At 47.1% G+C, this 72,089-nt stretch overlaps 1 protein-coding gene and 1 long non-coding RNA gene across 2 annotated transcripts in view; both read left to right on the forward strand.

Moving 5' to 3' along the window:
• The first annotated feature begins 6,807 nt into the window (after positions 1-6,807).
• Positions 6,808-50,202, forward strand: fn1a (fibronectin 1a). Its single transcript, XM_060039975.1, has 49 exons — positions 6,808-7,068; positions 8,366-8,491; positions 8,731-8,868; positions 9,474-9,605; positions 9,809-9,946; positions 11,121-11,279; positions 13,330-13,524; positions 13,877-14,059; positions 14,392-14,568; positions 22,038-22,193; positions 22,724-22,852; positions 23,087-23,230; positions 27,885-28,006; positions 28,446-28,614; positions 28,747-28,932; positions 29,926-30,054; positions 30,454-30,543; positions 30,730-30,930; positions 32,013-32,291; positions 32,522-32,785; positions 33,296-33,390; positions 34,009-34,177; positions 34,412-34,498; positions 34,800-34,991; positions 35,729-36,001; positions 36,710-36,824; positions 37,174-37,256; positions 37,427-37,516; positions 37,902-38,168; positions 38,760-38,876; positions 39,162-39,335; positions 39,642-39,797; positions 40,121-40,234; positions 40,703-40,981; positions 41,317-41,528; positions 42,626-42,713; positions 43,016-43,198; positions 43,376-43,465; positions 43,777-43,968; positions 44,109-44,198; positions 44,536-44,956; positions 45,325-45,544; positions 46,168-46,338; positions 46,562-46,700; positions 46,952-47,119; positions 47,732-47,857; positions 48,041-48,147; positions 48,329-48,439; positions 48,799-50,202. Exons 1-49 carry the CDS (start codon positions 6,990-6,992, stop codon positions 48,865-48,867), a joined length of 7,794 nt encoding a protein of 2,597 aa, XP_059895958.1. The 5' UTR covers positions 6,808-6,989; the 3' UTR covers positions 48,868-50,202.
• Positions 50,203-71,502: 21,300 nt separating this feature from the next.
• LOC132448482 (uncharacterized) overlaps positions 71,503-72,089 on the forward strand; it is a 9,901-nt gene continuing 9,314 nt past the window's right edge. Inside the window, exon 1 of the long non-coding RNA XR_009523369.1 lies at positions 71,503-72,089. This exon is cut by the window's right edge and continues 3,478 nt beyond it. This is a non-coding gene — a long non-coding RNA (uncharacterized LOC132448482).

The following is a 72,089-nucleotide window of genomic DNA, read 5'->3' on the forward strand; positions in this document are numbered from 1 at the left end:
TGTAGATTGTCTCAGATGATCAGGAGCTAGGCTACAGTACCTCTGCAGGTAAATGCAAGCGGCTAATGGAAGGGAAATGCTAATCAACCAAACTCCCTCTCCGGATGCACAATGAAACGACTCTGGGTAAGACAGCCAGCGCCAATTTACAGATATCTCGGCTGATCCCGTGAATTGTTAAATAGAGGGATGAATATTTGTTTTATACTGAAGTCCTTTTGTAGTTTCTGCTGAGTTTGGATGCTTGATTGCGTCAGCACTTTGTGCTGATTTGGTGAAGTGACGCAGTGTAAGGTTGCGGGAGGTTGGGGTACACAATATCATCAGTGTAGTGGACTCTCCGAGGAGGGAGAGAGAAGAACAAAGGAGCTGCAGCTCTCACCGAAGTCGCTGCATTTTTTGTCTGTTCTTTCATTTACTGAACTGAACTATTCTGTCGGTTTGTCCGTCCATCTGCCCATCCGTCTATTTCTTTGTTCCCTGCATTTCACCCTTCAACTGCTCTTTTTAAAAGCATCAATATTTTCTTAGATCACATTCTCTGTTCAAAAGAGTATGTTCATGAAGTCCCTGGCTGCTGTACCAGTCGTTCCCTAGGGCGGTGTCGCTCCTGCACTTCCTCCTCCAGCTCCACCTCTCTTCCCTCCTCTTTCACCTAAATCTCTCTCACCTGCTCCTCCTTCAACTCCTCCTAACCCTCCTCCATCTCCTCTACTGCTCTCATCCTTTCTATTTCACTCCCTTCATTGAATTCAATTTGAAGATTTAACGTAAAGAGAAACATATGCCCTCATTATTCAGGCAGTTGGTCAGTTAGTTACTGCTAACAGATCCAGATATAATATAATTCACATCAATTGTTACAAATACGCAAACAATTGTAACATTGTATTAATTCTGGATATGAATGACCAACATTCAGGTCAATTCCCTTTCTATTGGATTACACACATAGTTGACCTGCTGGGAAAAACCGACTAAAGCTTACCAAGTGTTTGAATAACCATGGTTGTCACCACCACACCATAGTCATTTCCCCACAGAACCACTTAGTTCTCCTAGCATCGATGGCAGTAATTGATGTGTCATGGCCATAGCTATGCATAAGGTATCCAGAGACTTTCCACTGAAGATGAGGATTGTTTCATTGTGAACATTGTTGACAGTTTTTTGAAAATGTACATCAGACGATATTGGCCTATGGATATAGTCATTTTAGGATTGGTTTAAGGCTCATATTATGCAAGAAAGTATGCATATGTATGCATGTTGGTAATTTTAACTCTTTGTCATTGGGTCAGGGTTAGGGTTAGGGGGACATATATCTATATATATACATACATCATCATATACATCATATACAGTACATACACCACTTATCTATCACGATCTTAGAGATCATGTTATTGTTGATGATATTATGTTGTGTATAGACTACAGATACGTTACTGCCCATAGTAATAACTCTTTGTTGCTACTCTTAAGATCATGAAAACACTGCACCACTGCACTCTGATTCACTTTTAACGGTAAATCACCCACTGGTCAGACCACAGTAGGACGGTCACTTGCAGATCATCACCAGCTAATGAAGAAAAGCTGGGGTTTCCCTCTGCGTAATCGTAGCACTGTTGGTGGTGTGTGTGTGGTTTCAGAGCTGGCAAAACATTGTTGTGGTTGACAAAACATCCAGCCTTAATGTCACCAAAATCACTCTTCGATGAATCAGGCAGTGTTGGACTGGTAATGTCTGGAAATGTCTGTACAATGCTAAGGCAAAAGGTTTCTTCCCCTACCTGACCTCATGAAGCCCAGTCCATTTTCTTTGTATAACACTAGAAAGACGTATGTACGTATATGATCCATGCAACCACGGGTATTAAGAAGTACAACCAGAGTGTTTAATAGCTGCCACTAATCCATCAGTTTAACCTTTCACCTTTTGACCTCGCGTGATCTCACTGTTCAGAAACATTTCCATGTACGTAAAGTTCACTGTGTTAAAGTTGGACCAGTGGATTGTTTTGTGAGATGTGAGAGGCAGAGAAGAAGAGAGAAAGAACAAAAGTTGGAAAGAAAGAGAGAAAGAAGTTAAGAACTAGAGAATGATACGAAGTAGAGCCCATATACTGTAAGTGGGCTGGGTGGTTGACCAGGGACGTCACTAGGATTTAGAGGCTAGGGGGGCTTAGCCCCTAGCAGTGGCCGAAATGCATCACATCTTTAAAGTGGTTCTTTAATTCATATTACAGTAGAGAGTACAGCAGGGCATCTATCAGGGCCTGTTTTCTCTTACTCTGCCTGACGCCGACCCTTCAGAAAATGTAACGTTAAATGACCCCTCACCCCTAGCCCCTCCCGCCAGCGCTCTCGGAAACTATTTTAATCCAAAAGACAACTTCTAATTGTATTAGTATTTATTTCAACTCATACTCTGGCTTATTATGTTAAGTGTAGGCATGTTATGATTTCCTTGACAAAAAAAAAAATATATATATTTTTTGTAAAAAAAAATAATATATAATTTTTTTTGTAGGGGGGGCTTTTGAACATCTTAGGGGGCTTAGCCCCCCCAAAATAGGCCTAACGACGTCCCTGTGGTTGACCCCCAGGGGGGATCTTTCTTCACTCAGAACTAAATCAAACAAAAACAATCCATCAAATGTTTATGTGGGGAAATTTGGGATGACAGAGCAACAGATAGTGTTGAGCGCGGAGCAGGGTCTGTAACAGGAAACATATGTGGAGCTGGCCCCTCGCTACTAGCGCCATGGTTCAACCATCTCTGGGCTTCAATCATTTTATCGACCAATCAAATTCTCTGAAAATGTGTTAGGAAATGTGTTGGAATTAGTTGGCAGCTGGAGGAGAATGATAGATATAACAGAGATGATTGCGCAATTTGTCCTCCATTTCTTGTTGTGAAGCAAATACCAATTTTTCAGGAAAATAATGTTTAAGAAAGCTAAACCATAGACAACCTGAAAATACACAAAATGTACTCGAAATTAAGACAGGTCAATGTTTAAAGGGATCGTAGTTTAATTCAAATTGAAACATATGGGCCAGAAATGGGTTTTGAGGATATGCATTGAGCAGCTGACCGGTGTCGCTGTTTAAAAGCTGAGCTCATGACAACACACATCACACACGTCTAGCTGTGTTTCCATTGTCGCAGCACCTGTTTCTCATTTCAGTTTTGCACCAGAGCCTGTGGAACATATTGGTTAAAGTCAGTTGCCATTACGGTTCTTTTGAGTTAGAGTCAATGGTTTAAAGGTTTGGTTTTTTCTCATGAATGACACTCATGAAACCTAATATATGAATACGTTGGACAATTAAGTCATATGTCATACCGTATGTTAGTGAGACATCGAGTTCAGTGAACTGATATTCATGAGCAGGTAATGAAAGCCCACTGAAGTGTGTGCGTGTCTCTGATGCAGTTTATCTTATTCTTGGTCTCTATTTCTGCCCTGCTCTTTTGGAAGTAGTAGTGCAACTGTCGGCATGTAATGAGTACTTTTATTGTAAACATGCGGGCAAGCCAGGATGTTTGTGCTGGAAAACAAACAAAGTTTAAGGAAATGGAAGAATGACAACGCCTGGATTCTTACACAGGAATCCCAGTGATCCGTCTGGGTTCCCACGACAACGGGCCCAAGCCGTCCAGTCAGCCCGCAGGCCCACCTGGGCGTCGGCCATGGAGCAGCCAGTCAGACCCAGAATGAGTAGCGATCCAGTGGGCCGGAGGTCCTGGCCTGACAACAGACAGGGCCCTCAGAGCACCAGGCTCTGCTCAGTGATAAATGAGGGATTCCAGTGTGCTCAGAGTTGGGAGTGTGGGGTTTTGGTCCGTGCATGGACACGCTGAGACGATCTTCTGGGTCCTGAGATTAAAACATTTAGGAACCCCTTGCCGTGGACAATGACTCTGGAAGGGCCCCCATTGGCTCCTGGGCCCCTAGCTCCAGAAGGGCTGCTGCTTTGTTAAGCCCCCCCTGGAGGAGTAAACGTTTTCCAGACATTGAAACATGAGGTGACTGGATGGTTTCCAGACTCTGACGCTATGTGACCTACTTTTGCAGGTCTCAGGAGGGTTGGAGTCAAAAGCTTTTCTAGGCCCGATACCTCTATAATACCTCTGTATTGGAATAATATTTGAATTTAAGTGAATATTGTAAAGGTCTTTCAGATGTTTATGCAGTTTGCACACACATTAATGTTATCTTAACATTAAGAGACAAGTGTAACTTGTCACTCAATTTGTGAACATGGAAATTGTACTGCACTGATGTTAATATATTTGTGTAATAGTGCAACCATTTTGTGTTACTTTTTCTAGTTTCACGGTGCTATATCGACAGAAGAATGCTGCAATAAAAAGTTGTACCCGTAAGAGACTATTTTGATGTCAAGGGCTGCTACAGGGAGAATAGTAGCTATTGTGGTTAGGGTGTTTGGGTCCCAGACAAGTTTTGGGTTCCAGCCCTAATCACCCCAAGTTCCACAATAAACCGTAGGTATCTTTGGATTAAATTCCCTTATCCCCCTTCACAGTCATGTTTTAATAAAAAAAATTCCCTGTATGAAGCTTTTGATAATCCCGTCTGCTTAATTCCAGCACATGAATTATAGAATGTATTGTCTGAATGTTTGTAATGTGCTCATGTGTAGTCCTCGCCTTTGGGGAGCGATTATGTGAGTTATTTTTCATGGAATAAATCTGCCAATTACTCACGGCCATCATGCGCACATCTGGGCTGTTTCCCAAAGTGAAGGAAGCATGCTCAACGGCTGCCCATTTCAGGATGCTAACGCTGACAAGCACTGTTCCAATGTTGAGAACGCTCAGAAATTCGTGCCCTTTTCGCGTCCTCTATTTTTGAGAATTACAAGATTTTTCAAGGAAGCATCGATGGATCCTCAACGAGCCAAAATGCCCACAATCCTTTCCTTTGCGCCAGGAAAGCAGTACACACTGCTTTACACAAGTGAAGTTTTTGAACGTTTTCAGAAATATTTTGTGCCGTATTGCTTTTATAGATTAATCATGTCAATGAAAAAAATGTAGGCCTACCTGTGCGATTTTTTTCAAATGTTTTTTGCAACGTAATGATAGGCAATATTTTGCATGGATTGATTTGTTTTAATATGTAAGTAGCTGGTGTTTAAACTAACTACTGTCGCCAATGACAATTTCAGCAATTAAAATATTTACCACAGGAGCAACATTAAAAAGCGGAAGCGGAAGTGCTCCAACACTAGCAAGTCGTTCCAAACTCTGAACGCTACAAACGCTAAGCAGCACTCTAGCCTCATCTCCATAGGACACGACTAGCAAGGAAGTATTCTAGCAAGGTTGCAACCTTCACTTTGGGAAACAGCCCTGGCCTCAACTGGGATTTTACCAAGAGTGGCAAAGTCACGCCCCTTCCGGTAGAGCCCATGGGACCTATGAGATCGAAAAAAAGTAATGGGTTTCAATGGAGAGAAAGTAATTATTTTCTGGTCCCAGTCTTTGTATGCCCTGGATTACACATATGTTGTTTGTGGATTTAAATGATCATTTTTCACGCAAAGAAAACTCGGGAAGAGGATTGATAATGGTTTTGTGTGAGGCCGCTTTGTGAACTACAGCTCGTCGCTGCTCTCGACGCGAATGATATACGTCACCACCCACACTTTGAACTCCGGTGCAGACATGGCGATCTCTCTGCTCCCCTTCACTGCTAGTTTCCAAGGGGAGGATAAAAGCATCGAAAGAGGTGAAAACCATTATAAGTCGGGGCACGTGCAGAGTTTCAGTTATGCCGATGGGAAGATTGTCTGTCTTCTCCACGCCAGTCGCAGGGAGCGTGACGTCACATACGAGCCGTGTAGTCTTTCTCGTTGTGTTTTCTCAACAGCCTTTATCTGAACAATTGCACAATAAACGGTCGAACTCTTTGCATGAAAAATCGACTTTGCATGAGAGTTCGACCGTTTATTGTGCAATTGTTCCTCCCCTTGGAAAAAGCGGTGAAGTGGGGCAGAGAGATCGCCATCTCTGTGCCGAGTTCCAAGGGCGGGTGTGGTGACGAATATCATATGCGTCGAGAGCAGCGAAGAGCTGTAGTTCAGAAAGCGGCCTCACATAAAACCTAAAATTATCAAACTTCTTCACGAACATTTTTAGTTTTCTTTGCATGAAAAATTATCATTTAAATCCACAAACAACATATGTGTAATCCAGGGCATATAAAGACTGGGACCAGAAAATAATTATTTTCTCTCCATTGACACCCATTCATATTTTTCGATCTCATAGGTCCCATGAGCCCTACCGGAAGGGGCGTGACTTCGCCACTCTATATGCCCAGGATTGCTTACAGTTGTTTGTGCCACGCCCCCCCCGCTGCGTGGGCCGGGTGTGTATTGGCTCCCGGGATAAAGCTGACGTTACGGGAGGAGGAATTTTGCTTTCCAATCGCAGAATTCGTTCGGGATTGTAACCGATTAACCTCTTAAATCCCTTGCCTAATTAATGTCGGATATCTATCGCCTGTTTTTGTCTATAATAAGAAAATAATTATACAAAAATAAATAGGTTATATTAATTTCTAGATAAAGAAATAACATTATATAATTTAACTCTTAAAATAACTAGTGATTCAAACGTAATCTGCCTAATGCTACTTTTTGGGGTATTGTTGAATCTTTGAGGAATTGCTGGGTATTGCCCTCAATATCGAACCCTTGGTCGCACCTCCCTCCATCTGAGATTAAGCCACGCCCAGATGAATCACTCCCACCACTAACCTGCCCTGCACACACGCGCACACACACACACACGCAGGGGTCGGAGACTGGAGAGTAGAGACCTGGGACAGGACGCAGTGAAAGCCAAGGAACTTACGACCGAGCCTACTCCTCGTCTCACCGGCAGGACATCTTGAACCAACGCGCAACCGAACCTCAGTGTGTGGGACATTGTGGCTCCTGCAGAGATGATTCCCCGGGCGCTGGTCCTGCTGTGCCTCGGGACGGTGGTCCGCTCCCAGTCCGTCTCCAAGTCCGTCTCACAAGGTTAGTTTATTATAGGCTCAACCTCTCTCATACTAACCTTATTTTTTTGTGATCGGAGGAGCACAAAATATGTCTCAATACAAAATGCAGAAGGCAAGACCAATTGTATTTTAAGCTTATGTGTCAAATTTGTATTAGTTATCCTTCTGACTTTTGCCGAAAAGTTAATTCATAAAAAATATCTATAGTCTGTTGGCACTGTTCCCTAATATCCTCGTTTCCTCCATGCACCACAGCACAGACAAAGTAAAGTCCTGCAAATCAATCGCATAGCCTACTTTGATAAAAAAAAAATCAAAATCATGGGGAGAGAAAAAACCGTCAGTTCATGATTTATGACCATTGTTGCTGCAGCCGCTTTGAAGTTTGAACATCTTGAGACGCTTGGAGTTTCTGGAAAATGTTTATTCGTAATGTATCTTCTACAAAACAAGGAATAGCATCTGTTTAGAGAATAAACTTGGCATTGCGCCAACTGGGTTTCAGCGGGCACTGTGAAAGACATATCTTTTATGTTCCCGTTACTGTCGGCTGCTAAGTTATTTCAATTGTATACTTCATCCTGTAGCCCTCTGCGTCTCTCTCTCTCGCTCTCTCGCTCTCTCGCTCTCTGTATCTCTTTCTCCCTCTGTGTCTCAATCTCCCTCTCTCTCTGTGTGTCTCTCTCTCTGTCTCTTATCTCCCTCTGTCTGTCTGTCTGTCTGTCCGTCTCTCCCTCTCTCTCTCTCTCTTCCTCTTGCCCTCTTGCTGTGTGTCTCTCGCTGGGTGAACTCAGTGAAGAACCGATGAACCCATATGGTCAATGAGTGCATCTCCCATATCTCTGCTAGTCCTGTAATAAAAGCTTAGTCGTGTAGAATTACACAGAGAAGCGTACAAAGTTAGTCGTCTGTGTCTTTATCACTTAATATTCTCTTGAGACAAAGTCAAGAACAAAGAACACAACCCAGCCCTTCCAAAACATCTGGTTTCCGTGACGATCAATTCATCATCTCTAAACAAGGGCCAGAACATCATTGAACCCCATCAACCCCACGGCCCATTCCGGGGTTAGGATTTGTTGGCCCCACCCCCCTAGAGGGGTCTTGTGTTGACCCCCCTAGTGGGGCCCCTTGGTAGGCCCCCTAGTGGGGCCCCATGGTGGCCCCCTTAGTGGGGTCCCATGCTGTCCCCCCTAGTGGGGTCCAGTGGTGGCCCCTCTAGTGGGGTCCAGTGGTGGTAACCCCAGGGTCGGTTGAGGAGACCCTGGGGTACCCCTATGGTCCTAACCTGCTGTCCCGCGGCCTCTCTCCCCCAGAGGGCTGCATGGAGGACGGCGTGATGTACCAGGTGGACGAGCAGTGGGAGCGGCGGTTCCGGGACAGCACCCTGCTGTGTACCTGCCACGGCACGGCCGGCATCAAGTGCAACAGCAAGCCTGAAGGTCAGAGGGCCGCGCCACTGTCTGCTGGTTGGAAAATAATCCCCCGTGTCATTTCATCGACTGCAGGCTCATTTCTGTTGTGAACACTTCCACACGTTAACCCCACACCCAGACCTTTATTCCTGACTTTTCATCAGTTTCTTACTTCCTCAAAAGCTTCTTACTCCCCCCCCCCCCCCATCCAGTGTACTCCTAAGCGTTCATCTGACCCCGTACTCTAATCCCTCCGGCCTCTTTAGAGGAGGAGACGTGCTATGACAAGATCAATGAGAGGACCTACATGGTGGGGGAGACCTACGAGCGGCCCAAGGAGGGCATGATCTGGGACTGCACCTGCATCGGCTCCGGCAGGGGCAAGATCAGCTGCACCATCGCAAGTATGTGTGTGTGTGTGTGTGTGTGTGTGTGTGTGTGTGTGTGTGTGTGTGTGTGTGTGTGTGTGTGTGTGTGTGTGTGTGTGTGTGTGTGTGTGTGTGTGTGTGTGTGTGTGTGTGTGTGTGCTCTCCATGCACATTTGGCAACATACAGATGCAACCTCCTGTTTCGGAAGTGTGTTTTATGAAGCAAGCAAGGCTCTGTTCTGTGAACCCACTCCTCCCTCCCCTACACACACACACACACACACCCACACACATGTTTGATCAGGAAGTGCAGCATGGACCATAACTCATTGACAATGTGCCTGGGTGTATGGCTCTGCCTGGTACTGGTTATGGCTTGACTCCTTCCAGCCCCCACCACCTTTTCTTCTCCTGCAGACAGTGGTCACTGAGTGTGTTCCTCAGGCCACGGGCTAATCCCCACATTCTCCATTAGCTGTTCAGCGAGGCTATGCAGCTGTTAGCTAGGCTAGCTGGGGTACAACATGTGTGACTATCTGCATAGTTTAGTGATTTTCTCCATGGAAACATTCCTCACACACACATACATACACACACACACACGCATGCGGTTCATTGGGTTGGTGTCCGTTTCCCACCAGATCGGTGTCATGAGGGCGGCGCCTCCTACAAGATCGGGGACACCTGGAGGAGACCCCATGAGACGGGGGGCTTCATGCTGGAGTGTGTGTGTCTGGGCAACGGCAAGGGGGAATGGACCTGCAAACCCATCGGTTAGTGGCGGCCAATTACAATGCTCACACATGATATTGGTGTGGTAGTTTGTTTATGGACAGTCTGCCGTTTCACTGTTTCATTCAATCATCCCGCCATTCCATTCCAACCGCAAGCACAGATTCATGAGCTCACAAACATGTTGGTGGAAGGTGATTGATCCATGTGTTTGATTCATCGACTGTGTTTTTCCCTACCGCAGCTGAGCGTTGCTACGACAACAGCGCGGAGCTGTCCTATGTGGTGGGGGAGACGTGGGAGAAGGCATACCAGGGCTGGATGATGGTTGACTGCACCTGTCTGGGGGAAGGCAGTGGGAGGATCACCTGCACCTCTAGGAGTACGTACTAACCCTAACTCAAGGGACGCAAACATGAATGCATTCATTTATGGTTTATAAATCCATCATCCTGGTGGTTCAGCATGGTGTTGACACCTGCCAGGGTGAGGGGTTCGATTCCCACCAGGGCGACCGATGCTAAAAATGCATGGTATTGGGTGACACTTTATTCCATTACATTTGATGCCCGGTCTTCTCCTCTGTTTCTTAAGCTGCACCAGGTTGTGTGCTTGGTATTAGTCGGTCATCTTTTGGAAACAAGGCTTTGGTTCATCTATACCTTCTATTCTCTTAACCTCCTCCTGGGCTGTTAACTATTACTGGTTTCGGAGAATTGTATTCTTGTTCCTCTAGACTGATGGATGATCTCCCTTATTTGGCAAAACAGATGTGGGATCCCTTTCCCGCATTTTGTTGGTAGATTATCTGTTATCTAAACAACACTGGCTAGCTACAAGGTTGTTTGTGTGAGTCAGTAGTCATTAAAACACACACATGGACACACACATGGAATCGGCTTAGCTCAGGAGGTAGAGCAGTTGTCTTGTAACCGAAAGGTTGCCAGTTCGATCCCCAGCTCCTCCTAGCTGTGAGTGTTGATGTGTCCCTGAGCAAGGCACTTAACCCTAACTGCTCCCGACGAGCTTGCTGTCTGTTGACTCTGCACTCGTTGTGTCAATGTGTGTATTAACCGATGTAAGTTGCTTTGTATAAAAGCGTCTGCTAATTGCAATTGTAATTGGGTTACAACAGCTTCCATTAATCTCCATAATGTTCTAAAGACTGTGGCTTGGAGGTTTTATACACACACTCAGGCAAACATGTCTGACTAACAGGATATAGCAGACATTGGAGTTTCTTAAAAAGGTCTCACAGGTTTATTTTTGATTAGGAGCAGCCAAAGCGTTTAAACCCTACACCTCAGCTCACCCCATGACCCAGAGTGTTCAGGGTGTTCCCTGATGGCTAGTTAGCATGCTACGCTAGTATGCTCACGTTGCGGAACACACACACACACACACACACACACACACACACACACACACACACACACACACACACACACACACACACACTCTATAAACACTCTATAGGCATTATTTTTAAATGACATTTTATGACCTCCTCTAATAGTTTTCTGTTGCCTTCTCTCCCTTGGCCTCGCCGTGTCCAGACCGCTGCAACGACCAGGACACCTACACGTCGTACCGCATCGGAGACACCTGGACCAAGACGGACAGCCACGGCAGCGTGCTGCAGTGTCTGTGCACGGGCAACGGCCGTGGGGAGTGGAAGTGCGAGAGGCACGCCTCCCTGCACACCTCTGGGCTGGGTGAGACACGTCCTCCTCCACTTCTTCTCTTCTGAACCTCGCTCGCGCTCTTTCATTGGAGCTGTTTTTTATCATCGCTACTCAGACATTCATTCTGCGTTCCGCTGACAGCTGCAGACGTGTACTGGCTGTGTAGACGCCAACGTGCTCCCATTCATGCTGTGACCGAGGGTCCACGTGGGCCTGGGGTTCCACCCGGGCATGATTCCCAATCCTGACTTCATTCCAGTTGGTCTCGGTAATGCACCGTGACTTGTTAGCTGGAGCATGTGCACTTTGGGTGCACGCTCGCCTTGCGTGTGGTCAGCGCGGCTCCACGTCTCGGGCTGCAGTCCAGAATAGGAGGACAATTGTGTTACACAGAAAGTTTGAGTCTTGCTTAAGGTAAATGGAGAGAGAGAGAGAGAGAGAGAGAGAGAGAGAGAGAGAGAGAGAGAGAGAGAGGGAGAGGGAGAGAGAGAGGGGGGAGTTAAGAGAGAATGGAGGCCGGGGGAGAGAGAGCATGGAGGCCGGGGGAGAGAGCATGGAGGCCGGGGGAGAGAGCATGGAGGCCGGGGGAGAGAGAGCATGGAGGCCGGGGGAGAGAGAGCATGGAGGCTGGGGTAGAGAGAATGGAGGCTGGGGTAGAGAGAGAATGGAGGCTGGGGTAGAGAGAATGGAGGCCGGGGGAGAGATATGCAAAAGCTGTCAAGATGATTTTCGGACGTTAAGAAAGGGGGAGGGACTCCCTGCTAGTAATGGGTCAGAGGGTAGAAGAATGGGGAGGAGGAATTGGAAGGGGGTCTAGAACCATTAACCAAAAGGAAAGTTAAGAAGAATACTTCATCGTTGTTCAGAGAAGCTAATCAATATTAACCAGGTGCAGTCTGCTTATTCACAAATCCAATACTCGATTTTCTTTGAAGACCTTTGGGCTGCTTTGAGAGACACGCTGGTCAGAAGTAAATTTGTAAGTAAATATGGTCAGAAGTAAATATGTGTTGTCTGACTATGTGCCATTTGGCTGTTTCTGTTCTTTTTGCCTGCAGTCTGTTGCTATTTTGTCTTTGGCATCTCTCCTAAAAGTTTAGCTCATGTATGCACATAAAATGGTTCCTAAGGATACAAAATGGCAACAATTTCCATTGTTTCAGCAAAAAGTGTTTTTTAATTATAAGACTTTATTTATAGAGCATTTTCGTGCATTATATCAATACATAATGCTTCACAAATAAATAGGAAGGCAGGGATTGACAAAATGGTGGCGATAATAATGCATGCATCCATATCCCAAACTCTGTTTTCTGTAAAGGCCTCGATATAAGTAAAACAAAATTCTTACAAGGACGATAATCCATCACAATTCTAGCGAGTCTTTCCTCCACCTGGTTCATTCAAAGATAAACTAAGGGCAGGACGCAATAGTCCATATGTGATGGATATGAAGGGACAGCAGAAACTGTGGTCAACATTGAGGTGGTGATGTTGCTGTTGCAGGCAGCGTAGCATTGTACTGTAGGAGGGGGGGGGTGACTGAGCACCCTGTTAACACTGCATGGATACTGCATGGTGGTACTTTGATCTGGAAACATATATTGCGATTTCCTTCTAAGTGTGTATCTAGGACTTTCAACACTCACTCACTCACTCACTCACTCACTCACTCACTCACTCACTCACTCACTCACTCACTCACTCACTCACTCACTCACTCACTCACTCACTCACTCACTCACTCACTCACTCACTCACTCACTCACTCACTCACTCACTCACTCACTCACTCACTCACTCACTCACTCACTCACTCACTCACTCACTCACTCACTCACTCACTCACTCACTCACTCACTCACTCACTCACTCACTCACTCACTCACTCACTCACTCACTCACTCACTCACTCACTCACTCACTCACTCACTCACTCACTCACTCACTCACTCACTCACTCACTCACTCACTCACTCACTCACTCACTCACTCACTCACTCACTCACTCACTCACTCACTCACTCACTCACTTGTGTGTTTCCAATGTTCTGAACTTCTTCCTGGGATGATGTTTCAGGGTCTGGCTCCCGGGTGGTCACCAACATTCAGCCCGCAGCCCATCGTGAAGGTGTGGTGGACTTCCCCCCCGAGGTGACCTGTTCCACGGAGTCGGGGCTGAACTACGTCCAGGGCCAGAGCTGGCTGAGGAACCAGGGCGACAAGGAGATGCTGTGTAACTGTGTGGGCAACGGCATCAGCTGTCAGGAGTGGGGTGAGAGCTGCCGCCTCGCAACCGGAAAATCACCTTCTGTCTATTCTGTCATTATGGGATATATCTTTGCAAGTAAATGTTTGGGGAGGATTATTTTCCTACCTGTTGCAGTCCACTGAGCTTTTCCCACTAACGCTTGTGAGGGAAATGTATGAGCTGGCATGATATCCTGGTTTCTTCCGATTTAATCAACAAAATCCTTTCTCTGGGTTATGTGTTTGTTTATATATAAAATATAATAAAGGGGCCGGGGTGTTGGATTTGGAGAGGTATTCTTTGATCCCTAGTGTCTACAACCTGACTGCAGGCCTCCCTGGGCGCTGAGCTCACTCGTGTCTCTCTCTGCGTGCAGAGGGCCCCGCTCCAGTGTACGGGGGTAACTCCGGGGGCCAGCCCTGCGTGTTCCCCTTTGTCTACAAGGGGAAGACTTTCCACTCATGCATCTCGGAGGGCCGTGAGGACGGGCAGCTGTGGTGCTCCACCTCCTCTGACTACGACGCCGAGGAAAAGTACTCCTTCTGTACCGAGAAGAACGGTAAAAAGAAACACACTTCTGACCGGGGTCCTTTTTTATAATTAAATGCCTCACGTGCCCATTGGCAAGAATGGGCTTGTTGTCTATGTAAATCAAGGTTAGATCTCACATTACACACAATCAATAGGCATATTAAAACAGAAAAAAAATAGTTTTCCCCCGTATTGTACCCTCTTGACCCTGACTTGATGAGGGAGTTGTAGTTCTAGTACCTCCTTCTGGTCCCTCTACTACAGACCAGTGAGTGGAGTAATGTCACACAGCCTCCTGCATGTTTTTCCGTTGTTAAGGAAAGGGTAGCAACTTCTAACCACGGGTGAATGTTTCAACAGTGATGGTGGCCACGCGGGGCGGGAACTCCAACGGGGCGCTGTGCCAGTTCCCCTTCCACTACCTCAACAAGAACTACACCGACTGCACCTCGGACGGCCGACGCGACGGCATGAAGTGGTGCGGCACCACCACCAACTACGACGAGGAACGCCGCTTCGGCTTCTGTCCCATGGCTGGTGAGTACGACCAGATGGTCTGGTGGTCTGGGGGGTTTGAGCCAGTCTGAAGCCGACCTGCAGCCTCTGCGGCCTGACCTGTAGGGGATTCCAGGAGGAAAGGGCCCCAACCCCCTTCCTGTTAATTTACGACACGTACCTGGAAAAACAAACCACTACAGGTCTCTTTGCTCTAACCACAGCCACTGCTGGATGTCTTGGTATTCAGTGTGCTTGTGAATGTGTGTCACATGTGTGACAGACTGGAGGAGAGGGGGAAGAGGAGAGGGTGTTAAGGCCCTTTTTGCATCTCTTTTTGTATGGGGTGTGGGTTGATGTGTGTGAGTGTGTGGATTGGGTGGGTGATGGGGAAAGGTGTTGGAGGTCTTCAAGGGGAATATAAATGAACACCCTAATTATTTCAACACTCCCAAGTCATTGATTAACCTTTTGGCACCAAGGGGACAACACACACACACCCACACACCGGCATTTGCCTTGTTAAAGGCAATGCCACTCCGGGCTTCACCTTTATCTCTTCATGGAGTTACGGTATAATTAAGGCGGTGCCATAACTCTATCGGAAGGCCGTAATTGATTCAAACAAGAGAGTAGTGACACATGGCTGTACCTGAGGAGCATGAAGCTGTTATCTGAGTCCGGGCGGGGAGGGAGCAACAATTAGATTTCAAGGACTTTCTGGTTCTCAGCAGGTAGAGGTCCCTGTAGAAACACGTGTGGCTGCCGTTGTTTGAGTGTGAAATAGTGGAGGAGGACCCCCCCCCCCCACGTGCGCGACCGCCACGGCAGTTGTTGTTATTGTGGTCGTTGTATTAACAACAGGTTGGCTGACGAGGTCGAGAAAGTGTTTGAGAAATGGGATTGGAAATGAAGTTGATTTTAAAGGAAAAGATCAATCAGATATAATCCCAGGATAGAGTCGTTCTTCATCTCATCGTCTCATTCGTTTGTTGTTGTTGCCGTGCCAATTGGTTTGTTTTTACTTGGTGCACAATCCAGAGTTAATCCTGTCAAAGAGCAGCCTTTTCACGTGTAAATGGTTGTCTGCGATGCAGCGTTGAGCCATCCAGAGTCATTAGGATGGTAATGTCTGCTGGCCAGGTCTCCTTCAGGACCAAGGCTAGTGTTGATAGAAGGGAGTCTATCCATAATCTACATTACAAAACACGGCTTTGTGGAGCTGTGCAAAGTGGAATTCAATAAACACTGGCCTGAAGTTAGCTACACACAACACAGGAGAACTATATATATATATATATATATATATATATACACTAGAGTTTTCGCACGCGCAATCTCTAGTTGTAATTAAACCCATAGCAATAATGTGGACACCCCAGTCGATAATGTAACAAATTTCTGAGTGGATAATATAATAACATTTTGCCTATAATTTTAGGTAGGGAATAGGTTGGTCAAGAAGACTACAGCTTTCTTTAAACCGGTCAGTCAGAGCGGGGGTAACCTTCTCTCATATATCCTTACAGCTCCTTAAAAGTTATGTTATCTTGCTCTAGAAATCCATTTAAAAGTCATGGAAAATAGACTCCAAATAAACACCCATGTTGTATTCTAGCCAGTGTGGGACACATGGCTGGCAGAGCTAATTAAGTTGTCAAAGACTGCAATTGAGGGCTTTGATATGGCCCTTAATGGCTTGAGAAGGAAGCGCAAAGCAAACATCTAGCCAGAAATGTGAATTCATATGTTTGTAAGGGTATTGGCCATGCAGATGTTGGATAAAGACCTAACCTCTCCCTGCTCGGTATTCCCCTGTAGCTTGGCCACGGTGGGAACTAGTCTTTTTGAAGAGTTTCAAGTTGCCTCATTAAAGGTCCCTTGGCACTCATTTTAAGATAATAAAAGACCCTTGCAGTAGCTCTTAAGGCTCATGCAACTGAAACGCTGTTAAATAGTATTGATTAGGCCAACTTCATTGCTTGGATTATTAGTATTTCATCACTTAAACACTTAAAGTGATGAAATACTAGTTATCATATATATTAGATAATAGTATATTAAAAGTTAAAAAATATTCCAGGCTCAAATAATATCTACAAAGTGATTATTATTGTATATTTGTACATGCCAGCTGCTGTAATCCCAAAATGTGATCACATGGGACCAATGTGCCAAGTCCTTTTTTCAGTGGAAAGCATGTTCATGATAACAAACTTAAACTTCTTAGATCATAAGAACAGCATATGCCTCATCTGTTTCAAGGTTGAAATGTGTTCCTTTTTTTAATACTATATTATTTCCAGATTTTACACCACCCTATTCCAGGCTTTCAAAGGCCCTCCAGTTCACACCACAAGTAATACCTCCCTTCAATGCATCCAAGTATTTTCTCCTGCAGTCTGTGAAGGTTTGAGCCCAAACTTGTTTACCAACTGCATTAACCCAGGCGGTTTTTATATAAGCATATTTTTGGATGCCGGTGGAATGATCCTAGCAGGAGCCCTCACCACTCAGAAAGCTTTTCAGTGAGTAAGTCTGAAGACTAAATCGGAGTCTACCTAATACTATGAGTATTTCAATAGACCCAAACCAGCTCTCCGGAGATTCTCCCCCATTCCCCTATAATCCAGCCGACCACCGCCCCTCCACCTCAGGCTCTGTAACCATGCCAAGCAGCACCTACTGTACGGCTGAGATAGCTCTTGTCTTCCCAGAAAACAAGGAGGCTTTGGTCAAAGCCTCTGCAGCCTGACCCATCCCTGGGCCTCAGTTCAGCCCCGGCTGGGCCTCAGGGCAGCCCCGACTGCGCCTCGCGACAGCCCTGGGCCTCAGTTCAGCCCCGACTGGGCCTCGGTTCAGCCCCGGCTGGGCCTCGGGACAGCCCCGGCTGGGCCTCGGTTCAGCCCCGGCTGGGCCTCGGGACAGCCCCGGCTGGGCCTCGGTTCAGCCCCGGCTGGGCCTCGGTTCAGCCCCGGCTGGGCCTCGGGACAGCCCCGGCTGGGCCTCGGGACAGCCCCGGCTGGGCCTCGGGACAGCCCCGGCTGGGCCTCGGGACAGCCCCGGCTGGGCCTCGGGACAGCCCCGGCTGGGCCTCGGGACAGCCCCGGCTGGGCCTCGGGACAGCTGGCGTAAGGACAGCCCCGGGCGTCAGGACAGCTGGCGTCGGGACAACAGTCGCCACCCACACATGCTCTCTGTCCTCTTTTATATTGAGGGAGCCCATCCAGCCATGCAGTTTGATGCTTGTAAGAGAGAGTGCAACATACTATAAACTTAGTTTTGGTGGTGACACTCGTGCGTTTACATGGGATAGCTAGATCGGATTAAGCCTTATACCGATTTTGCTACTCAAACGGACTGTGTTAATTATCCGAAGGTACATGGCCTTTAAGAGATCGGATAATGGCCGGAGCATGGCTGAATCCGCTACCCTATGTGAGGCTGTAGCCCTTTCAACTAGTGGTTATAGAGCCGGTTTACCTCTACGTACCAGCAACAACAAACACAGGCGGCATTCGAGAAAGATGTTCTCACTAGACAGCTGTCAGTTCACTTCGGGTCTATGTCATTTCTACATTGTTCCTATACCTCTCGGTCGTTTGCGGACTCCTCCGGTGGCGGAGCAGCGGGAGGAGTCCAGCCGAGTCCGCATACAACTGAGGTCGGAACAATGGAGCGTTGGAGAAATAACATGGAGCCGAAGTAAACTGACAGCTGTCCCGCATACGGCAACAATCCCTTTCTCCTCCATGTAGCGTTTCATCTTGACTTCAGAGTCAAAGCCACAATTCCTTCTCCACCATGGCCGAGATAAGCCCCACTACGAGTCTTTGTTGTGGAAGTACCAGAGAGCCGGAGAACCCGACGCGGTCTTTAAGATTCTTAATGTCAGAGAATGTTCCCGTCAGTTCGGTCGCGGCGCAATGAATGAATAAAGATCGTATACACGTCAGAAGAAAAAAAACGTTTATTTTGACAGATGTGCCCGAAGTTACTACTTTACAACCTCATGTAAAGATGTACTTTTAATTCAGCCTTGGGTGAAATCGAAGCGTATTGTGTACTGAATGCATGTTGATGATGATAGGGGGTTTCACTTTATAGGGCGTAATGGCATGACACCGGCTTCCTCCATCTTCTGCGTCACCTTTTTAAATAAATCGCAGTTGCTCGTTTACCATAAAAATACAAAGAAATAAGAATTGTTTATATGTCTATGGCGACAACAACACGACTACCGTCTCCTACTACTTCCAGCTCACGTCCCCTGGCCGCAAGATCTCGAGCATGCGCAGAACGCGCAATCCGACGCGGGTTTACATGCAGGTAGAAACCGGACTATGATCGAGGTATCTTGCCGCTTTTCCACTGCATGGTACCAGCTCGACACGACTCAACTCGCATTTTTTGCGTTTCCACCGCGAAAACATGGTATCTGGTAGACTGGTACCTGAAGTGGCTGCTTTTTCTAGTACCGCCTTGCTCTAGGTTCCAAGCGAGCTGAGCCGATGCTAAAAGGTGACGTCGGCAGACGGCCGGCCACTGATTGGCCAGAGAGTGTGACGAAGTCACGAGAGCGACATGGCAACCATGCTGGTAACAGCCATAGCAGCGCCGCAGCCAACATATTCCACTTCTTCAACATGCCAGCTAATAATACGAACACGAATACCATCGCATCGATGTCCTCCATTGTTGTTATGTGGGTTCTGTCCATGGGTGTGTTCGAAACCGCCTACTTGCTTACTGCTTACTACCTACTAAATATTTGGCTTACTTCTCGAATCCTTAAATAATGATTGAGTAATCCATTTGAGTAATCGACGTTCAGAAGACCGTCCTTACTTAACCACCTCAGATGACGTGAATCAAATGACGTGTCAATAACCTACCGACCGGGCGCCGTTAATAAACATCATAAATAAATATATAAACGTCACATTTAACGTCACAGTACACCTTCAACCTAAGGATTTGCGGTGAAATGTTAAAACAATTGTTAAACAATTATTAAAAGCACTGCTGCTGCGGCTCCCCGTTTAGCGCCATTGCTTCCACTGTTCTTTTGAATAGACGCAGTGCATTCTGGGGCAGTTTAGTACGTCTAGTAAGCTGGGACTCTCGACCTGGGCGGGACTTTACGTCCTACGTCACTCGCTATGGGTGTGCATGTGTGCGCATAGCCGTCACTCGCGATGGGTGTGCATGTGAGAAAGGGTTTGGCTTTTAGTGTCTATGGGTTGGTAATAACGGTTCTGATGATTTTTCTGATGGAAAAGTGGTCTTTTATTTCCATAATCTTTGTTCAGTGAACGCATAAACCCGTTTGTTAGTTAGCAGTTAAACAAAATGCGATCTCTGTGTTTAGTTACCAACGACCAACGTTTAAAGACTGATGATTGGGGGTTCGATTCCCTAGTGATGCAAGGTTTTTTCTTTCATTATGGACTGCACACACAACGCGAGTGACGGATACTCGCACAATGTACACACTGATATACAGTACAAAAGCTGAAACGATTAGCCAGGAGTGGGAAAGATGCAGACGCAGACGTGGGAAGCAATAAGACACACCAACCCACAGTTGCCTGGTGCAAAGTGGTTCAGAGTTTAATAGAAATAGTTAGGGTTAGCTGGTATGGTGTTATTTGGTATGGCTATAGTCTAATGTTAGCTTAGTTTGTGTTGTTTCGTCATGTCATTTGTAGAAATATAGCCTATCATCACAGACTGTAGGAATGTCACCCACCCTCCATCGCGTACGACACTGACGCTCGTAATCCTGTAGTGCAAGGGAGTTCGTGCACAGATCCCTGAGACAAACGGCTACGCGCACACATGCACACCCATAGCGAGTGACATAGGACGTAAAGTCCCGCCCAGGTCGAAGTGGCGTCGATTTAGAGAGTCCCCTAGTAAGCTAGCGATGCTTAGGCCGTTGTGTGGGTTGCGTAGGCGTTGTTTGCGTCGCGTACAAAAATACGTCACGGCCCTTTCGCGCAGCCGACCGCGCCCACGTCCAGGCGGTACTATTTGCGGTGGAAAAGGACCATGAAAAGGACCCGTGCTGCTACCGTGTCGAGTCGAGTCGTGTCGTGTCGTGTCGAGTCGAGCTACATGCTTTTCCACCGCACATCTCGCTTGTCCGTTCATGTACCGATTTCGGTCCGAAGTAGATCGGGTAAAGGTGTTTACGTGCATTTTAAAAGTCTGGTTGAGGTCTTATTCGTTTCTTTAAAAGGGGACAGCTCTGAGCAACGTGTACTGAAGATTCCAAAGAAAACAAGCAAAAAAAGGGCATTGTATTAGATGAGCATATCTGTTTTTGTGCTTTACGCACGTATGTGTGCACAGCACACATATGCCGCTTTTCCACCGCACATGTAGCTCGACTCGACACGACTCGACACGACACGACTCGACACGGTAGCAACACGGGTGCTTTTCCACCGCAAATAGTACCTCCTGGACGTGGGCGGGGTCGGCTGCGCGAAAGGGCCGTGACGTATTTGTGTACGCGACGCAAACAACACATACGCAACCCACACATGGACAGAACCCACATAACAACAATGGAGGACATCGATCACATTACTATTATTAGCCGGCATGTTGAAGAAGTTGGAGAAGTGGAACATGTTGGCTGCGGCGCTGCTATGGATGTTACCAGCATGGTTGCCATGTCGCTCTCGTGACTTCGTTACACTCTCTGGCCAATCAGTCGCCGGCCGTCTGCCGACGTCACCTTTTAGCATCGGCTCAGCTCGCTTGGTACCTAGAGCGAGTAGGTACTAGAAAAAGCAGCCACTTCAGGTACCAGATACCATGGTACCGCGGTGGAAACGCAAAAAATGCGAGCTGAGTCGAGTCGTGTCGAGTCGTGTCGAGCTGGTACCATGCAGTGGAAAAGCGGCAATATACACAGACATCTGTTTCTGCTTTCTGGTGGAATCCTCATTTATGTAGGTGTTTAATGGCTATTTTAAAGCGATTGAAATAATAACTAGGTTATAATTATTGAATTTCAGTGAGAAAATGTGAATTTTCTTTCAAGTTGAACGTGTTCATCTGTACATCCTGAGAGTAGTAACCTGTAAATAATGTACTTTAATCGAGGGTTTGTATTTGATCTGTTGCATGTTCACGGCTGTATTGCAATACGTTATTCTTGTGTGTGTGTGTGTGTGTGTGTGTGAGACTGAAACGCTCCATTAACGACGCACATGAACGCCTTACAGTTGATCTATCAAGCAAATTCTGTGCTATTCATCAGCCTCATTCATCAACACAAAGAGCCTTCACACAGGAACGACCTCAGTACAACAAGAACCATAAGTCTTTCTTCAAAGCCGAGAGGTACTGGGTGCGAGGCCCAATGTCTGCAGTCCCACCTGTAGGCACCCTGAAGCAAGAGGCTCTTAAACTTACTCCTCCTTGATGGAATCACTGGCGGTAACTTCAGATGTGTGTGTCAGACAGCTAAAGTGTTTCCTCTGCTCCCGGTCCAGCCCATGAGGAGGTGTGCACCACCAACGAGGGGGTGATGTACCGCGTCGGCGACCAGTGGGACAAGCGCCACGACGTGCTGGGTCACATGATGCGCTGCACCTGCGTGGGCAATGGACGAGGAGAGTGGAGCTGCGTGGCCTACTCCCAGCTCAAAGGTGTGTTTGTGTGTGTGTGTGTGTGTGTGTGTGTGTGTGTGTGTGTGTGTGAGTGTCTCTCTTTTTTGGGGAGAATTTAATGAGAGAAGGTTATACCCTCACCACTCTGGTGCAAAGGTCATATTTTGAATTGCCCTCTGGTCTTTACAGCCCCTGTGGGACATCATTAGGCCATAGCACCTCAAAAGAGCCCGGAACAACCCAAAACGTCACAACAACCCTCAATTCAATTTATTTTTTCCGTAAAGTATTTTACAACCATGATACACTTTGATACACTCAAAAATATGATTCCACAGTATAGTGGCAAGGGTGCTCTATTCCCAACCTAAGGAGTCTGTTTCCCATTGCCAATTTCCACACCGTGGCCCAAAGATGATCCTAAATGCTCTTGTGTGCTTGCCTACAGGCCTGTGAGATAGTAGGGTAATCTCAGTGAGAGTCGCTGATGCGTATCCTGCGTCCACCACCGTGATGTTCCCTCGGCCGCGGTGTGAACCCCCTCCTCCCTGTTCTCTGTGCTCCTCCAGACCAGTGCATCGTGGATGGCCTGACCTATGAGGTGAACCAGACCTTCACAAAGGAGCACGAGGAGGGCTACATGATGAACTGCACCTGCTACGGACAAGGCCGCGGCCGCTGGAAGTGCGACGCCATCGGTGGGTCCCAGCAAACAAAGACAGATCACAGTCTGATCAGATTACAAGAGATTAGATGGTTTTACAGTTTCTTTTGGCAAGGGTATGAGGGTGTTTTTGAGGGTATGAGCCCAAAGAAAAACAGCGATAATGGGTGGTAAGCAGGGATATTAGTGGGGGGAATCATGTTTTTATTGGGAACTTTGTGGTGTACTTTTTCTTTCTTTCCACTGATGAGCGATGTGTGTGTTCCAGACCAGTGCCAGGAGCCCGAGACCAGAGCCTTCTTTCAGATCGGAGAGTCCTGGGACAAGACCATCCATGGAGTGATGTACAAGTGCTACTGCCACGGCCGCGGCATCGGGGAGCTCAGCTGTGAGCCCCAGCAGACCTTTCCTGGTAACAAACACACTCACGCACACACATGCACACACGTTCTTCTCCAAATCAGGTTGAGGCACTGTCATTGTTTAAAGTACCACCACACAGATGTGCAGACTCAAAACTAAATGAAAGAAAAAACCTTTTCCAAACAGGTTGAATTATACCTTGATTGTGTTTATTATACTCTTTATCTCTCTCTTCTCTGTCTGTCTCACTGACACTCACACACGCACGCACAAACACGCGCACAAGCACAGTTCAGGGTTGCATGTGTGGCGTCACAGTTTGTGAACTTTGTGAGACTGAGCTGTCAAACAACTCTTTGGTGTCCGGTTGTTCTTTGGAGAAAAGCCTCTATTAAAGAAGGCGTCTCTTTATCTGTGGTGATGCCGTGCTGGCAGACCAGGCCATGTCCCCCATCCTCTCTCTCTCCCCCACTCCACCATCACACTCCAAAAAATAAAAAGCATTTAATTAATGAGTAATAAATTACCTAAATGGCAAACGGAAGCCGTTGAGGCTATTATTGTTTATATTAGTATTGTACAAACATATGTAGATGTCTGTACAATGTTGTTGTACTATATGTATTATATTGTCCTGAACATGTACAGGTTTCTGTGCTCAGGGTACATGCTAGGGGTTAATGTCTGTGAACATGCTGTGGCTCAGAGCTTCAGGCCGCTCCAGGACGGCCTCCTGTGATGACTGCTGGCTCAAAGGGGGGCTGGCGTTACAAACGTTTGTCAACCTGTTGCAGTAAACTATGTTTGTCTAAGGCCCTTTGAAAACGATGGGCCCTTGTCTTTGATGTGAAACAGTGAGAGTGAGGGGTGGAGGGTGCTTGTAGGGGGGTTGAGTGAGGGGTGGAAGGTGCTTGGAGGGGGGGTAGGGTGAGGGCAATTTCCTCTTTTCCTTCTGCCCCCTCCCACCACCCTTCCCCTTCAGCTCTGAGCTTTTGTTCTGCTAGCATGTGGGGCTATTTATTATTGCCACAGCTGTACAAAAGACACACACACACACACACACACACACACACACACACACACACACACACACACACACACCATTCTACACGTTTTTATTATGGATACCTTTTGCTCCTCGGTGTCCCTTCTGCCTTGTTTATTTTCCTTTACTTTCTTTCTCCTGGCCAGAATGTGAACTGAGGGCGTCGTGGTGGGGGAGGGTTGTGTCTGTTTCCTGCAGATCAGATCAGCTCACCCCCCACTGCCAGAGCTTTTTGATGTCTGTAACTCTGGGTTGTGCCTCCCCAAGTTCACTGCTTATCACCACCTTTCTCTTACAAGTGGAAACTTTCAGGCACATGTTGGCCCAATTTGCTCATTCCAAAGTATTTGCATCAATTAGCTCCTTCAACAACAGCACATTGTCCAGGACTGATGCTCTCTACTTACCCCTGGTTCCTATGGAGTCAGTTTCCTGCCATAATTCAAACCTGAAAAAAAAAGTTTCAAAGGCTTGTAAGTCTGGGTTTGAAAACTCAACACCTTGTAAAAAAGGTTTTGCAACACTGAAAAAAGAGATTATAACCTGAAAAAAAATAAAACTAAAATTCAAACATCTGTAAACATGATTTTGTGTTCTATTTTATCTTCTTCATCGTTTTCAGCAACACATTTTCAAAGTTCAAACAATTTCACCAGCGCATTTGCAGAGTTTCAAATCTGGCACTGTTCTAACGGTGTATTTCATTGTTGCCCGGTTTTGAAACCTTGTAAATGGGATTCTGCAAACAGGTGTTCATACATTGAGAAATACGTTTTGAAAGGTTGAATATTTAGTTTTAAAAACTTGTAAAGGTGTACGTTTACGACATTGCAACGTATTTTTTCAGAACTGACTTTTCAGCACTGACTTTTCAGAGATTTGAGCGCAAGCTTTGAGTCACGTGAATATTGGCAGTGTTCTGACGCCACTCGTTTTGAAACTCCTGACAGTCGAATCTGAAAACGTTCCTGGGGGCGGGACCATTTAGCTCTAAACCTATTGGTTGCTCTCGGCTGACGTACATTCCAATCACATGTGCCGTTCACCGGGCTGTTCGTGATTGACAGTGCTCTGCCGATGACACGAATAACAACGGGTTGATTTCGCGGTTGATTTTGATTTCCATTTTCTGGAACCAGAGTCTCATCTCCATAGGACGCGACTAGCAAGGACGCGTCCTAGCAAGGCTGCAGCCTTCACTTTGGGAAACAGCCATGGTTCCAGAAAATGGAAATCAAAATCAACCGCGAAAGTCGCTTGTTATTTGTGTCATCGGCAGAGCACTGTCAATCACGCACAGCCCGGTGAACGGCACATGTGATTGGAATGTACGTCAGCCGAGAGCAACCAATAGGTTTAGAGCTAAATGGTCCGGCCCCCAGGAACGTTTTCAGATTCGACTGTCAGGAGTTTCAAAACGAGTGGCGTCAGAACACTGCCAATATTCACGTGACTCAAAGCTTGCGCCTGTGTGGTCAAATCTCTGAAAAGTCGGTGCTGAAAAGTCAGTTCTGAAAAAATACGTTGTAATGTCGTTAACGTACACCTTTACAAGTTTTTAAAACTAAATATTCAACCTTTCAAAACGTATTTCTCAATGTATGAACACCTGTTTGCAGAATCCCATTTACAAGGTTTCAAAACCGGGCAACAATGAAATACACTGTTAGAACAGTGCCAGATTTGAAACTCTGCAAATGCGCTGGTGAAATTGTTTGAACTTTGAAAATGTGTTGGTGAAAATGATGAAGAAGATAAAATAGAACACAAAATCATGTTTACAAATGTTTGAATTTTAGTTTTATTTTTTTTCAGGTTATAATCGCTTTTTTCAGTGTTGCAAAACCTTTATTACAAGGTGTTGAGTTTTCAAACCCAGACTTACAAGCCTTTGAAACTTTTTTCTTCAGGTTTGAATTATGGCAGGAAACTGACTCCATAGGTTCCCTCTTCACCAGGGGCTGTAGTTACAGTAGATACTGATGACAAGGAGGGCTGTGATGTTATTGTTTTCCTCAGTTTCCCATGAAGCCTTGAGGGCCATGACGCACGCTGCAAACAAACAGCACACGCATTCATGTTGTAATGTCCGGGAAATGGGACTATTTCAAATCCATCGTTTGTCTTCAATATGCATGCCTCGTTACTGGTATAGTTCTGCAGGTGGAAACAGAAAAGAGTAGTGTGTGTGTTAGCGCTGAGAGTGGAGAGTCTTAGGGGAATGTTCGGATGGTTTTCTACCTGGGTGTATGTTGTAGAGAGAAGACGGAGAGAAATGTTTTTTTCAACTTTCGAAACGGCACCCCTTCCAAAGCTGCTGTAATAGCATCCAGCTGTGAAGTTGTGTGTGTGTCTGTGTGTGTGTTTCAAGAGCAGTGTGACTCTAGGCCAACCCCATAGTGAGTTTGCTTACTGAGAAGAGGACCGTAAAAGGTAAAAAGACAACAGGCAGCTTGTTGAGCTCCGGATTGAGTCTTGGTTCGATAAAACCCCAAAGAGTTCTTCTTCCTGTCTTCCGTCCATCTGCTTATTTCTCTCCTCGAGATAAATCTTTAGAGATGTCTCCCCGCTACCACTTTGCTCCACATTTTAATCTCCCCACATCATAAATACCCTATTCTTTCTATGAAGGAAATACACTCAAAACATGTGGTGTGTGTGCACTTGTGTGTGTGTGTGTGTGTGTGTGTGTGTGTGTGTGTGTGTGTGTGTGTGTGTGTGTGTGTGTGTGTGTGTGTGTGTGTGTGTGTGTGTGTGTGTGTGTGTGTGTGTGTGTGTGTGTGTGGTGGGGGGGGGGGGTTTCTGTGTAACCCTCACCCCCAGCCTGTGGTCGACTGGCCTGTAATGGCTGCCAGATTGTTTGGGGGTGGCCGGTGTATCTGCTTCCAGGCTCTGGTTAACCCGGCCACTTGCTCACAAACGCTGATTACAGCCTCGCTGCTTTGGAAAGCGGTCAGAAAACCTCAGTTCTTTATAGAAGCTACCGGTTTCTATCAAAAGGAAATCAATCTGGTGGCCATATGTTATGAGTTTTATCTGTGTTATTAAAGAAAAATATTAATTAGGAAAGTTGCATTCATCGTAAGGAATGCCAACGTTTCTAATTTGGCAAGATGATGTCAGATAACCAGCTATTATAGACAATTAAAGACATGAACGTAGAACATAATATGTCAATACAATGCAGGAGAGATTATGTATTTTGGAGATTTGGGCATTTTGAACTTCAGGAGTTTTAGGTGATGTCCTCCAAAGATGGTAATAGTTTGGAGAAAGAAGGAATGAAGTGAGGGAAAGAGGGACATTTTGCAGGAAAAGGAGTGCAGAGTAGGACTGTTCCCTCCGAGCTGGAGAATCGTGCGCTGGAATTTCACGTTCATGTGACAGTTTCTCCCCATCTCCCTTTCTTTCTTCTATACTGCGCGTACACATTTGCCCCAGCTGCCATGTTTCACACTGTTGGCCTTTGGTCAACAGTGTGAATGGAATTGTAATGTTGACAACCCTCTATTGTCACATAGCTCTGTAACTTCATAGCCTGCGACAAAACCTCACATGAATGATCATGTAAAAACTGCATGATTAACATTTAGCAGCACCTTCTATCCGTGTGCGTGAATGTATCCCATAATTTATTTATGGTCTGTCTCGTCCGCAGGTGGACAGCGGCCTGTCCAGGTGATAATTACGGAGAGTGGAAACCAGCCCGACTCCCACCCCATCCAGTGGAACGCCCCCTCCTCGGCCCACATCACCCAGTACATCCTCAAGTGGAGACAGGTAACTAACCTAGTGGAGACAGGTAACTTACCCAGCACATCCTCAAGTGGTGACAGGTAACTAACCCAGGGCCTCACACCTGTCAGTGTCTTCATCTCATTAAAAGAAAATTGTAAGATAAGCACGAGCATTGACAGTTGCAGCTCAGGATGGTGTAGTTATCAGGTGTTCCACTCCCAACTGAAAGTTACTTTGTTCGATCCCACACTGTCTGCAGTCTGCCTTTAGGTATCTTTGAGAAAGATGCCTAACCCTTACCTGTTCCTCAAAAGAGCTCTCAACCAACATTCAGATTCAACTCCAAAAGACCCAGATGTGCCTGAACATTGAGATACGACTGCATAAAAAGTTAGATATATTTGTCCATCCTAATCGGTGTCGGTCCAACCCATCACCAGGCTAACGCCCCTCTCCCCCACCTTTCCGGTGGTCCCTGCAGAAGGACACAGCCAACCCCTGGAGAGAGGTGCTGATCCCGGGACACCTCAACACCTACACCATCTCGGCCCTGAAGCCCGGCATCACATACGAGGGTCAGCTGATCAGTGTCCTCCGCTTTGGCCGCCGCGAGATCACACGCTTCGACTTCACCACCAACTACGGCTCATGTGAGTGTTTAGCGTGTAGTACGTGTTTGAGGCGCTCGCCCGATGTGGCTGCAGGGTGATGTCACGCTGCATGTTGTGCACCGCGTTGCGCTACGTTAAACTCTTCCCTCACCCTATCCCCTGTGGATCCAGTGGCCACATCGGAGGGCGACACCGTGCAGCCCCCCCCAGAGGTGGACACCTCTGAGTCGGTGACGGAGATCACCTCCAGCAGCTTTGTCATCTCCTGGGTGTCGGCCTCGGACACAGTCTCCGGCTTCAGGGTGGAGTACGAGCTGACGGAGGAGGGCCAGACAACGGGACAGACCAGCGTCCTGGGTGAGTACGCTGAAAACTAGCGTTTTGCCGTGCTGCAGAATCGTGTGTCCATTTCTTCTGTGATTTCCTTTTCATATATATGATAGGGCTGGGTAAAAATATTGATTCATCAATGCACTGCAATTTATTTGTTCTCCATTCAATTTCGATTCATTCAAGCAGATTATTTACATAAAAAAAACTAAAACTAACGAACCTAAAGAATCTAATTGAATTGAAGTGTGAGGTACCTGGCAATACCCAGCCCTAATATATGATATATTTTATATATATATATATATTAGAGCTGTCAAGCGATTAAAATATTTAATCGTGATTAATCGCATTAATGTCATAGTTAACTCACGATTAATCGCGATTAATCGCAAATTCTTTTTCTATGCTAAATATCCCTTGATTTTTTTGTCCCATAATTCTTCTCATTTTAATTCTCTTATCAACATGGTGAAGTGCATCGGCTTGCCTTGTGCAAATGATTTTTTATTGATAACAACATTGGCATATACTGATCAAAACAGGACGATACAAAAAAAGAGCCTATAGTGCAATTAAACGACTGCTTTGAACAAATTTCATTTGAACAGAGCAGTCAGGCTACTGCTTCTTTGTTTTGAGCCAAAGAAAAAAAAAAAAAAAAACTTTTTTTTAATTTATTTTTTTATAAAATAATTGAGTTAATCGCGCGATAATTTTTTTAACGCCGTTAAAATTGGTTTGCGTTAACGCCGTTAATAACGCGTTTTACTGACAGCTCTAATATATATATATATATATACACTCCCGTACAACAAAAGTGAGCAGAGCTTGATGGTGTTCCCCTTTATTTAGAGAAAAACACCCTTGTCATTGTGGTCTTCCGTCGCCAAACCTAAACAACCCTCTATTTATATTTTCTTATAAAATGCTTGAAGTATATGTTCTGGATCAAATGCTGTTGGTTTCCACGGTGATAACTCGACGGTTAATAAACAATGTGACGATGCTGTGTTGCAGAGCTCCCTCGCACCACCACCTCGGTGAACATCAATGACCTGCTGCCCGGCAGGAAGTACAGGGTTAACGTCTACGAGGTGACAGACACTGGATACGACAACCTCATCCTCACTACCTCCCAGACCACCGGTTAGGACCTCTTCCCTGTGTCTCTGTGTCTCTCCTTCTCTCTCTCTCTGCCTCTGTCACTCTCTCTATCTCCTTCTCTCTGTCTGTCTGTCTCTCTCCCTCTCTTTGTCTCGGTCCATGTCTCTCTCCCTCTATGGGTCTCTCCTTCTCTTTGTCTCGGCCCATGTCTCTCTCCCTCTCTGGGTCTCTCCTTCTCTTTGTCTCGGTCTATGACTATCTCCCTCTCTGTGTCTCTCCTTCTCTTGGTCTCGGTCTATGTCGCTCTCCCTCTCTGTGTCTCTCCTTCTCTTGGTCTCGGTCCATGTCTCTCTCCCTCTCTTGGTCTCTCTATATATCTCTCTCTGTCCCTCTCTCAGTTCCCCTGTTGAATGATTGTGTTAACCTCTCCTTCCTCCGCAGCTCCTGACGCTCCGGTCGACCACGAGGTGGAGGAGGTGCAGGAGACGTCCATCGTCATCACCTGGGACAAGCCTCTCGCTCCAATCACAGGTGAGTTCACACATAAACTCACACACGCACACATACACACACACACACACGTAAACACACACACACACACACACACACGTAAACACACACGTGTAAACACACACACATGTAAACACACACACATACACACTTAAACGCACGCGCGTGCTATCATTGGGTGCGCTCACACACACCCGTGTTTCCCAGGCTACCGCGTGGTTTACACACCGTCGGAGGAGGGGGAGGGGGACAGCACAGAGCTCGTCCTCCCCAACACGGCCACAGCGGTGACCCTGAGCGACCTCAGACCCGGGCTGCAGTACAACATCAGCATTTACGCCGTGGAGGACACCCTGGAGAGCCAGCCCATCTTTGTGCAGGTCAACACCGCCGGAGACCCCCTACCAGGTAGGCTGTTACCGCTAGACCCATCGTGGTCTGTGGGAGTCGCAGCAAGGAGGTTCTGGTTTGAACCCCCCATACCCCCGACTTGCTTAGTAATAATGCCTATGAAAGTAGAATTTTACTGTCATTCACTTTAGATGTTGACTATGTAAAAATTAACCTATGGATAATATTGTGGGTGAAACATAACTGAGAGCGACACAGTTGTCAACAAAATGTGTCCCCCGATCGCAAAATGACTTTTCTATTCTTATACTAGAGTAACAAGTTCGTATAGTAGAGGAAGTGGATCATGTCGGCCTCAAAAATGACCCACAAACCATTTGAAGACACAATCGTTCACAATGCAGACATAAAGACACTGGCTGAGTGTCCTGCCTCGTTCATAGCTCCCTCTTACCAGCGTCCACTAGAAAGGCCATGCTTCCAGACTACTTGTCTTTGATGCCAGCCAACCAGTTCCCCACGTGTATACAGGTCTCCTTCCCATCTGGTTCAGTTTAAGCTCATAAAACCACTCGCATCTCCTACTCTGTCCTCGCATAACCTCTGGGGAATTAAACGGCCACGCACATTTTGTTGTAGGAATACTACAATATCACACACACACACACACACACACACACACACACACACACACACACACACACACACACACACACACACACACACACACACACACACACACAGCCCTCTCTTTGAGGTGAAGTAGGGCAGCAGATTCTGGGAAGTTAATGCAGTTAGTCTGTCCACACATGTGCTTGTTCCCGAGACGTCTGGGTGTACAGGTGTGTGAGGAGAAATTTCTCTGCTGTTTCTGGAGTTGGTATTTAGCGTCGTCCTTTGGTAACATGTCATAGCCAAGTCGATTTGTGCTCACACGTTGAGACCAATCTGGTTGGCGGTTGAAAGACTTCAGCCTCTTGGCTGAGGTACACTTGGACACACTGCCTCAGAGGCGGGCCTCGGTCATGAAGGCCCATTGGGAGCCAATTTTTTAATTTGGCCAATGGGGGTCCCTTCAATCCCAGAAGGACTGGACTGTAACATGGTATATTAAATGTGTTGTTTCCTGATGTCCACAGTGGAGGAGGTGGCCACGCCCACAGAGCTCCAGTTCGTCGAGGTGTCCGCCAATCAGATCGTTCTGACCTGGTCCGGCCCCCTCGGCGCCGTCTCGGAGTACCGGATCAACGTGGCCCCTGTGGACGAGCCCGGGAAACCCCAGAGAGAGCTGACGGTCCCTGCCATCCAGAGCGCCTACGTGGTCAAAGAGCTGCACCCCGGCACCGTGTACCGCTTCAGCATCTACGCCCTGTTCAACGGGCGGGAGAGCGCACCCCTGGTCAGGGAGCAGGCTACAAGTGGGTCTGCCAACACACAGACACACATGCAGTACATACATACATACATACATACATACATACATACATACATACATACATGCATACATACATACATACATACATACATACATACATACATACATACATACATACATACATACATACACACACACCGACACACACACACACACACACACACACACACACACACCCTGTGACCTCTAACCTCTGTGACCCCCCTTCCTCAGAGCCCGACGCTCCGTCTCAGGTCCACTTCATGAACGTGACGGACGCCAGCGTCATCGTGTCGTGGTTCGCGCCCCTGGCCCGCATCACAGGATACCGCCTGGTGCTGGCCGGGGACGGCTCCGCCCCCAAGCAGCTGCGGCTGCCGGCCCGCCTCACCCAGTACACGCTGCTCAACCTGCGGCCCGAGACGGGCTACACGGTCACGCTGCACGCTGAGCAGGACAGCGCGCTCAGCGAGGGCCACACGGCCCACTTCACCACGGGTGGGCGGCACACACGCACCACACGGGATCATCATACGCATTATAGTAATGATGAGGATGGTGCTTTATATGAATGGCCGTCATATGGATGATGATGATGATGCTAATACAGTCTAATCCAGTCATTAAAGTAGACAGGGTAGGTAGGAAGGACGACAGTCAGGTCAGGTCTTGTATTCGGGTCAATACGGCACAAGCCTGGACTTATGTCCAATCTAAAAAAAGAAAACATTGACGGAGCATTACATTTTGATTTACTGATGGCTGTTGGAATGTAAAGACAATGTCAACAAATTGGGCAAAAATAGCTGCTGAAATAAATTGCCTACCCTAGCTTTAACGACCTGTATCTAAAACTCTGTTGGTCGCTGTGGATAAAAGTGTCTTGTTCGTTGTAAACCTGAGACATAGCCCCTTCCTCCAGGGCTAGGACGGACACGTTGTGGGAGTAGAGCCGTATATTATGACCAATTATGTCGGTCCGCATCTGACCTTCCTGTGTTCCTCCAGAGTCCGCCATGGGCAGCGCACCCCACTTCAGCACAGAGGTCACTAGCACCTCCATCATCATCAGCTGGTCTCCTGTCCCCCACGTGGGCTACAAGGTACATCCAGCCCTCTGCAGAGGAAGAACTGACACTGTGTGATGTCGGAGTCACATTTTCCCATGAATAAATGGATTTAGGGAACTTCAAATAAACTGATTCTGCTACCTTAATCAAGGCTGTGATCAGTAAAACACAATTAGCACGTTGCAGAATCGTCTCCCTAATCCTTTTAAGCCATTCTGCTAAGGGCTTCAGGATCCAGGATCTCAGGCTGCATCTGTGTTATCGGGTGTTTATGCAGTTGCGTGTGGTGTACTTAGGGGCCCTGGGGATAAACAGGAACTGGGGACCACAGCAATAATGGGATTTGCCAGAAAATATCCCACAGGATATAAGAATGTTCTCACGTCTGTCCTGGGAAAACATTGACCTTTCACCTTTCCTAAGAGTCTGCTCTATATCTGACTCCGCTGTCTCTCTCTCTTCAGGATTCTACTAAATCTACTAATATTCAAGTTGTATCTTAATCATTCTTCTAATGCCTTTGCTATTTGTGTGTGTGTGTGTGTGTGTGTGTGTGTGTGTGTGTGTGTGTGTGTGTGTGTGTGTGTGTGTGTGTGTGTGTGTGTGTGTGTGTGTGTGTGTGTGTGTGTGTGTGTGTGTGTGTGTGTGTAGCTCACGGTGCGCCCCAGCCAGGGCGGGGAGGCCCCCCGGGACGTGACCTCTGAATCCGGCAGTATCTTCATCAAGGGGCTGACCCCGGGGGTGGAGTACACCTACGACATCAAGCCTGTGGTCAACGGTCGCGAGCAGGGCGCCACCGTCACCAAGCACGTGGTCACACGTAAGACCCTAAACCAGCAGGGCCAACCCCGAGCCCTTCATGAGCAATGTGGAGTACAGTATTAAAAAATATATATGTTCAACGTAACACCTTTTTAACTTTTCTGTTTGTCTTTTTGTGCGGCTTCACTCATCATCCCTTTTTCCCCTCCTCCACCTCCTCCTCCTCCTCCTCCTCTTCCTCCTCCATCTCTTCCTCTTCCTCCACCTCCTGCTACTCATCTTCCTCCTGAAGCTCTCTCCCCTCCCACCGACCTGACCCTGAAGATGAACCCGGAGACGGGCGGGGTCCTCGTAGAGTGGGATGGAACCAACACACCCGGTAGGTTGACCAGATTGTTTTCACAACATGAACTGCATCGACATGTATCATGTTTTCCCCTATGAATGTTTTTCCTGTTCTAATAGAAACTTGAAGCCTATTTATCACCTGTCCCCCGTTTATGAACTATTAATACAATCAAGGAAAACCCCTTTGTTTAAACAGTGGACCGTCTTTCTTTCTTTTTAATGATATAATCTCACACACACACACACACACACACACACACACACACACACACACACACACACACACACACACACACACTGCCCCTTTCTCTCTTCTACTTTCCGCTCCTCAGACATCACTGGATACCGAGTGACGTGCACACCGGCCAATGGCATGCAAGGGAACAGCATGGAGGAGTTTGTGGAGGCGGGGGAGACCTCGTGCACGCTGGACAACCTGATCCCGGGCGTGTCGTACAACATCAGCGTGGTGACGGTGAAGGATGATGCCGAGAGCACCCCCCTGTCCACCATCATCACCCCTGGTGCGTGACTTTAAAACTTTACAACTTTTGTAAAACGTTGTTTCTTTTGGTTGGTTCTGTTTTCCTAGTGGTTCAGAAAGGTAAGACTCCTCACAGTCTTTCAAAATGAATCTGTAATAAGTCTATTAACCCGACTTACACTAATATTCATCGAACAGTGATATTAGTCTGGTAATATCACTGGCCTAACATGCAACTATCACAAAATATCAGCCTAAATATTTTGCGACTCCCTAGCCTGGTATCCCATGATAAAATGACATAAAATCCCAATTAAGTGAGGTGCCTATAATGGTGTACTAACTATAGAAACCTCACCACATAATGTCTTATTATCTATCATGAAACCAAAGGCATCATTATGACATCACCTCTTATATTGGTGTGATTTAAATAAATCACAGCAATATATGTCGCTTTTTAGATTTGAAAGCTGGTCACTTTTCCAGTTTCCCATACTTGACTTAACGATGGCTTGTATCTGTATGTTTGTGTGTCTGTGTGTGTTTGTGTGGTTTTGGGTCTTTCTGTGTATTGTTGTTATGTTTGTCTGTCTGCCATCACTTCCTCTTGGAGCTCCCATCACTCCTTTCCTTCCTCTCCTTTTCCTCCTCATCCTCTCCGTCTCTTTCCTCCCTATCTTCTCCCTCTTCCTCTCCCTCTCCTCCCCCTCTCTTCTCCCTCATCCTCCTTTCCTCCTCTCCCTCCTCCTCTCCTTCTTCTCTTCCTCCCCACAGAGGTCCCTCAGCTGACAGACCTGAGCTATGAGAACGTGACGGATACCACCATCGGCCTGCGCTGGATGCCCTTCAACTTCACCGTTGTCACGGGTTACCGCATCACGGTGACGGCGGCGGGCGAGAGCGTGCCCATCTTCGAGGACTTTGTGCTGCCGTCATCGGGCTACTACACCGTGAAAGGCCTGGAGCCCGGCATCGGCTACGACATCAGCGTCACCACGGTGACGGAGAGCGGCGTGAGCAAGCCCATCACCATCACACAGCAGACCGGTGAGGAGCATCACGTGAGGAGATAGAGAGAGCCTCGTCACCATGGCCTCACAGAACATATAAATATAAAAAATATATAATATAAATAATAAAAAACAACACAGGATCAGCAAAAGTCCATTAATTTCCAGCCTGCTTAGTGATTGAATGGCTAAGAAGGACTTTGGACCCAAGGCATGCCAATGTAGCTACAAAGAGATTGATGTCAGCAGAGGGCTTTTATTGTGGTAATTCTCTGTATAACCTGTCATGGAACATCTCAAACGGAGTGTCTTAAACGACTGCAGTACTCTTCAAAGAACATAAACTATGTAATTGTGCTGTTTGTGTGTGTGTGTGTGTGTGTGTGTGTGTGTGTGTGTGTGTGTGTGTTTTGCACCTTGTGTCAGTGTGTGTGTGTGTATTTTCTTAAGTGGGGGTCAGTTTGTGTGTGTATTTTCTTAAGTGGGTGGGTGTGTAACATATGGTGTTGGTTTGGAGTTTCCATCAAGGTGGGACTCATTTTTCCCCCTGATGTAAAACCTTTGTGTTCTCTCACTTTTAAGGTGCTATTAAACAGCAGACACAGACTTTACACACGCACAAAGAGAAACACCTTTTTATTTATAAAAGTAAGCAATGGTGGTGTAACTTTCTCTCTTGCTCCTCTCTCTCTCTCCCTGTTTTTCTCTCCATGTCTCCCTCTCCATGTCTCTCTCTCTCTCACAGTGTTGCCAGCCCCTACTGGTCTTGGCTTCGGGGAGGTGGGTCCAGACTCCCTGGAGGTCACCTGGGACGGCCCTCAGGTCCCCAACGCCGCTGACATCAACATGTACATCATCAGGTACCCCACTTATTTCTTTTTTTGTTTATAAAACCACGTTTTATTCTTGTTTTTCTTACAGTATTCCTCCTTTTTGGTCAAACCTATGTTTATCCTACCTTTGTTTATATTGTAATTCTTATTAATTTTTGTATAAATCTAAATAGTTACCAGGGCACGTGGTTCTGACAAAGTATAAACCACTCTGTCGGACAAGCTGTGCTTGTGTGTGGTTTGGATGGGCTTGTGTCTGTGGGTGGTTCTGATTATTTATTCTACTGACTGTCTAACAAGCTGTGCTTGTTTGTGTGGTTGGTTCTGATATAGTTTTTTCTACTGCCTTTCTGACCTGTGTGTTGCTTGCTGTTAGGTATCGTCCCGTGGTTATGTCTTTTGCTGATGAATCCAAAGAAGTCACCTCTGGAGGGTTGACAGAACGCACAGTCCTGCAGAGTACGTTGGATAGATGTAGCTCACTCACTCACTCACTCACTCACTCACTCACTCACTCACTCACTCACTCACTCACTCACTCACTCACTCATTCATTGTATTTGAATGCTTGAACACTTACAAACCAAAGCACAAATTGGACGATATGAATTACTTCTCTCTCCTCTCAGACTTGGTGCCTGACACGGAGTACCTGGTGAGCGTGGTGTATGTGTACGACCAGAGGGAGAGCTCCCCAGCCACCGCCACTCAGAAAACAGGTGAGTTCCTCCAAGAGGCCCAACCTGGGCCTCGAAGATAGGACATGCACTCCGCTGGGTAGAGATTTGAACATTTAATCGAATAACTTCATGACACTTATGGCATTCTCCGAGGTCACTTCAAAGCAGGACTCCTACAGAGAGGATCCATAGCCGTCCCCCAACACACCAGCGTATCCACCGCTCACAAACAGCCCCAATATGAATATTATACATGAATATACACACACGGAGACATCAAATATGAATTGTCGTACTCATGGTAAATGAAGGGACATAGTTAGACTGCGCAGAGGCACCATGAACAGGAGAGTACGACCATGACACCATCCAGGGTTCCATGTTAGATCCTTCTTCTAAGATGAAGTCCCTCCCTCCGCCCCAGCCATGGACGCCCCCTCAGGCCTGGAGTTCGCTGACGTCCTGACCAACTCCTTCGCCGTCCACTGGGTGGCGCCTCGCGGGCCCATCAGCGGCTACCGCATCCGCTACCAGATGGCCAGCGGCGGGCGGGCCAAGGAGGAGCGCCTGCCCCCCTCCAGGACCCACTTCACTCTGACTGGCCTGCACCCCGAGACCGAGTACCTGGTCCACATCTACGCCGTCAGCGGCCGCAAGGAGAGCCCCCCGCTCTCCGGCCGGCAGAAGACCAGTACGTCTCTTATTGTGTTGGCTTCCTTCCTCTTCTATACAGGGGTGATATCATGCTTCTTTGACTATTCCCTTTAGGTATATGACGTATTTTATTCATGTTTTACGTTTATACATGTGTTTTAAGTTCGAGCAAGGTGGCAGTTTTCGTTCCGACCGAGAAAAGCCCTCAATAAGGGCATGAAACCGCTTGTTTGCGCTCAAACGTTAATTTGTAACAGTGTGACGTCCGACTGTGCAGTGGGTGTTGCTGAAGTGCAGAAGTTGCGCCACCTGGCTACCCGCAATGTTTACAACTTCTTGGGTGGGGGGGGTGAATATGCTGACGCACGCGCAAAGCGTTTGACCAATCGCAACAGAGTGGGCTACTGGGTCGGGGGTCTTAAAGCGAAAGTGTGAGAATAATAAGGGGTATTTCGAACATGCAACCCTATTCTGGTAGAATCCCAAAATGCACTGATTAATCCTAAAAAAAGCATGATATGGGATCTTCAATGCATACAGAGCTTGAGTAAATTGTGGAATTAGTTGATGCTCCCCACGTAATTTTCCCTCCTTATCTGTCTTTTTCTTTTCATCTCTCTCTCTCCAGTCTCTGACGCACCCACAGACCTGAATGTGGTGGAGACGTCCCCCACCAGCATCACTCTCCGCTGGGACGCCCCGGCTGTTACGGTGCGCTACTACCGGATCACCCATGGAGAGACCGGTAAGCTAGCGGGCTTTTCATGATTCTCATTAGCCAATAGTCAATCGGCAACTCGTGATGGAAAAGGTAAGAGAGATAAGATGTTTCCTTAAGTACAGGGCAGAAATAGAAATAAAAAAAAATTAAAAGTTGAAGAAGAGTAAAAAGCTAAGACAAATAAATTAAAAGTAATATAATAATTATATTGTTAATGTATTGTCCATCTTCATGGCTTCTTCTCTATGATCTCTGGTGTCGGGTGACTCACTTTCTGTGTCTGTCCCCTGCCCCCCTTCCCCTCTGCAGGTGGGCGAGGTAACATCAGAGAGTTCACGGTGCCGGGGACCCAGTCCACGGCCCAGGTGACCAACCTGAAGCCGGCCACCGAATACACCATCACCGTGTACGCTGTGACCGCCCGGGGGGACAGCCCCGCCTCCAGCACCCCCATCTACATCACACACCGCACCGACGGCAACTGTAGGTTCCTCTAGGACCACGCATGCACACATGCACACACACACAGTCATGAACACACACCGAACTCAAACAGACACACACAGTCATGAACACACACACACAGTGCACATATGAATCCAGGCTTTTACTGTCAATTGAAGATGCACTTGAAGAATACCAAATCCACCAACATATCATATCACATCACATCACATTACATTACATTACATCACATTACATCATATCATGCATTATATCTGAGGACCTCTCTGCTCCCCTCTCTCCGCGCTCCTCTGTCTTGCCTGTGTTGGTTGGGGGTTCCTCCAGATGTGGACTCCCCGTCAGAGATGGAGGTGATGGATGTGAAGGACAGCAGCATCACGGTGCGGTGGAGCCCGGCCAAGGGTCCCATCATGGGCTACAGGGTCACCGGGACCCCCAAGAGCGGCCTTGGACCCATCTTCTCCGAGGTGGTGGCTCCAGGTACGTGTGTGTGTGTGTGTGTGTGTGTGTGTGTGTGTGTGTGTGTGTGTGTGTGTGTGTGTGTGTGTGTGTGTGTGTGTGTGTGTGTGTGTGTGTGTGTGTGTGTGTGTGTGTGTGTGTGTGTGTGTTTCTGTAGTGTATTTCCTTTTTATATTGATACCACCACCACCACAAAGATATCAAGACAAGGCATTTACATTTAAGCAATTCTTACATGAATGAAATTGTCACGCACTATAACTGAGGATTATTAGTTGTACACACGCATCTACTGTCTTTTTTTTTCCTCTGTCATTTTAAGCTGTGTGTGTGTGTGTCCTTAGACCAGACAGAGATCACCTTCTCCGGGATGATGCCCACCCAGGAGTACGTCCTCAGCGTGTTCGCCCTTGGCCAGGACGGAGAGAGCACCCCTGTTGTGGAGTCCGCCAGGACAAGTCAGTGGCTCACCTTCAGTACAAACATGGGTTAAGAAATCCAGAACATACAACACAGATACAGGAATAAGAAACACATACCGTTGCACATACTGATAAATAAAGGCCTGCCTCGTAAGAGTGTGTACTTTAAAAGTGTTCACAGGGTCCACTGCTCGTAACTCCTCTAAAGTGAGAAAGTCTGAAAAGAAGAACCATCTAGCCTTGTGTTCTATTCCCTGTCTGCTCTGCACTGTCCCAGAAACTGGGTCGTGCTTTTCAGCAGTGGATTGATTTAGAAGTCTGGTCTGTACGTCGCTTTCGCTAAAAGTATGAAAAGTTTGAATCAATGCAAATGCAGTTTAAATTTAAACTATTCAAACCGAGCTCAGGAGGAGACGAAGATGGTAGAGCAGCCACTGCTGAGACTGTCGTTTACATTTCTCTCGTGTGTGTGTGTGTGTGTGTGTGTGTGTGTTGTGTGTGTAGATGTGGACAGCCCCAAGGACCTGGCCTTCTCGGACGTGGCCTCCGGCTCTCTGCATATCAGCTGGGCCGCCCCCGAGGGCGCGGTCACCTCGTACCGCGTGCTGTACGACAGCCCGGAGGAGGGCGAGCGCGAGCTGCTCCCCGCGCCCACCGGGAAGGCCGACTCGGCGCTCATCCAGGGCCTGCGACCCGGGAGTGAATACACAGTGAAGGTCATCGCCCTGCATGACGACGCGGCCAGCACGCCGCTGGTGGGAACGCAGTTCACCGCCGTGGAGGGTGGGTACCGTCCCACTGACACCCTTCAGTCCATACATAACCGTTGGGGTCTGTCTGTCCTTTTCGGGTGGGGTTATTGAGTTCAGCATCAACTGTAAATTTGTCACAATTGAACACTTTCTTTCTTTCAAACTGATCAGTAATTTGGCTCTGATCTCCATTGCCATACCAAATAGTGAACCTCCTATTCCTCACATGGTTCATCAGTCTGCAGAAGGGACGGCTTACCCACCCTGCCAAAGGAACCCCTGTGAACACTCATTTGGGGTTTAACATTGAATAGCATGCATCTCATCCACCTTGCATGGTTTCTGTGTGCCCCCCCCCCCTCCCAGGCGTCCCGGCCCCCACCAACATCCTGTTCTCCGGGGTCAGCTCCACCTCCTTCCGGATGAGCTGGGCAGCGCCGCTGCAGACCAACCAGCTGACGGGGCGGCCCGGCCTGTCCGGCTACCGCGTCCTGGTCCAGCCCAAGGGGAAGAGTGGCCCCAACGTGGTGCTGAACCTGGCCCCCGACACCACCCAGGCCGTGGTCCCGGGACTCATGGTGAGGGAGACCTCGCAGCAGGGGGCCCATGTGCTCCGAGTACTGGACACAACTGTAACACTCCGAACAGAAAATCTGAATGGATAAATAGAACAGCAATACTATTAAAGAAACAACATACACCAGAAATACAGTTAGTTATTTTGCGTATGGTATACATGTCCGAAAAACTAAAGGCGCTCAGATGCGGGAAAAGGGAAGGTAGGGTTTGGTGGCAAAGCCCAGGGCGAAGCCCCGGTGATGGTGTCGGTGTTATGTTGTATGTATGTATGCTAATGCTAGTGGTGGTGTGAACGAAGCTGATTATGATTTTTAAAGTTACTCTTTAGAAAATGTACGATAATACCTTTTTCATGACATTTATTATTATAAACAAATCATATTTTGTAGTAATATGTTGCACTTAACTATATCATAACATCGGGTTATATTCTCTGGTGTAAAAGGCTTTTGTATAATTGACGAAAATTCCTATTGATTGTTTCCATACTTTGCCATCGTATGATGCAATGGATTGGTTTGCTACCATTTTGTGATGTTATGTTTGGCGGACGGGCAAAAGCAATAATGAATCCTGTAGTATTAAAACTAACGATTGTGAAATAGGACAAATAAAGTGCTAAACACTGGTCTCCAAATGGAGACACACACGTGCACATACACACAGACACACTCTCAGACATTTATATATATATTCATGCCCAGACTTGCTTTCCTCTCTGCCCTTAGTCAAGGGATCGGTATTTGTATCTGGAATAGTTCTCAGACAAATGCTTTTACTCTGCTAGACTAGGGCTCCAGTCTGTCTTTTGATTGCCCAATTCTACAGACACACGAACATGCACGCGCACACACATACACACAGTGTTGGAGGGATACCCCTCCTTGAACAATCTAACCTTATAACATTCTAGTTCTTTCTAGGTCTGCTCTTTCCTTCTTTCTCAGATCTAATTTATCATATTTTGTGTATGTTTTCTTTTGACTCTAAGCCTATAGTCATCTACAACATGCAGAGATTGGCAACAAATCCACTGAAGATTAAAACAGCCTTTCGATGAAGATGAACAATCTGACAATGTCTCTTTCCCTCCCAGCTTGCTACGACCTATGTGGTGGAACTGTATGCCCTGAAGGACACTGCCAAGAGCAGCCCCGCCCGGGCTGAGGTCACCACCATGGACAGTAAGTCTCTGGATCCATCACGCCATCGTCAACATATATAGAGACCGTTGTTAGCCAAACAACATGCAGGCGTATACCATTATGTAAAGATAGGTGGAAAGAGATTCTGCTCCAGATTATTTAGTAATAGAAATAACACCTTCCAAGGTGTTTTAGTTCATGACCCTCTCTGTCCATGTTGCTTCGATATCAGCACGGTTGGAACATCGTAATAGTCAGGATGAGTTGATACTCTATTGACCCAGACGGGGACAGTGGGAGGTGACTCTGTGTGTTGATACTCCCTGCCTCCCTCTCTCCAGACATCACCCCCCCGCGCCGTGTACGCCTCTTAGACGTCCGGGACTCCAGCATTATGCTGAGCTGGCGTTCCAAGACGGACCCCATCTCTGGCTTCATGGTGGAGGCCACGCCCATTACCTCTCCTGAACACACCACCATCCGGAGGAACATCGACTCCAAGCTGCGTTCTTACACCATCACAGGTGGGCTGGGAGCATCCTGACAACATTCATCAAGCGACTTTCTCAAATATGAAAAACAATATTATTTGACCAAACCAGGCATTGAGACCAAAGTTAAAAGCATCCAGGTGGTCCTAGGAGCGTTCTTCTGATAGAAGCCGTCCCCTGACCTGTGTGTATACGTGTTGTGTTTACCAGGCATGCAGCCCGGCACAGAGTATAAGATCAACTTGTTCACTCTGAGTGGCAGCGGACGCAGCACCCCCTTCACTCTCACCGCCACTACAGGTACCACACCCCTCTCTCTCTCCCTCTCTCTCTCTCTCTTTCTCCCTCTCCCTCTCCCTCCTGTCCTTTCTGTCAGACGTGTTGTACCTGTGAGGAAAAGATTGTGTTGAACAAACAGATGTTTACTGAGAAACACTCAAAACACCCTCATACAAACTCCTTTGTATGACAATTACACCCCTTATTGTAACTGATACTTTATTATAAATGGGAGGGAACATCTTTATTATTTATTAACAATTATTAACAATCACACATTTTCTTCTATATATATTTTTAAGTAAAAGTAGTAATCTCTCTCTCTCCCCCAGCCATGCCAGCGGTCATCCCCCCAACCAACATCCAGTTCACCTCCTTGACCCCCAGCAGTGTCTCCTTCACCTGGGAGCCCTCCCGGAGCCCCGCCATCACCGGCTACTACGTCACCCACGAGGTGGCGGGCGGGGAGCCCCGGGAGCTCACCCCGCGGCCCCACCCCGGCCAGACCTACGCCTTCATCAGCGGTGAGGGTGTAGCAGGGGGCGCCATACAGTCCAACACCAGAGCACACCATGTTAACGTCACTCACTGTGCATATGTGTATTCAACATGCTTCTACATCTAGAAATATATATTTGACTGGAATGTCTTTGGTGTGCTGAAGGTCTGAAGCCAGCAACGGAGTACGTCATCCGGATCGTCGCCCTGCAGAACAATCTGAGGAGTATGCCGCTCGTAGGCAAGGCCAAAACCCGTGAGTACCCCCCCCCCCCCCTCACACACCATAGTTCTGTACAGGATCAGGCTCAGCTGTTACTGGAGCTCTTAATAACAAAATCGAAATGTAGGTCAGCTCTTCCAGTTCGCTCAAGCAAAAAAGCATTGCACATTGCAGGCTACTTTCGTTCTAGGAAAACAACAAGTTCCTCCCCAAAAAATGTATCTTGCTCTTGGTAAAACAATGCCGCCACCTATTGGCCACCTTCTACAAATGTGCAAGTAGGAATATTTGACAATGATGTGCTAGATCAAATCCATAATCGTTGCTCTTCTAACGGTCACTCATCTGCTGTGGTCTCCTCTCTGGTCAGAGCCCGGCCCGGCCCTGCTTCTGATCCCAGAGCTGCCCCAGCCCGGGTCCCACAAACCTAGACCGGACCTGCTGCTGACCCCAGAGCTGCCCCAGCCCGGGTCCCACGGACCTAGACCGGACCTGCTGCTGACCCCAGAGCTGCCCCAGCCCGGGTCCCACAGACCTAGACCGGACCTGCTGCTGACCCCAGAGCTGCCCCAGCCCGGGTCCCACAGACCTAGACCGGACCTGCTGCTGATCCCAGAGCTGCCCCAGCCCGGGTCCCACAGACCTAGACCGGACCTGCTGCTGATCCCAGAGCTGCCCCAGCCCGGGTCCCACAGACCTAGACCGGACCTGCTGCTGATCCCAGAGCTGCCCCAGCCCGGGTCCCACAGACCTAGACCGGACATCCTGGACATTCCAGAGACAGACAAGACGTAAGACCCGGGAGAACTAGATCTACTGCTAACTAATCGTACTGTTCACTAGGTTTAACGTCATTCTGGATTATTACTAGGCTGCTTATTATTATTACTACTAATTCATTTTATTGTTCACTAAATTCAATGCCCTTTTGGGTTAGTATAGCTATAGCTAGACTTTATGACTGTTTTACTTTTTATTATTTGTACTGGTTAACTACTAAATGAATACTAACAACATGACAGGTTATTACTTCTAACCTTTCTGAACATATTTTTTTCATAACCAACATTAATACCTCTCCCTCCTCTGCCCTCTAATGAGTTATTTTAGCACATAACTCATTATCTGATGCTGAGTAATAATTCTCCTGTCCCATCAGGTTCAACACCAACCATGTCCATTTCTCGGGGCCGGACGGTGAGTTTGGGCCGGGCCAGCAGGGCCAGCACATCTACACGGAGTACCAGAACCTGGGGCCCCACAACGGCTTCAACGCCCACAACACCCGTCCCCAGGGGGGCCAGCGCCCCACTGTCAGGGACCCCCTTATCTACATCCCCGTCCCGGGGCCTGACGGGAACCGCGTGCCCCTGGTCAAGGTGAGGGACCAGTGACCGTTATCCAGCCCGCACCATCTGCTCTGCCTCTGAATGTGAGGCTATAGTTACGTTTTTCAAGATCAACTTAAAAATAGCGGTCAGGAATGGTATAGTGGTGGTTTCCAATTCAAGTGCTGGCATGCTCTGTAGGCATCCTTGAGCATGATGTCCCAAAAAAATCCCCTAGTCACTCTGTGTGTGTCTGCAAAGTTACAAAAAAGTAAGTAAACAAAAAGATTTTATTTTTTTCTTTCCCCGCATACATCCAAGCTCACATTAACAGTCATAAAACACATAAAAAACACATAAAACAGTCAGACACCATTACAACCTTCAAGTCACAACTCAAAACTCACCTGTTCAAACTCGCACACAACGTCTAACTGATCACTGTTTTGATTGTTTTTTAGTTTTGTCCTGTTTTTGTTTTGTTTATTTCTTATTGCTTATGTTTATTTATTTATTTATTTATCTTTTTCCACAATGCCTTGTTTTTTAAAAAAATTGTATGATGACTATATGCTCTGTAAGGTGACCTTGGGTGTTTTGAAAGGCGCCTCTAAATTAAATGTATTATTATTATTATTATTATTATTAATTTTCTGTCTGTTCTGTTCCTTCAGGTGAGCGATGGACTGTTGCCAGGCCTGGCCTTTGGATTCCCTGACAACGAGACAGAGTTGCCCCAGGAAGCTCAGACCATCACCACCATCAACTGGCAGCCCATTCCTCAGAGCTCAGAGTACCTGGTGTCCTGCAACCCCATCACTAACCTCGAGGAGAAGACCTTCCAGGTACACGCACACAGATGCACACACACACAAACACACACGAAGATGCACGCACACACGCATTCATGCAAACTCCTACACACATACATCTAACTTACATCCACACACACACACACACACACACACACACACACACACACACACACACACACACACACACACACACACACACACACACACACACACACACACACAGTAAATCAAATCTTCTGTCTCCCTTTTGAAGATGAGTCTCCCTGGCACCTCCAGCAGTGCCACCTTGATTGGATTGACATCTGGAGCCTCCTATAATGTCGTTGTCGAGGCAATGAGAGGCGGGGCAAAAGAAAAGGTTCTGGAAGAAGTCGTAACCGTGGGCAACACTGGTACAGTACTCCATTAAGTTTGTTGTTCTTCTTCAAAGTATAAAAAAGGGGTGTGCAACCACTGGTGTAGATTGTTATTTTGTTTTATACACTGTTGCTGTAACATATTTTCTCATTGATGTGGCTGAAGTTATTGGTTCTCATGGTTCCATCATATTCTCTTTGCCACGGAAGGAAAAGATCAGTCGACAACTACAAAATAATCTCAAACCGCCATTTTAACCTCATCCTTTTTTTTTTTTCTCCAATAGTACCAGGTGACCTCCCAATCAATGTCAACCGAGACGTTTGCTACGACACACACACACACACCTACCACGAGGTGGGCTCCGAGTGGGAGCGTATGTCTGAGACAGGCTTCAAGCTCTGGTGTCGCTGCCTGGGCCTGGGCAGCGGACACTTTAGGTGTGATTCATCCAGTGAGTGGCTTATTAACCCCTGACCCAGCATGCTTTGCAAACACCATAGTACAACCTATTATATATGGTTATACTGAAGGAATTTAATAGAAAAAAAGTGATATTGATAATATACAACAAAGTATATGCCTGATAGTGAAGAACAAAAATATTTGTTTTCATTCATCACTGTAGCAATCAATTCCTTTGCTGAAGTACATCACCATAGATCCCACAATGTGAGATTCTATGTGTTGCAGTACAGTAACACGATAGCTAGCATGGGCCGACCTTACATTTAATTAAACGTATAACATGCTCAGAATCTTTATTCCTTTCAAAACAATGGTCTGTCCATGTTAGCCTTTGTCCGCCATGCAGTTAAACTAAACCTGTTGCAGACAAAGCTTAGATCTGGGTTATTTGTATTATTTCTTCATAACCCGACAATACCAAATAACCTGGGACCAAGTTTTTTTTTGTATGAGTGAGTGCAAACCTCTAGGCCCATGAGGTTTAATAAAAAGGCTCACAGCAGGGATGAGGTTTTTGATGCTTCATCAATCATCGCATACCTTTTTGATAATCCGTCCGTCCCACCCCCCCTCCTCTTCCGTCCCTCCCTCCATTCAGAGTGGTGTCATGACAATGGAAACAACTACCACATCGGGGAGAAGTGGGACCGCCACGCGGAGAACGGCCACATGATGAGCTGCACCTGCCTGGGTAACGGCAAGGGAGAGTTCAAATGTGAACCGCGTGAGTAAAGACACACACACACACACACACACACACACACACACACACACACACACACACACACACACACACACACACACACACACACACACACACACACACACACACACACACACACACACACACACACAGAGAGAGAGAGAGTGACAGAGGTAATACCCCTGTGTGGTGCTTGCTCTGCAGATGACTCTACGTGTTACGACAATGGCAAGATGTACAAGGTGGGGAACCAGTGGCAGAAGGAGTACGAGGGAGCCATCTGCACCTGCACCTGCTACGGGGGACAGCAGGTAATCCTCTCACCCTCTTTACCTCGCGTGGGAGTTCCCTCAAATAATACATCATAGCTAATCTGACTGTAGCTACGCTAAAGGTCTGTGTACAACGTATATTTATATGCATCATCTTTTACCTTCTTTTGAATTTCCTAAACAAAAACGTGTGTGTGTGTATGTGTGTGTGTGTGCGCAGGGCTGGCGCTGTGGTAACTGTAAGACCCCGGGGGTCCAGACGGACGTGGACGTCTTGCTGCCGGCCCCCAACGCCTTCGACCGCTACCGGGAGAACGCCCTCCGCAAACTGGTCAGTGCTCGCCCACCTGGTTGGTTATGTCATCTAGCGTTGGTTAAATATTCATGTTCACTTAGATACTTATTTCTATGTTGGTTAGTTCTGTAGGTTAGTTTTGTTGGGTACTTAAGTGAGATATGCATAAGATATGCTAATTTGTTATTATAACACTAACCGTTATAATGCGATCAGGAGGATTTATTTTGTGTTGTCAGGAATTATTGTGAGTTATTTGTTTTATAAAATGTTTGTTTTGCTGTCCGACACCACATCATTATGCCAGACTACTGGCGTAAGGATTGCAGTATTCTGACATCCTTATGTTGTCAGTAAATTAGGATATTCTCCTGATCTCATCTGTCCCTCCTCAGAACATCCAGTGTCCCATCGAGTGCTTGAGACCCGAGCTGCTGGCCGACGCCCACAATCCGCTGGAGTAGAGGAGGAGCAGAGGATGAGAACCGTGTTCTCGCCTGAGCAAGAGGGAGGGAGAAACGGAGGGAGAGAGATAGAGAGATAGAGACAGTTTCAACACTCATGTGCCTTAAAACAGGTATCGTCCATGACTCCGCCCTAGTGCTTTATCATTGTTCCAAACCACCGCTGTGCCTTCGTAGAGACCCACCCACTATTGTAATGTTATGTCACGTTAATGTCCATGTATGTTGTAGTAACACAAATTGATTCTGACCGTGGAATAGAGTTGGGGCTCAGATGGACACGGTTTGTGTTTGTAATCGGTTTTGAAACTACTTTGCATAGGCCCTTTCTGTTTATATTGTTGCTGCTTTATTAAGGAAAGAGATTGTCTTCAGACCTACCTGCAGTAGCAGACACACATAAAGACACTCTCGCTTTCAAGGACACTAGACCCCACTGCCACACACCAGGTGCTGAAACTAGTTGGATGGTGTCCTTATTTGTGCCATGTAAAAGTCTTGCTTTATTCCAGACATTTCACCCAACTGTATGCAACCATTTGAACCAATGTTCAAACTGGCCACAGCCTCTACAATATTCCTTTAAAGCTTTGATATTGATATTCTGTTTATGTCCATCCTTGAAGGCATTTCAGTGACACGTCCACAAATATCAGAGAAAACCAGAATAGTAGAAAGTCCTTGTCATAGAGTTTTGTGTTTTTTCCTAGTTCTATATTGTTTCTACAAAGATAAACACTGAAATTGTAAGAATCCAACTCAAGCCTCCCCCCGAAAAAACACTATGAAGGCCATATAACGAAATTGAAAATTGTTTGTGTGTAAATATATCTATTCTGAAAGGTAAAAGTGTTGGCTTAGACCAAGAAGTGAACCTTTGTAATTGGTAACTATCCATCCAGATAGTTTCAGGACTATTGTATAAGGCAAATAGATAAAAAAATAAATACCCTGTAAAAAGGGAGCTCTAGAAAACCATTAGTATTACACATTATGGGGATTAGGAGTTCTAGTCGCATTCTTTCAAGTCAAATTATTCATAAAAGTGGCAGTTGGCTTTAGTGGGCCCTAGGCAGATGACCAAACCGCCACTGGAACCTCTTTTTGAAAGACAATGGATTTCTGCATCTGTGTATTTGTATTACTAAGACATGGTCTTACTTTTTTGTGGTTTTAAGTGTATTTTTCAGATTTATTTTATTTATCCCTTTTATCCAAGCATTTTGTTTGAATGCTATTTTTAGGGTGTACACTTTTATTTACGTGTTTTTATATTGTTGGTGCCAAAGTCTGAACTACTGTGGACTGATTTTTAATAAACTGACAAAAATCCAACTTTTGTTGTTTACAGCCAATCAGGAAGAGATGGGCTAATCTAGAGGAAGTCAGAGAAAATGTAGATTATATTGATAACATTAATTAAAATTATAAGAGTTGGATTTTGCTCAAGCCATAGCAGTTAATTGTAGTAAATGCAACTTAAAAGGGATATTGCCCTGCAGTTTGCATTTTCAGTTCAAATGCCTCAAAGAACCCAAAGAAGAAAGTTAAATAAATAAAAGCAAGAGCACGATAGTTACAAACTGCTTATCCTGGGCTCCCGTGTCGTCATTCCCGTACTGCTTGCCACAATATCATTATATATCCTGTAGCCTACGTGTCAGTAACGTTTGCATTAAATGTTCCGGCTGCAAGCAGTCCAAGAGGTAGGCCTATTCAGTCACCCACGCACCTAGGCTACTCATTACTCCTACACGCAACTATAGGCAGGGTCTTTGTAATAAACACACACACACACACACACACACACACACACACACACACACACGATAATGTTCGTTATAGATCTCCTATTATACTACTTTTCCGGTCTTAATTTGTTATTAGTGACTCCTATAGAGCAACCTGACACGAAGCACAGCAAAAAACGATGTAGATTTTCGGGAAACTCTTCCTCTCATCTTGGCGCTTTCAGCATTCTCTGTCAACACTCGGCTTCGTCGTTCTCGGCCCCCTCGCCACCCTCCTGCCAACCCCACTCCGTTGTGATTGGTCACCTTCCGGGTGAGCATGTTGCAGCCTTACCATATATGGAAAATCCGGATTGTTCTACGTAGATAAATCCCGTAAATTTGAACAAGTGAATCGCGACCGGCGTTGTCACGTTAAAATTGTACCGTGGGCGAAAATTGTACCGGCCCTACGTCATCGTTTGTTTACATCCTGACAACCTGCCCGGCAACAGACGACGCGATGCAGAAAACATGTTTCCAAACGACGAAATAACATAATACAGATAGCGGATATCTGTATTATGATAGATAGCGATAACACTTGTTTTTACTTTATATTTGTATTGTATTTAATTGTTTAATCGAAACAATAAAAAAATTTGCCCGCAAAACGGGCGATCGCGTCAAATGACAAATGTTTTGCCCGCAAAACGGGCGATCGCGTCAAATGACGTAGGAGGGTTCTTGAAACATAATACAGATAACGGATCGCTAGATAACACTTGTTTTTACTTTATATTTGTATTGTATTGAATTGTTTAATCGAATTTAGCTAGTAAACTGAGTGTTTTAAGCAGGTTTCATAGTCTAGAATGTTCAAGAACCTTCCTACGTGATTTGACGCGTCATTTGACGCGATCGCCCGTTTTGCGGGCAATTTTTTTTATTGTTTCGATTAGACAATTGAATACAATACAAATATAAAGTAAAAACAAGTGTTATCGCTATCTATCATTATACAGATAGCGATCCGCTATCTGTATTATGTTATTTCGTCGTTTGGAAACATGTTTTCTGCATCGCGTCGTCTGTTGCCGGGCAGGTTGTCAGGTTGTCAGGATGTAAACAAACGATGACGTAGGCCGGTACAATTTTCGCCCCCGGTACAATTTTAACGTGACAGCGTCCCTAATGTGTTTAGCGCTCTAGTCTGCACAGCAACCCCAGACGGTCAACAATACGTCAAAATGCATGTACGTCATTATTTGACACTTTAGTATGGTTAAACATGACTAAAAATCATTATAACTACGTTTATAGGTCATAAAAGTCGAAAAAGCATAATAGGTGGTCATAAGTAATCTGACACAGAGGAGTCCATTCCTTCACTGTAATGAGTATTTCGTGAAAACAAAAAAAAAAATCTGTATCTTCAGAGCCATATTCAAATGACAAACAGTTTAGATGTGCATGATCTATGGACTTGCCCGTTTGAGATAGCCAGGAATGGGTTTCTGTCAAAAATGGCAAATTCAATATATGCTGATTAAAGAGCACCGATTATGCTTTTTCGACTTTCCCGAAAATCTACATAGTTTTTTGTGCTGTCGTTCGTGTCAGGTTGCTCTAAAGTGTCATTAATAAGAAATTAATAATAATAATAATAATAATAATAATAGATTCAATTTATATAGCGCTTTTCTCACACTCAAAGCGCTTTACATAGGGGCACAAAAATAGATAAACAAGAAAAAAGTTTGAGTTGATGGGGCTAGGGATAGTGAGTGATCTAGGGGTAGGCAGAGGAGAAGAGATGAGTCTTGAGGCGGGACTGGAAGATGGTGAGGGACTCACACTCACCCTAGGCCATCTGGCCGTGGCCGTGGCCGTTTTCACACCTAACCGTGCTCAAATCTGCCAGTGTGAGTCTGGCCAGGGCAGGCCAATTTGGCCACTTGGGAGAGGTGTGCTGCTACGGTACGGGCCGCTACGGTACAGATGCTAATGAGCCGACACGCGCACAGGCACAGCTACGCAACCTGAGCTGGATGACGTATAGTCCAAGCGACTGGCGGCAGACTTTATTATGGTCCATGCAGCGGACGCTTGGTGATGACGTGTTACTTACGACGCGATGACGTATGTACAAGAGCCTACTGTGGCCAGGCCACAGTTGCGTAGGCCAACGGCCACGGCCAGATGGCCTAGTGTGAGTGCAGGCCAGAGAACAATGGGGCCATTTGAGCACGGTTAGGTGTGAAAACGGCCAACGGCCACGGCCAGATGGCCTAGTGTGAGTGCACCCTCAGAGTCACGAATTTGTTGGGGGAGGGAGTTCCAGAGCCTGGGAGATGTCCTGGAGAAGGCTCTGTCACCAAGGCTGTGGAGTTTTGATGTGTGGGTGGAGAGGAGACCGGCTGAGGAGGATCTGACGGCCCGGGGGGGTTGGTAGAGGGAGAGAAGGTCAGAGAGATATGGGGGGACCATATGGTTAGGGATGGGAATTGATAAGAATTTCACGATTCCGATTCCGATTCTGCTTATCGATCCGATTCCTCATCGATTCTCTTATCGATTCTCATTGGGTGAGAAAATAAGTATAAATGTGTTTATTTGTATTAAATCTCTTTAATATCTGATCAAAGTGCTTCTAGTATTAGGAAATTGTACATTTTCAAATCAATTGGTCCAGACGAAAAAATATGTTTGGCTTTTTAAGCCCAAATACCATCATTATGTGCCATAAAACTAAAAACACAGACTGAAAACAGCCAAGTAAGAGCTTGTGCCTTTTGCAATGCTAACAGTGCTCATTTGCATTCAACTTGTAACAAAATTCAACTGACATAAACAAAATGTAGCATTGATTAGACAGAGATTTATTAGATGGGCCTACCTAATAAACCGTTGGAACACACAAGACCGGAAACCATGGCAATGCCGGTAAACAACCCCGAGAAGCCCAATCCCTACGAGAGCTCCCCACGCTACGGCCATCCGGAGGCGCACAGAGCTGTTGGCCGGGATATTATATATACAATCATAATATATTATATACTATTATATATAGAGCTCCGGGAGTCGCAAACTGCAACAATAACTTTCTCCTCCATGTCGCAGTTCACCCCGGACTGCACTGCACTGAGTTTGACGGCTGAACGCTGATTGGCTGTTACGTTACACATGTCACTCAGTTATCACGCTGTTGAACGCTGATTGGCTGTCATCACGACAAAAACTTGTCGCAGGTTTTCTCCCGTGAAAAATTCTCCCTTATACGCGTCTCTACGTTCACTTTGTATGGGATCTTGTCGCCCCGTCGTGTTTGGTGTGAACGCACAATGCGATTCTTCCTCGGCGGCGACATGTTTGCTGCGTTCTGAACCAAATCAAAGCAGCGTGTGTGTGACGTCACGACGCATTTGCCGCGACCGGAACCGATAAGCGGAATCGATAAGCGAGGAGTGAATTGCAATAATCAAGGCGGGAGGAGATGAAGGCATGGATGAGTCTTTCTGCAGCGTGGGGTGTGAGGGAGGATCTGATCTTTGCAATATTACGGAGGTGATAGAAGGAGGTTTTGACAGTGTGGCGGATGTGGGGTTCAAGGGAGAGGGTGGAATCAAAGATTACGCCAAGGTTGCGGGCCTGGGGGGAGGGGGAGACCGTGGTGCCGTCGATAGTGAGTGTGGGTGGGTTTACTGAGGGTGGATTTGGAGCCAATGAGGAGGAGTTCAGTTTTGTTGCTGTTAAGTTTCAGGAAGTTATTTTGCATCCAGATAGTGAGTGAAGACAGGCAGGATTCAATGTGGGAGAGGGGGGGGTTGTGGGGGGATTTGGTGCTGAGGTAAATCTGGGTGTCGTCGGCGTAGCAGTGGAAGTCCATGGAGAAATGGCGGAGTAACTGACCAAGGGGGAGGAGGTAAATGATGAAGAGGAGGGGGCCAAGTACAGAACCTTGGGGAACGCCTTGTGTGACGGTGGCTGTGGCAGATGTGTGGTTGTGGAGGGAGATGAAGTGAGATCTGTCGGAGAGGTAGGAGTGAAGCCAGCTGAGTGCAGTTCCTTCGATTCCGAGGTTGCTGAGTCTGGTGAGCAGGATGGTGTGGTTTACAGTATCTAAGGCTGCACTCAGGTCAAGGAGGATGAGGAAGTTGAGGGAACCAGAGTCGGCAGAGGTGAGGAGGTCATTGAGGACTTTGAGGAGAGCAGTTTCTGTGCTGTGGAGGGGGCGGAAGCCAGATTGGAGGTGTTTAAAAAGGTTATTGGCGTGGAGATGGGATTGGAGTTGTGTGGTGACGATGCGTTCAAGGGTTTTGGAGAGGAAGGAGAGATTGGGCGGTACTTACTGAGGGAGGAGGGGTCGAGACCAGGTTTCTTGAGGGTGGGGGTGACAGCAGCTGATTTGAAGACAGAGGGGACAGTTCCATGGGACAGTGAGGAGTTGAAGAGCTTAGTGAGGTAAGGGCAGAGAATAGGCAGGACTTGAGCAGGGGAGTGGGGAGAGGGTCAAGGAAGCAGGTAGTAGGTTTGGAGGAGCCTATAAGTTTGGAGAGTGCAGGAGGGTTAACCAGGTCAAAGTGGGTGAGACGGCAATGGGGAGGAGGTGTTGGGAGGTCCAGAGAGATGGGTAGGGGAGGGGCCATTGAGTGTGCAGGGGGCTTATGTACAGGGAATAGTGAATGGTTGATTGCAGTGATTTTGTCGGCGAAGAACTGGAGGAATGAGTTGCAGAGATCTGGGGTGGAGGTGGAGAGGGTGCTGGTCCACGGTTTGAGGAGGTTGCTCATGACAGGGGTCAGAAAAGATTGCGGAGAGGTATTCAAAAATTTTAAATGAAAAAATTAAGACCTGAAAAGTAGTATAATAGGAGATCTTTGATGACAAAGATGAAGCAATACACAAAATAACCTGCAGCAATACACAAAATAACAAGCTACAACCAGTAATTCCTAAATACACATGTCTAACATACAGTAACTTAACCAACCTTAACAACTATAGTAGGCTAATAAAGAATGATAAAATGGACTTACATTAAATATGTTAACAGCTTAATATCCAACCTCTGTAACAGGTACGTCTGTAATGCTGGCAAACACAATAATGGTGTGCTCCTGAATCCTCCGATGCCAGCCTTCCGAGTCAGAAGTCGTGAAATCTCCCAGCCTTTTTGCGGTATTTATCGTAGGCAGGCCCCCTTTTTGTCTTCATCTCTCGGAATTCTGAGAGTAAACCGAGAGCAGTGGTGTGTTCCTGAATCCTCGGACGCTAGCCTTCCGAGTTGCCATTTCCGGTCTCGGAGCATTTATAGCGTTCCCGTTCGATTTGGTGATTGTGTCATGAAATTGGCTAGTCGTTGTTTATTGTAAGCTACATTAGCCTCTTTAGCAAACCAGCTCGAAAATAAACAACACAACTTTACATTGTATTGCACGCACAGCAAGACCGTCTAATGCAAAAATTGGTCACCGGAATAAAGTAGCAATGTAATCAAGTGTGTAAGAGCATTTAAAATCAACATTAAAATCACCAACGTGGTAAAAAATAAAATAAGCCATTTTGTTGAGAGCGTCATCACTTCTCTCGGTCTACTATCACTATTCCGAGCGATGAAGACAATAAGGGGGCGCGCCTCCGTGAAATGCCGCAAGAGAGCTGGGAGATTTCCCGACTTCCGAGTCGGAAGCCTGGGGTCCGAGGATTCAGGAACACACCATCACGCGCTCAGCAAAAATGGCTGCGCCCGTGAAGCGATTTATTTTCTTTGTATTTGCACCACGTTGGTCATTTTAATGGAGATTTTTAATGCTCTACACACTTGATTACATTGCTACTGTATACCGGTCACCAATGTATACATTGCACGGTCTTGCTGTGCGTGCAATACAATGTAAAGTTGTGTTGTTTTTGGGGCTGGTTTGGCTAAAGGCCTCCACACACCGGCGCCGCAGCGGAGTGAAAGCGAAGTGAAAGTATGTTTTCAAGCATCAGATCAACTTAGTTTGTAGGGCACTTTATCGTTTTATTTACTGTCATTTATTTATTTTATATTTTGCCATTATTCATCTATTGCATCAACAATCTCAATAACTGCAGGACCTTCTATTAAGCCTTTTTGGTATATAGTGCAGTCACCTTTTAAGGCCAATTGTTATTGTGTGTATTTATTGTATTGAGCTCCTGGATGGCTTTATTGATCCCCATTGGGACCAATACAGTATCTATCTATCTATCTATCTATCTATCTATCCATCTATATAGCCTTAACATAGCCACACATTTACATGTATGCAGCCAGTAGTTATCCATTTTAATTGAGCAAGCTCTTTTACATTTTATTAAGTTTTTCAACAGAATAAATAACTGTTGCCAGACAGAGGGGGGCTGCCCTTCTTCTCCTGCGCTGTAGGCGGGCAAGGAGAAGACGAAGGGTTTGGGTGCACCCCATCAATGAACAGAGACAAGAACAGGGGGTATGCCACAATCTGGTCCAGGAGCTCCGTGCTGATCCTGAGAGGCACGCCAATATTTCAATTCGCCACTAAGTGTGCAATGGCAGAACCATATGGTGCAGCCTATATGATGACCTATAATCTAGTTATTATCCCTCTCTGGTATACTCTTTTGCATATATACTTTTTTTTTATCCCTCGGGATAAATACAGTGATGTTATTGCTGTGCTGGATTCAGTAGCCAGTGTATTTTATTTGAGTGCTCGAGACACTCAATGTTATTTTTCCTTAAATCCAGAGAGACAGTTAATACATGATCTGATACCAGAGAGACAGTTAATACATGACAATGCATTTTTGAGCTTTGCCTGTGTTTCCTTTTACTTATCTATTTTATTGTATGAGAATGTTTCTATGTGAAGCACTTTGAGTCTGCTTCATGTATTAAAAGTGCTATATGAATGAAGTTGCCTTGCCTTAAATAAAAAAAAAAATATTACAAGTAATCTGGGGCCGTATTCACAAAGGATCTTAGGGCTAAAAGTAGGTCCTAACTGGCAAATTTAGGAGTAACTCCTAAAAATAATGGGCGTGTCACTCTTAAATTTAGGACTCCTAACTTTTTTCACTAAGAGCAATTCACAAAGTATTTTAAGCCCAATCTCAATACTTCCCCTTACCTTCCCCCTTACCCTTGAAGTTGCGCGTTCATGTGAGAGCTAGTGGTGTCTCAATACCCAATTTGATCAAGATTAAGGGATAAGATTGAGTGCTATGTACCCCTTATTTTTAAGATGATTTGAGAGCTCACTTGCTCCTCCAAGGGCTATCCCAGAGCACATAGCGAAACCGGGAATTTTCAAAAAAACATGGCTGCTTGAAGCGAGGAATATTTTACAGCTATCTACACAACTTTTTATATGTTTATAATTACTCGGTTTGATCTGAAATGTGCTACACGAACGATGCATAGTATTGTAGGTCTTAACTGAAGCTTTCAAACGGTAGTTTTAGGATACAATTAGCGCGTATACCACCACTCCATTGGCTTATATGGTAGCTTGCCAGCTAGATGGCCTGCAGCGGATTCGAATTGTATCCGAATCCGTTCGGTTCGTTTACCACAGTTCGGAGCATTCTGGAGATCCGCGGATTTCGGTTTCATGAAGGCATTGCCTTATGTAGCGTATTTTGCCTACGTCCGATACAAGGGTGTTTAGGACCCAGCGGAATGCATTCTCTCCAGTGCTGCCCGAGCCAATGAGACTTTTCCCGCCCCTCCCTTCAGCCTGTCAGCGTTCAAAACAAACTGGGCTTTAAACTTCGTTGCGCTCGTCGCCAGAGTAGCCTCGTCGGCCGTTAACCCTTACATGTTACACTCAGTGCACCATGTTTTCAAATGCATTTAGGGGAACATTTATTGCACAAAAAAGCCTTGCAAGTTGTCTGATTGCAGTCAATTAACACATTTCAAATAGACTGTGGGTCTCATTCTCATTCCGCCTTTTTACTATCACGGACGATCCTAATCCGAACCGTATCCGAAACCGAGGCCCAAAACGGTTATCTGAACCGAACCGTGGACACACTGATCCGTTTCACCACTATGCTACACACACCCTCAACTCTTCAACGATGGCGGCAGCATCTGTACGTCCACACCAGGAGCGACCGCTCACAAAGTTTCGCTGCGAATTTTTCTGTTCGCTTTGGTCGCTCAAGTCGCTCATGACGTACAATTCAATTATGCAGACGCATTTAAAGGAGCCGTATGCGTTTAGTAGGCCCTACAGACAGCCATATCAAATAGTGAACTCTCCCATACACCTTGGCCATATTGCCGAGACGGTTTTGCTTGTTCGATAAAGTGCTTCGACAACAAGTAGGACAGTGATTCCCCCCAATATAAAAAAAAAATCCTAAAATGTAGGCTAATTACAACCGAGAACAAAAAACCCTGCGTGCTGTAGTAGTTGAAATATGTTTCACTGATCTGGATCTGCAAATCATGATCTGCACTCATTCGTCGCATTCAAAACAAATAGACATTAGCGCACATGGCTAATTTGCATACGTGCACAGGACTGGTTGGCTCCGCAAGGCAAATAATGGAACATATCTATCTATCTAGGTCTTTCTGTCTATCTATCTATCAACGCGTGTCTAGTTTTAATGTGATGTATTGTGTGTAGGCTATGTCCAGTCAGACTTGTTCTGTGTGGTCTTGTAGGCTACTGTCCTGTGTGGGCCGAACCACCTAAATGGATTCCCGACGATTTGTGTCGTTTGGTATTAATAAAGACTTGACTAGGCAATCTATCTAGAGTATTTAATTAACAATTATTCACCTCAGGCTCCGTGAATAGTGGGCAATAAAGGGATAAAAGACAAGAGATAGGCTATATCCCTTGTCATTTATCCCTCGTCTTGTCGATTAGTTTGTTTATGTGACGATTTCAACAACTTTTTTGGTTTTGTTTAAAGCATGCTACACGCGATTGGTTGGTTAGATTGGTGGCATGTAGAGCAAATTAAAATGAGTCCCGCTTAAATACGAACGTTCTAGATGTAGCCTATAAATACTCCCGCTTATCATCACTTGATATCCAAACCACTATGGCGTTTCGATCTCTGAACTGAAAAAGGGTGGGTTCGTACAACACCGGGTGCCCAGTTACAGCCGCGATTAATACTTCAGCCGACATTTTGTTCAGTGAGTGAATAAAGGTAGGTAGGAACCAAAGTGCCTGCCGATGTTCCCTGGGATCCACGCAAGCGAAGAGCGTCTACATTCCGATTGGCTGTCAGTGTTTGGCCGCTGAAGCGAATAATAGTCATTTGCATAAAGTTAAAAAGTTTTCAACTTCTTTTTGACGCTCTGGTCGCTCAACTTTGGCCGCTGGTAGCGTTGGTCGCTTTGGTCGCTTTGGTCGCTCTTGCCCATAGAAAGTGAATGACTTCCGGCGATTTGGTCGCTCTGGTGTGGACGGACAGAAGATATATATATATATATATCGCTCTTCTTCTCTGGCTTTTATTGGCGTTTCGGCGCTCAGGTGACGGGGCAGCCAGCTGGCGACGATGAATGATGACGTACCCGAAACCGAGTGGCGTCTCATTTCATAGGGGAAAGATCTCAGCCCTTGGCCCTTACACTTGCAAGTGCTAGGGTTAAGACAAAGACAAAGACAAAGCAAAAGGGGCAAGGGGAAGAATCGAGATTCGGCCAAGTAGCACCTAAGTCTAGGAGAGCTTAAAAGTCCTCAAGAGGACTCCTAACTCAGTAAGACCTATTCACAAAGAATCTTAAAATGCCTGCGAGACGAAATGTTAGGGTATTCAACTTATTGTGGAGTTAATGCGCGATGCAATAACATCCCCGACTAACAGGAATAATCCGATTAGTCCCGAAATAAAATGTTATAAAAATTATAAATTATTAAAAAATATATATAACTTATAAAAAATTAAAATAATTGCGCCATCAAAAGACGAGGACGTGTTCGTCAATAGGAAGAAAGTGCATTCCATCAACACGCAGGTTGTTTTTGATGCAAATTGATGCAAAATTTTAGCATAGCCTACTGGATGTTGTTGCAAAGTGGCCTGGATCTTCAGCTACCCATGATTCGCGCATTTTAATGGTGAGCGGTCTGAGGCAGCTTTTTGAGATGTACCAGTTGGGTGTCACTTGCTGGGTGACAGTGACTATCCATGCAAGACGTGGCTCTAGACACCCGTCCCTACCTCAATCCACAACCGGGAGCACAGTTAAAGTGTAACATGTAAGTGATTACGCAGATTACGCTTAGTCCCAGGGCCGGCGCTGGCCGTTTCGGAGCCCTAGGCGACTCGAAATCAACTTGCGCCCTGGACAGGTTTTGCGAGCGGGGGGGGGTGCTACGCTGACGGTTTCGGGCCGCCCTGACAATTACTCCCGCGCCCCCTCGCTTCTCCGTTCGCGTCGTATATTTTAATTGATATATTTTTTAATTAAGGGCGCCACCAGAGGGCGCCCCCAACGCATTTGTCGCCCTAGGCGGTCGCCTAGCTCGCCTATGCCGATCGCCGGCCCTGCTTAGTCCTATGCGTAAAACACATCGTATTGGCTCTTTGCGAGCACACAAATGCCGCTTTTCCACCGCACATGTAGCTCGACTCGACACGACCCGACTCGACACGACTCGACACGGTAGCAGCACGGGTGCTTTTCCACCGCAAATAGTACCTCCTGGACGTGGGCGGGGTCGGCTGCACGAAAGGGCCGTGACGTATTTTTGTACGCGACGCAAACAAGACCTACGCAACCCACACATGGACAGAACCCACATAACAACAATGGAGGACATCGATAACATTACGCCCCGTGCCCACTACCTCCGTCAGTTGTCCGTTGCCCATTGACTTTGAATGGGGACGGACGCGCAATGCATTGTGGATCCGTCCGTTCGTTTGGAGCGTTCGCCACCGTCAGAAAGTTGAAAAATGTTCAACTTTTTCGGCAGCGACGGTTCCGTCATCCAATCAGATCGCGTATGCAAATTTAAGCACTGTGACGCGACTCGGGCTCTGACGATACTGGAAAGCGGGAAAGCGGGTAATCTTGCATCGCAACAAGCAGGAAGAAGCGGGAAGAACCCGGCGAAGCGATTTGATTGGCTGACGGATGCCTCTGCAAAGACTACTCCCCCATCCGTCAGCCACGCCTTCCCACGTCCGTTGACTGACGGTGCAGTGGGCACGAGGCGTTACTATTAGCGGCATGGTGTCTCTCTGCATCCAACGAAGGCGGTCGCATCTCTCTCTGCTCCCTCTGCCGCTCCCGGCACCCTTATCTCTCCCCTGCTCTCTGTCTCTGTCTCTGTCTCTGTCTCTGTCTCTGTCTCTGTCTCTGTCTCTGTTCTGTGCTGCCTCTTCTCTGCATTCTACCCGAAACCTAAATTATGGATTTGATCGGCTGGTCTCTCAACGCTATTGATCAAATTTTCTCGACGAGAAAACAGGGCCAAGGAGAGCCCGCCTGCCCTGACGGAACGTTCGCAGCGGGATACATGATGGACTCCTGGAAGGAGTGGAGGCCCTTGTGTCTCGCCATACTTTCCGTCGAGGATGTTGAAGACGTCTACATAATTGGGATGATGATAGCAGGATTCCTGCTGTTCGGAGGTTGCGGGTTCCTGTTCTATCTCAAAGTTAGTAAGGTGATGGCAGCATATCCGGCTTTTGAAAAGCTGCCCGTCATTATTGGATTGCAATCCAACATTGCTGGATTGTGCCGGATGGCCGACACACAGACTCATGCGTCGGGCGAACTAAATCGCAAATTGGATACCATTGTGGTGAAGTTGGACCGGGTTTAAACGGACCACGAATTTTTCGGCTATTTTGGCTTTTTGGTTTTTGGATTCTGGAAATGGAAGACTACAGAGAGTACCAGAGAGACTCTAAGGTTGGCAAAAATTGCAGAGTCGGCCTGACCCAAAGCAATCGTTATCTTCACTCGGCCCCCCCACTTTGGCCTTGGAAGGCTGATATCTCTCCTCTCCCTGGTTGTTATGCAGACGGATGCCCTGCCACCCTTCCCCCCACAAAGTCCACCCCCCACCTCCTTTGAACTTTATCTCTGGTCGGAACTCTTCGAGGTCGTCTCCACGGTGACGGTCGTGTCCTCGTCACCAGCTATCAGACGGGAGAGACACTGTTGGGTCCATTGGAGATGGAGTCCCTGAGCTCACACACACACGCACACAAGACTGATTACACACACACCCCCTGGACTCACCGCCTACTGGACTCCCTCCCCCCTCCCCTTCCCCCGTTGCAGCACAGTATGCCGTGAGTGATGTGATGCGCCTGTCGGCTGCGTCCGCCTCCCGGTGTCTGAGCTGTGACACCTCCCCTCCCCAACTCCCTTCCCCCCTCCCATATGCGTTTGTGATGTTTTTGATGTGATGCTTATGTGTTGAGGTGTTTTTTTTTGCTAATCCCTACACTGTGCCCCCCTTATAGGAGCATAGTTTGGGGTATTGACAATTTTTTTCCCCCTCGTTCCCTCTTGTCTTAGCTTTGAAACTTTCTTATATAATGCGGGCCGCATGGTTCTTCGTGAACAAGCGCCTGACAGTCTCTCCGTCCTGTCTCCCCACACTGTCTTCTATGTTTCTGGGACGGAATGTTACTGGGAATTTCCTCACTCTCCATCCCTAACTCTCCACCTCAAGCTGGTGTGTAGTGAGCGTTCTGGCGCCGATTGGTTGCCGTGCATCACCCAAGTGGGTGCTACATTTTGGTGGTGGTTAGTGAGGTCCCCCCCCTTCTTTTGAGTGTTATTCTGTTTTGCTATATGCTCTGTAAGGTGACCTTGGGTGTCTTGAAAGGCGCCTCTAAATTAAATGTATTATTATTATTATTATTATTATTAGCTGGCATGTTGAAGAAGTTGAAGAAGTGGAATATATGTTGGCTGCGGCGCTGCTATGGCTGTTACCAGCATGGTTGCCATGTCGCTCTCGTGACTTCGTCACACTCTCTGGCCAATAAGTGGCCGGCCGTCTGCCGACGTCACCTTTTAGCATCGGCTCAGCCGCTTGGAACCTAGAGCGAGGCGGTACTAGAAAAAGCAGCCACTTCAGGTACCAGGTACCATGTTTTCGCGGTGGAAACGCATAAAAATGCAAGCTGAGTCGAGTCGAGTCGAGTCGTGTCGAGCTGGTACCATGCAGTGGAAAAGCGGCAAAACATACACGAAATGTTGTGGAGAGAGGAATTGGGCAGATGAAACGTCGGTTTCATGTCCTCCACGGCGAAATACGCCTCACCCCAGAGAGGGCAAGCACAGTAATCACTGTATGTGCCATTCTACACAACCTCTGCAAGCGGAGGAACATTCCACAGCCAGACGATGATGATGATGATGATGATGATGATGATGGCGATCAACATTACAAGGAATTTGGCCGTGTGGAACCGAGTGGACAGGCATTTAGGGATCACTTTGAAAACACATTTTAGGTAAACACCTTGGCACAAATCAGTCAACACTTGGGTAGTTCGTAACATTTATTTTCTTTTAGATTTTACGTATTTTTATTGTTTGCTTTCTCTCTCTTGAACGTGCAGGCTACAACGTCATTATCGTGGTCTGCACAAAATTGTCATCATGCGTGTATTCTGCTAACTGCACTATAACTACTTAATAGGAATTCATTTCTAGCCTAGGCTATTTCCTTGTTTTTCGGTGATTCAGTGGGCTCGTCTGAACAACCAATCTCCGAACTGACCGCTTCTAAACTCGTGCACGAGAATTGACGTAATCCATAGCAACGGCGCGTCACTCTTAGTTCACTCTTTGTGATTTATCCTTAGTAAGAGTAGGTCTCAGCGGCTTTGTGAATAACTTTTAAGAAAAAACTCCTACGTAAAATGTTTTAGCGCGAGTTAGGAGCACTCCTAGCGGTAAGATAAAATGCTTTGTGAATACGGCCCCTGGTTTCTACCTACATGGTGTGATTACAGGGACGTGCACAGGAATTTTGAGGGGCAGTTGCTCTGACCTGAAAAAAGGGCACCCCCCCCCCCAAAAAAAACTTGCAGGCTATATGAAGGACTGAGAATAACAGGGTCTTTATTAATATATAATTACAAATAAGTAAAACACTGAAATAACTACTACTAACGATAATGCAGAAAAACATGACTTGAAGAAGAAGAACATAACATGAACACAAACATAATTAAACAACATCCTATCAAGTCACTGATAAGTTTCTCCAAATTGACATTTTAAAAATGCAAAGCTTCAAAAGAGAAGCCTTCAGAACCTCTTCTTTGTCGATTGGTATGTCCTTCTCTATGGACAGCAGGAGGAGGTCAGACAGCCGCTCTTGACCACACTGATTTCGGATTTTTTTCGGAGCACATCACTACCCTGTAGTAATGTGCTCCTCTAAGCTGCCTCCTTTAGTTGTCTTTCTCTCTCCTGAAGCCTCCTCTTTTCACTGGGCATTTCGGCTTCACTTAACAATAACAAACAATAGGCTACCCAAAATAGTGATAAGATTTAGGCATGAACCATTTTGAATGAAAGAATTCATGTGATGTATTACTTCCATCATTTATTCTTCTTGTTAAAAGGAAATGTTAGAAACTAACTATCAGCAGACATGTAGTTTAGTTTGCCTAAGAATGTGTAGACTATGTGATAACGGGCTGCTTGTCTGCAAGCTAGCTAGCTGTCTGATTATTTAGGCTAAACGTTACGTGGCAAACTGAGCCTGGATTTATGAAGATTGTAATTCATTTCATAAAACGTGATGATGATTGTTTGTTTGTTATACATCTCAAATTCACCTTTTCCGAGAACATCAAGGCAGTCGTCTCACAGGTGCCGGTGTTCCGGTCGCGTGCAGCGCTGCTCACACGCCGCGCCCGCGCGGCAACTCGCCGCCTCCATTAATTTCAATGGGGGAAGGGCGGCAGAGGGGCGGCGGCAAAAGCGGCTGTTGCCGCGCGGCAGAGTTTGCCCTCCCCCTACTGACTTTCACTCTCAGTGCCCGAACGTAATTGAATGAGGCAACGGATACTTTATGAAATGTTTCGAGTGGCGATTTTTATTATCTAGGCCTACATGAAATTCTGCATCCATTAAATGATTAAAAAAAAAAAAACTTTTTTTTTTTTTTCCTCAGAAGGGCAACCTGAGTCGAGGAGGGCATATGGGCAGTTGCCCAAGCAACCTGAGCAACCCCCCTGTGCACGTCCCTGTGTGATTATATGTGACTTGATTTTCGTCTATTTCCCATTATGGTTAATGGTTTGGGTACTTAGTCCACCATTGTTGATTTCTCACCTGAAGATCCAATCTCCAGAGCTATGGCTCGCCAGGCAATTACCTTTTTGGAGTTGTCTTTGTAATGACGGTGTTACGGGTCAAGACGGGGTGAACCCAAACGCACGGCACAAATGACGACAGGAAGAGGTTGGTAGCAATTAACCAGTTTATTGCTACACAGAGCAGAGGAGAATGTCTGTGGCGATCCGGAGATGGTGGGTCGGGTGGATTGCCGGACAGATAGTCACCCTCGACGGTTCGGAGGAACTGGTATTCCTGCAGGAGAGGAGAGTCGAGTGGTGAACGAGAACAACGAGAATTACTAGGAAAAGGCTAGAGAGGTCGGAGGATAACTTAACTAGGTAAGTGTAGCTGACGATCTGGCGACGAAAGGTTGAATGACTGGGGAAGATATACAGGTGGGCGTGATTGGTGATGATGGTCAGGTGCGGGTGATCACCGTGGCTGGGTTGGGGAGTTCAGCAGGCCACGCCCCCGTACACGAAACAGAACATGACAGACAGACAAGACAAACAGAGAAAACTAGCGGCAGCTAGGATCCGGTGGGAGAGACCGTGACAGTACCCCCCCCTCTACGAACGCCTCCTCGCGGACGTCTGGCAGTAGGATGCGCTTTATGGAAATCCGAAATCAATGTATCATCCATGATCATATTCCGTGACAGCCATTGCCGGTGTTCTGGTCCGTAACCCTCCCAATCCACCAGGTACTGGAAACCACGCCCCCTAGGACGTATGTCCAGCAACTGCCGGACCGTCCACGCCGGGTGATTGTCAATGATGCGCGGTGGAGGTGGCGCAGGCGTAGCGACCGCCAGAGGGCTGGAGGAGACAGGCTTGATCAATGACACATGAAACGTGGGGTGAACCCGAAGAGAGGGAGGAAGCCGGAGACGTACAGCACAAGGGTTTATGATGGCCTCGATTTCAAAAGGTCCAATGAACTGGGGCGCGAGTTTCCGAGAGGCTACCTTCAAATGGAGATCCTTAGTTGAGAGCCAGACCTTCTGGCCGGGGACGTAACGAGGTGCCGGTGTCCGGTGGCGATTGGCCTGCCGCTGGGAGCGGGTGGAAGCCCGAAGCAGCGCAGCCCGAGCTTTGTTCCATGTTCGTTGGCAGCGTAGGATGTGGGACCGAACTGAAGGAACAGCAATCTCTGCCTCCTGCGAGGGAAACAGCGGGGGCTGGTAGCCCAGGGAGCAGAGAAAGGGAGACATTCCGGTAGTGTCATTTCTGTGTGTGTTGTGTGCGTACTCAACCCAAGGAAGATGAAGGCTCCATGAAGCGGGATTGGCGGCTGTGACGCAGCGTAGCATGCCCTCCAGTTCCTGGTTTGCCCGCTCCGCCTGGCCGTTGGTCTGAGGGTGATATCCAGAGGAGAGACTGGCTGTGGTTCCCAGGGCCAAACAAAAGGCTCGCCACACCTGGGAGATAAATTGGGGGCCCCGGTCCGACACGATGTCCGCAGGGATGCCGTGTATTCGGAAAACCTGAGAAATCATCAGCTCTGCAGTCTCTCTCGCAGAGGGAAGTCCGGGTAGTGCGATGAAGTGGGCTGCCTTCGAAAAACGATCAATTACGGTGAGTATGGTGGTGTTACCTCTGGATGGAGGGAGACCGGTAACGAAATCCAGGGCGATGTTTGTTGGTTGTCTTGTTGCGCGCACAGGTGGTACATGCGGCGATGAAAGACCGGGTGTCTCAGTCCATGGTAGGCCACCAGAACCGGCGTTGCAGGAAAGCCAGAGTCCGGTTGATCCCGGGATGACAAGCCAGCCTCGACGAGTGACCCCACTGTAACACGTCTGAACGGACTGCATCCGGAACGAACAACCGACCGGGAGGGCCCGTGCCCGGATCGGCCTAATGAGCCTGGGCCTGGGTAACCAAGGACTCAATCCTCCAGACCACTGAGCCCACCACACAAGTGGGTGGTAGAATGGAGTCCAAACCAGAACACTCCCCGTCCACGGAGTGCAAACGGGACAATGCGTCCGGCTTGGTGTTGCGGGAACCCGGCCGATAGGAAAGGGAGAATTTAAAGCGACCAAAAATTAGCGCCCACCTTGCCTGGCGGGAGTTGAGACGTTTTGCAGATTGGATATAACTCAGATTCTTGTGGTCCGTCCACACGACGAACGGCAGTTCCGCCCCCTCAAGCCAGTGACGCCACTCCTCGAGCGCGAGCTTGACGGCGAGGAGCTCCCGATTTCCCACGTCGTAGTTCCGCTCTGGGGGAGATAGCCCTCGAGAGAGGAAAGCACAAGGGTGAAGCTTACCGTCCGAAGCTGAGCGTTGGGACAGTACAGCTCCAACCCCAGTGTCCGATGCGTCGACCTCCACCACGAATTGCAGCTTGCCATCGGGCTGCGTGAGAACCGGAGCGGAGACGAAGCGTCGCTTCAACACCTCGAAGGCCGCCGCGGCCTCCGAGGTCCATCTGAAGGTCACCTTGACGGAGGTCAGCGCTGTGAGGGGCGCGACGATGCGGCTGAAGTTCCTGATGAACCTTCTGTAGAAGTTTGCAAACCCCAGAAAGCGTTGGAGCTGCTTGCGATTGGTGGGAGTAGGCCAATCAGCTACAGCAGCTACCTTCCCTGGATCCATCTCCAGCCTCCCCTGGCCGATAACGAATCCCAGGAAGGTCACCGATGGCGCATGGAATTCGCATTTCTCCGCCTTGACAAATAGACGATTCTCCAAGAGGCGCTGCAGTACTTGACGTACATTAGGTTTAGGATTATCGCGTGATCTTGTGATCTCGCGTGAATACGGCTGGCTCGCAAGGCAGCGCTACGCTGCCGTTACTCGCCCGGTAGGAATGGACGCAGGGCAGAAGACGCAGCCGTTCCGCGGCGCGTACGCGTCCGGTGGAATCCCGGTGTAATGTAGCTAACAATAAACAACGACTAGCCAATTTCATGACACAATCATAAAATCGTGTAAAATGTGCGACTTGGAAGGCTGGCGTCCGAGGATTCAGGAACAATAGGTCCATGTCAGGAACACACCATAATGGTGTGTGTCACTCAATCCTCGGACGCCAGACGCCGACTCCTAACAGAGCTAGCGATCTTTAATCAAATACTATCCCCTAGTGGCCGCTGGTAAACTCTCTGTACAGCAAAATCTGTCCTGACGGACATTATGGGTCCCGAATCGATGGCATGTGTCATGTGCGGAGGCATTAACCGTGACTACCGTGTAGGTTTCATTAATTAAACAACTGGTTTATTTCCGGACACATGGATAAGACGTCACAGGTATGGCACTACGGTGGCCCATACATTCATATATCACTACATTTCCCCCTTTTAAGTCATTGAGATATCCCATGCATTAACCAAAACAGAACAGGCATAATTTCCATAACTGGGTCACCTAGAACTAGGATTTTGGGGTAGACTGCCCGCCATCCACAGCAACGTAGGGATTATTCTGCCCTCAATAGTTGCTGTCCCTATTGCTCTAATTCCATTTCGTAACTCAAAAGTGCATTTCTTATAACAACCGTATGAAAGGGTAACCCTATGAAAACTCAACAATCTCAACAATAACATTTCAACTTAATAACATAACCAATCCCTGCTTTCATTTGAAGTGTATCATAAGTATATTAAAGCAGGCCTAAGAGTTAAGTGTCCCTATACCTGTAAGGAAGTCTGACCTCACGACCTCTGGAAGTCACCTGTACCCCCCCCGGCGGTGTATGCGGGGATGCATGCCCCACAGCTCGGTCTGGGGACATCTGGTCTGGTGGCTTGTCGCTGAGGGCAGGACTGGCTGCAGGAGAAGACCCACTTGGCAGTGGTGTAGGTCTCGCCCGCTGCTGCTGTTCTTCAGACGAATCTGCAGACCCCGGCAAGGCCTGCAGGTGTCTCCGGTTGCGCCGCAGCACTGCGCCGCTGTCCATCTTCACCAGGTACGACCGGGGCTCTTTGCACTGGCCAACGACTGTAGCAGGAGTTTTCCACCCCTTATCTCCATCAATCTTGACTCTGACGTCCTGGCCCTGATGAAGTGGTGGAAGTGGACTTGCAGAGTGGCGGCGGTCGTAGTAGAACCGGTAGGACGACTTTGTCCGTGTGTCTTTTTCCTGAACCTGTTGTCTGTCAACAGGTGCAGGCTGTAGCTTCTCTTCCAACATAGGAAGTGTAGTTCTGATGCGTCTCCCAGTCATGAGCTGAGCTGGGCTCACACCGGTAGCTGCACTAGGGGTAGCTCTGTAACACAACAGAGCGAGATGTGGATCGGGCTGCTTCAGGATGTGCTTGGCCGTCTGAACAGCCCATTCTGCTGCACCGTTCGCCTGGGGGTAGTGAGGGCTAGTTGTAGTATGGGAAAAACCATACTTCTCACTAAAGTCTTTGAACTCCCCAGGTGTGAACTGTGGGCCGTTGTCACTCACCAGTTCAAGTGGTATCCCCCATCTCACGAACATGGCTTTGAGCCTGTTGATGACTTGTATGGCGGACGTTGAAGAGAGGTGGGCTATTTCAAGGTCCCTTGAGTAATAATCCGTCACCACAAGGTAACTCTCCTTTTTCCAGTTCGCAGAGGTCTGCTGCAATGCGCTGCCATGGGCCCTCTGGTAGGGCTGCGGTGAGTAGTGGCTCCCGCCGCTGAGTGGGTCTGTTTTCGACGCAGAATCGGCATGCTGAGACTTTCTGTGTTATCTCACCACTGATGCGTGGCCACCACACTGACATCCTGGCTCGCGCACGGCACCTTGTCAGGCCCTGATGGCCTCCATGAATCTGCTCCAGTATGGCAGATCTCAGCGCAACAGGGATAACGATCCTATCCTGATATAGCACCAGCCCATCTGTTTCGGAGAGATGAGCCCTAGCAGAAAAATAAGGCTGTAGGGATGGTAGCATCCGTGACTTGGGCGGCCACCCATTTCTGATAAAGGCTATGATCTGCAGCAGCTCACCGTCCTGTTGAGTAGCTGTGCGGATCTCGCTGAGTCTTTGTGATGAGACTGGAGCATTGGCAACGACTGATTCCACGTAGGCCTGTACCTCGTGCTCCAGCTCCCCATCACTCACCTCGGACAAGGGCTGTATGGAGAGTGTGTCGGCGACGACTAACTGTTTCCCTGGAATGTGCTCGGCCACCACATTAAAACGAAGAAGGTGCATGAGAAGCCTCTGACATCTAGGAGGAGCTTTGTCCAGGTCGTACGTATTGATAAGTGGCACAAGAGGTTTGTGGTCTGTGTGCACGTGAAAACTGTCCATACCTTGTACGTAGCGTGCAAACCTCTCGCAGGCCCACACACACGCCAGGCACTCCTTTTCAATTTTTGAGTACCTTTTCTCGGCCTCTGACAGTGTACGAGAACAGAATGCCACTGGCTTCCACTCGCCGCCATGTTCCTGCATTAACGCAACCCCTAAGCCGTAGCTGCTCGCGTCTGCACTGACGACAGTCTTCCTGTTAGCTTAGTAGTATGCCAGAGCAGGGGCTGACACAAGCATGACTTTGACAGTCTCAAACGCTCTTTCCTGTGCCTCACTCCAGACCCAGTCGTTTTCCCTCTTCAGCAGATCAGTGATCGGATGCAGTTTGGTGGAGATCAGGCAGAAATCTCCCAACATAGTTGATGAGGCCCAGGACCTGACGCAGTTCCTCGACACTTGTAGGACTGGCCATTTGGGTGACTGCCTTCACCTTGCTGGGGTCCGGCCTCAGGCCATCCGCACTGATGAGGTGTCCAAAGTACTGAATTTCTGACTTGCCAAAGTGGCATTTGGCCCTGTTCAATTTCAGTCCACTGTCTTTGACCGTCCTCAAAACTGCATTCAGACTACGGTCATGCTCCTCGGTCGTGGCTCCATACACCAGAATGTCGTCCATCACTACGACAACCCCCTCGTGGTCCTTAAGCAGAGTGGACATCTGTCTTTGAAAAATTTCTGGGGCTGACGTTATCCCGAATGGGAGTCTACGGAAACAGAACCTGCCAATGGGAGTAATGAACGTTGTCAGCTTGCGGATATTCTCCTCCAACGGGATTTGCCAAAATCTGCATGAAGAGTCGAGAGTGGAGAATATCTTTGCTCCAGCCAGCTTTGGAGCGATGTCTTCAAGCGTTGGCAAAATGTACCTCTCACGTTTTATTGCCTTGTTCAGGCGTTTTAGGTCTACGCACACTCTTACTTCTTTGTTCTTCTTTTC

The sequence above is a fragment of the Gadus macrocephalus genome, chromosome 20 (assembly GCF_031168955.1).
Source record: "Gadus macrocephalus chromosome 20, ASM3116895v1".
Classification (NCBI taxonomy): Eukaryota; Metazoa; Chordata; class Actinopteri; order Gadiformes; family Gadidae; genus Gadus; species Gadus macrocephalus.

Excerpts from the sequence above, each read along its gene's own strand:
- fn1a (XM_060039975.1), top strand. The coding sequence starts at position 6,990 with ATGATTCCCCGGGCGCTGGTCCTGCTGTGCCTCGGGACGGTGGTCCGC. Across the intron at positions 14,569-22,037 it reads CGGCTTCTGTCCCATGGCTG|CCCATGAGGAGGTGTGCACC; the intron begins GTGAGTACGACC and ends CTCCCGGTCCAG. Across the intron at positions 47,858-48,040 it reads AGAGTTCAAATGTGAACCGC|ATGACTCTACGTGTTACGAC; the intron begins GTGAGTAAAGAC and ends CTTGCTCTGCAG.